This window comes from Neomonachus schauinslandi, chromosome 10 (assembly GCF_002201575.2).
Source record: "Neomonachus schauinslandi chromosome 10, ASM220157v2, whole genome shotgun sequence".
NCBI classification, from domain to species: Eukaryota; Metazoa; Chordata; class Mammalia; order Carnivora; family Phocidae; genus Neomonachus; species Neomonachus schauinslandi.
The window spans coordinates 15,339,162-15,409,258 of NC_058412.1; the positions used below are offsets into that span (position 1 = coordinate 15,339,162).

Sequence of the window (70,097 nt, forward strand, 5' to 3'; positions counted from 1 at the left end):
AAATCTCTTAGAGTCTTTATAGAAGCCACATAGACTTCTCCTGGATGAACATAAAACCCTTAGGAGATCCTAATGGAATCCATGTAGAAGCTTTATAGAACCCTTTCAGAAGCCATATAAAATCCTCATAGAATTCACCAGACTGCTCCTGGAAGCCTAAATCCCCCCTGCCACACACGCACGCACGCACACACATGCACACACACACAAGCATGCGCACGCACTCCCGTCCCCACCAATAGAAAGAGCAAGTCACCTTGGACGGGCCTCCTTTCCTCAGACAAAAGCCACAGGGCAGATCTCTCTCTTGCGTCATCATAGGGGCTGCAGACAGCCTCTGCCCAGGGTAAGGGGTTAACACAACCTATTGTGGCCCGACCAGGGCAGGCATCTGTCTTCAAGCCCTTTGTTCTGTAAACCTGGTCCCTTGGGAAGAGGGGAATCGTGTTCATGAGAATCCCAGGGCTTCCGAGAAGAGAAGAAGTCCCAACACCTGTATGAAAACTCGTCTTGGGGCGCCTGGGTGGCTCAGTTGGTTAAGCGACTGCCTTCGGCTCAGGTCATGATCCTGGAGTCCCTGGATCGAGTCCCGCATCGGGCTCCCTGCTCAGCAGGGAGTCTGCTTCTCCCTCTCCCATTCCCCGTTTGTGTTCCCTCTCTCGCTGTGTCTTTCTCTGTCAAATAAATAAATAAAATCTTAAAAAAAAAAAAAAGAAAACTCGTCTTGGTGGCCTGGGTACAGTGCTCTCCTGAATGTGAGCCCACGGGCCAGGGAGGTTGGTCTATATTGCTTACCCATGTCCCAGCACCTGCTCCTGGGCCCGGCACAGAGTGGGTCCTCAATAAATCTTTGTTTAGGGAATAAATGAACAAAGGTGTGTTTGCAGGAAAGGACTCCAAGGGCTCAGAAGGGCGCCCACCAGGAGGACAAGGCAAACGTGACCTGGGCCACGGGTCAACACAAGGCCTGGGCCAGGCACTGGCTGGGGAACGGGACAGAGAGGTAGACAGAGAGAGACTTTCTAGTCAGGGTGAAGCCAAGAAACGGGATTCTGAAAGCACCAGGGCCAGGTCTATCTTGAAGGCATCTTGGTGATGGGTGGCCAGGACCCACAGGGCTGGTCTCCGGCTTGTCCTGGGCATGTGGGGTGAGCCAGAGCTGAGGATCAAGTCCTTGAAGGATGTGGAAGACTTTTCTGGTTATGTTTTCATTTCCTCTCAAGCAGTAAGGCTTGCTGTCATTCTTCGGAGTTGCATTCTGCCAGAAGCCCCCAAACTCAACCTTCAGGAGATTTGTAGAGGCACGTGGAGATGGGGTCACACTCCACCAGTCTGGCTCAGGAGCTCGCTTTGCCAGAGAGGAAAGAGATTCTGCCAGAGAGGACAAGACTCCGTCACTGGGAGCCCCTCCCAGAAAGCAGCAGGGCTGACTCTGGTCAAACAAAGTGAACTCTGCATGTCTGTCTGTCCATCTGCATTGCAGGGACGGCACCACCTGTCTCAGCAGCTCTCTCTGCACGCCCGGCAGGGCCACAGCCCCTTCACTGGGCCTGGCTGGGCACGGACAGGAGCCCTGGCATACAGGAGGGAGTCCTTTTAGCCCCACGAGAGCAAAGCAGCCCCTGCATATGTATGTTTTTAAAAAGAAAGGAAAAAAAGAGACAAAAAAAGCAATTCAGGCACCTCTAGCCCAGCACTTTTTTACAGAAAACATCAAACGTCCTACTTCTGCCCACATTCAAATTCAAATGCCTGGAAGGGACAGCTAGAACTTAGGTGCGCAAAGAAACCACACCCCAGTCAGTCCTGGTGGCTGCCCGCACGCACAGCCCCCTGTCCCGTGTGCCAGCAAGGCCTTTGGGCAGCGGGGAGCAGGGCTTGGCCTTCGCAGGAGGTTCGGTCAGCAGCTAGAACCTCGGCAGCCGCCGCAGACAAGCTATGGGAGGATAAGGCAGAGCACGTTGGGACCATATCACGGGGGTCTTGGACTTTGTGCTTCAGCGCCGGGGAGACTTTGGAGGTTTTTGAATAAGAGAGTGACTTTTTTTTTTTTAAGATTTTATTTATTTATTTGACACACACATAGGGAGAAAGAGAGCACAAGCAGGGGGAGGGGAGAGGGAGAAGCAGGCTTCCCGCAGAGCAGGGAGCCCGATGTGGGGCTCGATCCCAGGACCCTGGGATCATGACCTGAGCTGAAGGCAGACGATTAATGACTGAGCCACCCAAGCACCCCAGAGAGTGACTTTTTAGACATGTGCATTGGAAGTGTTCTATTTAGGGAAACCGAATGTTCCAGTGTGCCTGGCTCCGTCCTGGTTTTCCGGGACAGTCCCGATTTATGCCTGTTATCCCCATTAACTCCCTGTTAAACTCTCAAAAGTACCCTGGTTTTGTTTACTGGATATTTTATGATATTATGGAATTATTTTTAATTTTTTAAGATAGGAGCTTTGCAGTTATGTTAAAAAAAAGAGAGAGAGCTCTTATCTTTTAAAGATATGCATTTCAATATTTATAGATGATTGTCTGAGATTTGCTTCCACATAATCTGAGGGGTGGGATGGCAGCAGGGAGTAGGCAGGAGTAGAGATGACACGAGATTGGCTGAGTTAATAATTGTCCACATCAAAGGTCTGGTGTGGATACACGGGGGTTCATCAAGCCACTCTCTCTATTTCAGTATTTGTTTGAGATTGTCTGTTATAAAAAGTTTAAAAAGAGGGACGCCTGGGTGGCTCAGTCGGTTAAGCATCTGCCTTCAGCTCAGGTCCTGATCCCAGGGTCCTGGTTTTGAGCCCCGACTCAACTCCTTGAGTCTCTGGGCTTCCTGCTCAGCGGGGAGTCTGCTTCTCCCTCTCCCTCTGCCCCTACCCCCATACACCCCCCCATGCTCTTTCTCTCTCTCTCTCTCTCTCTCTCAAACAAATAAAATTCTTTAAAAAAAAAAAAGTTTAAAAAGAAAGCATCCCACTGGACAATAAATATGGTCACTCTAGTTCAATTGCCAGGAGGGATTTTGCCCTCAAGGAACAGTTGGCAACATCTAGAGGCATCTTGAGTTGTCACGACGTGGGGTGGGGGTGCATGCTGCTGCATCTCGTGGGTACCGGCCAAGGAAGCTGCTGAGTGTTACCATGCACAGCACGGCCCCCACAACAAAGCATTATTCAGCCCGAAGTGTCAGTGGTTCTGACAACAACAGCTAGTGCTGTTGTCTGTAATTTACTTTAAAGCACCAATCCATGAACAGGAGGGATGGTATGTTTGTGGAGGAGTTCACTGTAATTTATGCTCTAGGGATGATCAGTTCACACTTAAAGGAATTCACACTATGGGAGTGGCTAGCAAGAGCTTCAAACACAATTACCTAAATCCGCTCCCCAAAAGTCATTAGTTAGCATGAAAGATATTCTAGATAATTTCTCATTGGTGAAGTAAGTGATATTCAAAAACTGTGTTTGGCTAGACAATGGTACAGACACCCATGCCTTCATTGAGCAAGCCCCATGGACCAGTGCTCTGGGTCTGCTCCCGTTTGGTTCTGGGTCTCTCTCTGAGCCCCAACCGCCCCCCAACTCCAATAGAAGTTTCTGTCTCCTGATCCAACTGGAAGGTGGGCTGGTCCCGCTGCCAGCACATAGGCTTATCTTTGGGGCACTGAACTTTTCGTGCACGTGCTTGCCGGCCTACCTAAGGACAAAGAAGGGGGGAGGCCCCCAGTCTTAGTGGAGAGGGTCAATGATGGTTTTTGTACCTCCTAGCTATTAAAAATAGGTCACTGTGGCAGAATCTGGTCTGAAATTTGCTTTCATTATAACATCCCATCACCTGAAGACTCAGAACCCCCACCTAGTCCTCGGGGACACCAACGTTTACTTAAGAGCCTGAGAATCAGGGAATGGCCACGTTGACTGAGATCAGTAGGATAATGCTGGTGGTGTGTGAAGGGGTTAGATGGCAGAGGAGACTGGACCTTTTCCTTCCTTCTGCATCTTTCTAATATCTTTCTAATATCCCTTACCTCCCTGGCACTAGTACTATGTCTCACACTTCTTCCCGTCCACCGGGGTCTCACCCATGTCTCCCAACACCCACATCTGTGGCCTCAACCACGGCCAGGAATGGTCTTTTTGTGCCCAGGGCCTCCAAGGCAAGACAGTAAACACCCAGGACACCTCTGGGGCCTGAGTCTAGCCTCTGCGGCTAGAATTCGTCATGGTGGCCAAGATTGGCTTTCGGCTTCCTTTCATCAATTTCCAGTCCTTTCTTCTAGGACACGGAGGCAGGAACAGGCTGCCTCCGTGCCCTAGAAAGCCAGGGGGCCTAGCTACTCAGCACCACACTTTCTGCCCCCGGCTGAGCTGCCTGGTCATAAGTGGTGGCCATGCATCTAGGGGGCAGGGGGACCGTCAGTGAGAGCGGCTGGGAGGGCCACTCAGGAAACCTTTTTTTCAGCCCTCAACAGCTCAGGGAAAGTGCGCTTATCAGAGCATATTCTGAAAGCCTATTTGTCTGGAGAGAGGTGGAGAAGGCGCAGAGCACTGAGTGTTCGAGTGGGAAAAGGGGTGGGCATCGCGGGGGAAGAATGCCAGCATCAAGGGAGGTGGGAGGATGTAGAGAGAACCTTCTAGAGCTGTCACGAGATGAACTCTGCTAACGTCACCATTCTGAGGAGAAGCACTGCTGCCCTAGCCAGTCCCCAACACACGTGTGCACACACACACACATACACATGCACGCACACACACACACACACACACGCACCCCAAGAGGTCCCCGAGCTGCATTAGTTGGCCTCATGGCCCTTTCTTTCCCAAGGTCTCAGATTACATGTCTGACACGGAGTTTTCCTAGGTGCTAATCCCACGGGTTGCCGGCTCCCATGGGGCCTCCCAAATGCTCCCACTGGCCCAAAGACAAGCACCCTCGAGGGGCACCTCTGAAACAGACAGAAGAGTCTCTGCAGGAGGCCGAGACACCCCTGGAGGCGTGTGTTCTTCTATTTATCAGGGATCTCTGGCACAAGGCCATTATGGCCAAGAGTTGCGCCATGGGGAAGCTTCCGGTGGGAGGAGAAGGGGTTCTAGGCCTCCCATCATCCCCATAGTCCCCTTCCCCAAACCATGACAAATAAACATATACTGTAACAAAACAAAACAAAACAAACCCCAAACCAGTGTGCTGCTTCCAGGCCCTCTTCCCACCAGCCGAGTGGAAAAGGTCCGAGTTCCGCCAGATCCCAGCCCACAGTAGCACTGGGATTCTACAGGGCAGGTGCATGGTGCTTGCTCTGGCCTCATGCATCTGGGGTTCTCTGAGCACGGGGACAGGGCCGGGGCTGGTTGTTGTTGATCTCTGTCTTTCCCACAGCAGAGCTCAGTCCCGAATCCCCTCGCCCCGTCCCCACCCCCGCCCCCACGCGCAGAGGATGTCAATGAGTGTGGGCAGAAGTTAATTGCCTGGCAAGTTTGGATTCGCATCTTTGATCTGCAAACCTGGCAGTGCGGGTAGAGGAGAGAACTCAGGATCTGGGGGCAGACAGACCGGGGCTTGCATCCCGGCTCTGTCACTTATACCGAGTGACCTTGGGCAGTCGCTTCACTCCCCTAAGCGTGGCTGTCCTCGTCTGGGAAGTGGGGACAGTTGTACGTAACTCACAAGGGCCCGCGTGAGGGACGATTACACAACGTGCACAAATAGCCCAGCCCAGCGCCTGGTGGCCTCTTGGCCTCCTCTTGGGCATTAGCCGTGCCCAGTGATGAGTGTTTTAGTCTCGGTTTGGGCACTGGGCTTTCTGCGTTACTGGCGTAGTAAGCGCTTTATGTAGATCCTAATCCTCACTACTGTCCTTTGAGGAAAGCATCATCATCAACAACAACACCATCTTTTCAGAGCCCAGGAAACGGGCCCAAAGAGCTGATGATGCTTGGCCTAGTCACAGAGCTGGTGAGTGGCATCGCTGTGGTTCGAACCAAGGCATTCGGTGTTGGTACCTGCCCTCTTAGCTCAGCGACCACACTGCTCCAAGGCCACTCGGACTCAAAAAGGAGATCGACAAAGGGACGTCCTTTGCTGCGATCGGACATGATTGCTGAGTTCCTAGTGGAGAATTAGGGGAGGTGGTCTCAGGCCCACCTTTGGATGCTCACTGTGGGGTCCTGGGGAATGGCTCCAGCCCAGGCCTGCGGGAGGAGCTTTGCTGAGACCTGGCGGGGGTGGCCCTGCCCATCACGTCTTCCTCTGCAGCCTGTTTGCCTGCCAGGGCCTTTGAACAATGAGTAACTGCAATGGGCAGGCCAGCGCAAGCCGGGACGGGCTCCGTGGGTGAGCTCACCCCTTGCACAACGGCCGCCGCACCCGCCTGCCGGGCTCAGGGGCGACCCAGGGGGCAGGGCCAGGCAGGATCCAAGAAGCTGGGGAGACGGCCCCAGGAAGGACAAGGGACAGCCTGGCTGCCGGTGGTCACCACCATATTCTGCGCCCCTGGTCCCCAGCTTGTGGGGCCGCTTCTGGGGGCTCCCGTGTGTTCCAGGAGCAGACTCCGGCCCCAGGGCTTGGTGGGATCAGCCTTGCTGGAGATGTTTTTCAAACCGTATCACCTGGGCCTGTCCCCTGTCTTCCAGCCACAGATCAGCATACCCAGATGGGACTGGAGGAGGTAGGAGCTCACCCTGAGGGTTCCCCCACGCCCACTCAGAGCCTCTGGCTAACGGAGCCACACATAGCCCCTCAGCACCTCCTGCCCTGTCCTGGCTACACCAGGAAGCATAGGCACACGCAGGTTCCAGGTCTGGTGCACCCGCCCACGCGTCACTCCCAGGGCCCCTTCCCCAGGAGCACCCCGGTTCCTGGAGCGGTGGTGGTAGTGAAGTCCGTTTAGACTGGGCCAAAGCCGTCTCCAGACGTGCTGCTGGGCCCACACCCCCGTGCCCAGCCTCACCGGAGGCTCTGCGCCTCTTCCTTAGCTGAATGGACTAGGCATGTCCTCGGTCCTGCATAAAGGCTGCGTCCATTGCAGGTCTGGCTCCACCGTTTCAGAAGTCCAGGGAGGGCTGAGCTGTGTGGGTGGGAGATGGGGTGAGGGAGGGAAAGATAATTTCTCTGAAGCTCAGAGGGGGTGCCACAGACAGGGCTGATCCTCTCCCCTTCCTCAATATTCCAGGAAGGCCAGGTCTGCTGGGCCAATGAGGTGTCTTAGCTGACCTGTGGGTACCCCCCACCTCCCTACAGTCCCCAGTGGTGGGGGCACTAAGGAAGGCTTGGGCCTGGCTGGGCTGCCTGGCCTCTCCTCACAATCTGGGGACACCGTGACCTGAGGCTTTCCAAAAACTTTTCACCAATAAACAAAGGGTGGGCTCCTCCTGACTACTTTTGTCCCAGAGTCACCTGCCCAGCCTCAGGGAGCTCAAGTTTTGAGCCATCCTGTTTATTCTCTCATAGTGCCATCCCACGCCCGAACCTGGATCTCATCCTCTCAGGGCCACGTGAGACCCCTGCCCGCACCCCTCCTGCCGACCTTCTTACAGTAAATCCTTTCCTTTACTCGACACCCACTCCTGACGTGAAGAGAACAGAACGTGCTCACTGCGCCTCGGGAGCACGTGACCTTGTGGGGGAGACAGGTCAGAATTTCCATGAAGGAGGCCTGTCCCAGCTGCTCTACCTTCTACACAGCACCTTCTGGATACCGGGCCCTGTTCTAGGCGGGTCCCCTGTAGTTCCTGGTTTTTATCCCACGAGCTTCACAGCAGGGTATGCCCCCCACTGTAGCTCATGAGGGAAAAGCAAAGAAATTGAGCAACTTGCCCAAGCAGGTAAGTCGCAGGGCCAGGATTCGAACCTGGGCAGCTGTGCTCTTAGCCGCCACGGTAGGCCTCCTCGGAAGCAGCAGAGGAGAGAAAGGGGTGGCCGGGTGGTGCCTGAACCGGACGGCGGCAGAGCTGGGCCTGAGGTGTGAATGGGAGTCTGTCAGAGAAGCGGCATGGGGCGATCGGGATGGAAGAAATAGTACCAGCAACCCCAGGGAGGAGACGGGGACAGGGGCCCATGGACCCCCATCCCCCTGTCTGCTCGGAGTCTCCCAGAATGAGCACATATTTTCGTGTTACAGGTAAAACTGAAACACACACAGACACGATAAAGACTGAGTAGCATGTCAAAAAGCAACACCCCGAAGCAAGAGTTGGCAACCGTCTCTTGTAAAGGCCAGATGGTAAATATTTGAGGCTTTGTAGGCCATACTTTTTCTGTCACAACGACTCCGTTCTGCCATGGGAGCTCCAAAGCAGCCACAGACGGGATGTGAACAAATGGGCATGGCTGTGTGCCAATAAAACTTTATTTATGGACATGGAAATGTCACACGATTTTCACATGTCGCAAAATAGGATTCTTTTAAATGTTTCGCTCCTTTAAAAGGTAAAAAGTGTTTTTAGCTCACAGGCTGTACAAAAACAGGCAGGTGGGGAGCCATGGGCCACAGTTTGCCAACCTCTGCCCTAAAGGCTCACAGAGCTGAGAGCAAATGGAAGCTTCAGAGAACTAGTTACGCAGATTGGCTAGAGCCCTGGAGCCTCAGGAATGAGGAATGGGCCAAGACTGGGGGGATCCGGAACCACCCCTGGGGTGCCTCGAGCCCTGAGAGGAGGTGTTGTCACAGCAGGGTCAGCCCCAGCCTCCGGTTCCGATGTCACCAGGCCCTGACTGTGAGAACCCGGTGTTTGCTTCTCTGAGATTCAGTCGCTTCAGCTGTAAGATGGAACATGCCATTGACCTTGAAAGTCCTATGAATGGGACCAGCTGGGGTGGGGTGTGGGTGAGTGGCCCTTATTAATTCATACCATTGTTTTGGTTATTCTCAAGATTTTAGGCGGGAACTTAATTCAGATACAGCTTTCGGAAACATCTCCCTGGTGGCCATGTGAAGAATGGGTCAGCCTAGGTGTGAATACCTTCCATTTCGCCCTCCAGATCCCCCTCCACCTGCTGCCCTGGGCTGGGGAAGCCCAACCTTTGTGGACAGCGTCAGCTGACTCCTCCATCCCCCCTCACCCCCCACCAGACTCAGCCAACAGGGAGCCCCAGCAGGGAGTGGGGGGGTGAGAAAGAGACTAAGGTTCTCAGCATTAACTCCCCGCAAGGTGTCTGCAAGCTGGCTGAGCCCATGAGGGAAAGCCAAAGTACTAGGCCTGGCAGACCTCACTAGTTCTCAATGTTTTTCTACCCCTTGCTCACGTGTTTGCAAATTCTTCTGTTTATCTGAATGTGAGTGCAACCTGGCTGATTGACTCAAAGAGAGTGAGACAGGAGAGAGATAGCAGTTAGGAGACCATCGTCATTTTGATGAAGGAAGGTGAAACAATGGGACTGTGAGGGCAAGGAAGAGCTGGAACTGGGAAGATGGAGATGCTCAGGACCCCCAGGAGGTACCCAGGGGCAGAGGCAGGCATTCGGAATGGAAACGATGAGTTTGCAGTAGTACCCACAGGACACCCAGGTGGCTGGATGCACAGGTGTACCCCAGCCCTCCTGCAGTTCTGATTTTCTGCCCAACCGTTAACCACCACCCACTCCATTGTCCCAGGCGAGCCACCCTGTTGGGAAGAGCCTGGGAGCCTTGGAGAGGGGTCAATGCATAAATGGTTGCCAGCCCTTTAGATGCAGGGAGAAGGCTCTCAGATCCATGAACTTAGCAGGGAGGAGTGACAGGGCATGCTGGGGCCCTCAGGAGAGGCCCAGGGGGCCTGCATCCCCCAGGGGCCATGGGTGAATTAAAGCCGGAGCCACCAGCCAGTGATATTGACAGGGGATCCTTCTGCCCATCAGCCAAGGATGTTGAACACGATGAGGCACCTCAATTTGAGATATATTTGGTTTTAAATCTTCCTTTTAACCACCCATCCTTGTGGCTTGTAGGAGGCAGGAAGTTAGATCCAGGCTTTCCTCCAGAGGGGGTCCTGGTATTGGCACATGTGGGGGGCAAGGGGAGGGGTACCGCCTTCAGACCTCTCCAGGGCTCCATCTCCTTTGTAACTGCACTGCCTTCTGATTACATTGTCCTTCCCCAAACAAACACTTGATTGAATATTTCTCAGCTGAGTCACTGCTCAGTTTTCCTTCTCTCAGGAAATCAAACATACTCTGGCTTTGCCTCTTCATCATTCTGACCACAGTCATGCCTGACCTTCTGCTGGGATGGGCATTTAGGCTTCTCTGCTCTCTCTCACCCACAGAGCACTGGGCAGTTAAGAGTCTTACCTCAGATTCACTGCCTTTGAGAGCTCAGCAGTTTGCCCAACACCTCTCTCCATGTGCCCACGACGAATTACCACATCTCCTTCTCCTGAGAGACTGGCCTGCCTTCAAGCCCCCCACCCCCACCACCTAAGCCCCAGATCTGGTATTCATTAGTATCTAGTTGAGGCCTGATTCAGACACATTGCTCCACAGGCAGCCCAGCGGGCAGACAGCTAATGCCTTAGGCAACCCAGGTCTGACCAACTGGTTGGTCAAGTCGATGGTCATGGAGCTAACAGGAACAGCTATGTGGACCTCAGCCTTAGGAGGCTGAGACAGGGCCCATGGAACAGCCCCTTGCTCTGACTCACCAGGTGATACTGAAACCTTGAAACACGCAGGAAGGCCTTTTTCCCAGAGAGCCTTCCTGGCTCTGCCATCAGGCCTGGGACCTCTCCTTAGGGCAGACACCCAGCAATCACTCCTGCCTGGTCCGTGTAGACCATAGGGTGTTCGTTGGCTGAGCACTGCTTTCTGGATCATTCTTCTGTGACATGCTAGAGACTGCGGAGGACTTGAGCTTTCCAGAAGATCCATCAGGTGCTCAGCTACCGAACCTACAACTTAGTGGGCATGAAGTAATTACCCTGCAGTTCAGTTGCGGGGGTCAGGGTGGAGGATGGAATGAAAAGACGTTATACAAGTTCGTTCATCTTTGTTTCGGCCAAAGCATTTTTGGCTCAGACTTCATGCAAGAAGCAGGTTTCCCACCACAAAATTCCCCAGGAACACCGAGGTGTGCCCCACAGACTGCAGCCCCTGGGCTCAGATTACAACTAGGGGCTCCACATCCCATCGCAGAATAGGCCGAGTATCGCAGAATTGGCGGGATGCAAGTCTCCATAGAAATCAGTTGCTAGAGACTTTTTCTTAACAAAAGCATGGACATCCCAGCTCACACAAGATGGTGTTGAACAAGGACGTTTCTGATGAGAATCAGCCACCCTGATTAAGGCTTCTCAAAGACTCCTTGGTGTGAAGAGGGTAAACATCCCTCACGGTCCAGTTCACGTAAGGAAGGGTGACATAGGGGTCCCTACAGAGTGTGGGCTTGATCAGGCATTCTCGGGAAACCCACTGGAAATCAGGAAATCTGACGAGCCCTGTGGAGCAGCCCAGGGCACCTTCACGCTTGGGAGCCTTGAGGGCCTGGGGGTTTGGTACCGGCTCCCAAGGCTCTGTTTGGGATCCATTTTCCTAAGTGCCCCGAGGAAGAGGGGAGGGGTGTGGGAAACACCTTCCTGATGGGAAGATCTGCTTCCTGTTGGGATTCCCCTGTTGATCTCCTGAGCCTCAAGGTCACCAAGCAGCCTCTGTGGCAAAAAGTCAGATGAGCCTGGATTCTGGTGCCCAGGGTCGGCGCGGCCTGCAGACAGCTCTTAGGAAACTGTGACCCCCGGGGGCTCATTCCAACTGCACGCACGGGACACTTCCAGAGGTCAGGAGCCCCGGGGGTCATTTGAACAGGAAGTTCTCAGGTTACATCAAATGTTCCATGTCACAAATCCCCCACTGAACCCCTTTTCAGGAAGTCATCAGTCTCGGTGGCCTGGTGGGGGAGGGGCAGGGTATCGTAACGGTCATGAGTAGGTAGCGTCTAGCTGTCCCCCCGGTCTGCCCTGGCTACCTGGCTACAGCACCAGCTCTCCGCACACCGCCCACGACAGCACAGCGCAGGGACATGGCCCGAACTGACATCACCAGGAGCTCCAGCAAGAAGCTGAAAAGAGGGCATCTGGCAAAGGCACCCCGAGACACTGGTGTGAGCGCCAGGGATGCTCCTGCGTTCGGGATGGTGGAGGCGGCGAGGAGAGATGGCCTCACCCTCTTCTCTCTCTGTGCCCATTCCTGTCTCTCCCTCCCTCTGGCTTCTAAGTCCTCCTGCCGTGTCCCCAGGCAGCTGCCCCGGACCTGCAGATCCCACCAGGCAGACACAATTCTTTGTCCCACAGACTGCGAACTCCTCAAACCCGCACCCCGTTCCCACTGTGCTTGAGGAGAATCTGTGGGTCAGTGTAAAGGTGGGTGATGAAGAGCAGAGCTGCTTCCACTCCGCCTCAGCCCTGCCCTGGAAGGCTCCCAGAAACTGCTGGAAGTTTCTAGCATTACACAAGGGTCCTCCTAGCACTCCAGGATCCGGCCGAGTGACACCTCCTCCTGGAAGCCCGCCCGTGAGTGCGGGCAGTTTTAGAATCAGTGAGCAGCTGCTGAGAAAGTAATGAGGGGAAGCAGAGGACAGGAGAGTATGTGGGAGGAGGAGAAGCCACAGGGTCCATCCTGGGCTCTTGTTCCCTAGGAGGCTGGCTCCACTGGCGTGTGGCCCCAGCTCCCGCGGGTCCTTCTTCCAGGTGGCCGCCCGTGGTACAGGTGGCACTGTGGGGACAGGCAGCAGGTAAGAGGGACGGCTTTCCTGGACAGGACAAAGGGAGCATCCAGAAGGCCACAGGGAAGCTGCCCCCGCACAGGAGGTGGTGCTGGGGGGGGGGGAGGACACCCTCACTAACTGTGGAGTCTGAGCTCCCCGCCTGGGGGCACCCACAGAGCTGACCGCTTCTTCCTGAACCTTCTTCCTGAACCCTCACAGGACGTCCTCCCCAAACAAGGAGGGAGTCCTGGGAACCAGGGGCCACTCCTGGCCCCTGACGCACTAGAGCTCAGTCCCCTGCACCAGCATGCCCATGGGGTGGCCTGCTTTGGTCACTGCGGCACCTGCTACAGGGAAACTGCTCTTGGCGAACCAGCACCCACTTCGGCGATGCCCAGAAAGCCTGGAGCCCCCCACCAACTCACTTCCCCTGCCAGACTAGGTTTCTTAGTTCCTTGTCTTTTCTTATCTTTAGACCTCTCCCAATCAGAAATCCTACCCATCCTTCTAGACCAGCCTTGAGAGCCTCCCCTGCCCCCTACCCCCCGACACCCACAGCCCTCAGCAGGCGTCTCCCTCCTTCCCTTGCTCCTACAGGGCCTGGAGTCAACTCATGGTGCCAAGTGCTTGAGTCTGATGGGTGTCTCCCCAGCAGGACCGTGGGGTCCCTAATGGTCTATTCCACTGGGGAGCCGAGGGCCGGGCATCCTGTAGGTGCTCAGGGGGAACTCGGTGATGGACCGAATCCTCAGCTGCAGCCCCTCTGCCCCCTCCCCCTCCGCAGTCCCCACGCCTGCTGGCCTCAGGAATTGCTGCCTGTGGGTGCAGCCCTGCCCCAGGCTTTGCAGGCCGGAGCCCGGCTGCACGAACTTGGGGCCTGGTCTTAGCAGATGATCTGCCCAGGGAACTCTCAACCACTTCCCACCGGTCCCTGGCCACGGCTCCTTTCTCTTCGAGGAACTAACTGCTATTCTGTGAGTCAGTAACTGGGGACGAAGGGAAAGGGTGGCCTCATGTGACAGCTACAGTCATGGGGGAAGGCGCATCTGCTTCCGCTTCTCCAGAGAGACCGTCCCCTCCGTCCCCTCCGGCGGGAAGGAGGCCCCAGTCACGACACAGGTGCCACGTGCATGCAGCCTAACCAGACGGGGTCCTAGACAACCACCCGAACAGCGGAAAGAAACTGTGCTGGGAGCAAGGGGACCCAGGAACTCTTGGCTCCCCCTCTGAGTAGTCAATCCCCTTCTCTGAACCTCCGTTGCAAGGGTATGGCCTTGAGAGCCCTAAGAATCCTCCGTGTTGTGATTTCCAGAAATTCATATATGTGGAGAAGCGCTGAGGGGCAGCCACATCCTAAAGGATCCACGAGGGCCGTGTCCCAGGCAGCACCGCCTGCCCCTCTGGCTTCAAGGAAGCCTGCAGCCGTGGCCGTGGGTTCCACCCTAGCGCCGCCTGTCACTTGTCCGCGACCCAGCTCTCTGAGCCTGTTTCACAGATGAGGAGACCTGAATCCCGGGAGGGCAGGAATGTCCCCAAGATCTAGAGCGTGTCCCTGAGCCTGCTGGTCTGCAGCTCTGGGCTCCTCGCCCCTCTTCCCCAGAGGATGCACCCTGAAGGGTCAGTGTCCTAAAGAGGGCCAGGATGTGGAGGGGCTTCTGGCTTTCAAGGGCTGGGATGAAGGCACCGCCTCTCACAGCCCAGCTGGTAAGGCCAATTCCTCTGCCCAGGAGCGTTTATGGCTATGCTGGTGACTCCATGTGTCTGGGGTGGGGTGGGGGCTGGATGGGACCACATGGCACAAGAGGGAAACCCTGGAGGGGCGGCTGGGGCCGCAGCCGGCCCTATGCCTTTCATCTCCAGATGCCGGGGCCTCCCTCCCCACATGGTGCCCAGAAGGAGCGCAGGCCTTCCCCTCCTGGAAGGCGGCCTGAGGCAGAACCGTCAGTGGGGGGTGGATGGTTAGAGTGGGGTTTCCAGTGGGCTACACCTCCCACAGCCCTTGAAGTGTGTGAGGATTTCTGCATTCAAGGCCCTCCCCTCCGCCCTGCAGCCCCCTCCCAGCCTTTCCAGGGTCATTTCTTAGGGAGGCCAGGGGTGGCCGGAGGATGGCGGAAGGGCAGAGAGGGCGGAGTTGCGTGTGTGCAAGGGAAGCCCTCTCCTCCGGGTTGGAGGGTCGCCCCGAGGCTGACAGTGCATCTGTGCCCACTGGTCACACCTTGAAGGAAGTGTCTTCCTTTCTAACGACAAAACCAAGGCATGTCCCCTCACCATGCCCTCTGCCCGCAGAGCTGGATCTGTCCAGAGGGGGCGCTGTTTCTAATGCGTGTGGAGATGTTCTGTATGCCCCTGATGCCCTGAGGCTGGGCTGGGGCTCACCCATCCCTGGGTGGGAATTTGGGTAAGGAGGAAGGTTTGGAAGGCACACAACAGGTGGGAACTCAGTTCACAAAGTGGCATCCTTTCGGAGCCAGAACATCTTTTTCCCAATTTCTGACACACCTGGTTGTTGACCCCCAGCACTCCCAGCCAGGAGACCAAGGGTTCAGCCAGTCAGCACAGGGCCCGCGAGCCCCATGGCTGCCGCCCGGCCAGTGCTCACCTATCTTGGGAAGCCAAAGAGAAATGCGTGGTTCGATGTGCCCTCCCACCCAAGGCAAGTCCTGCCCTGTGAGCACCTCCCTCAAGGGAAGGATGGGTGGACGGCCTGGAGCCCAGCCCCCTTCCCACAACCACATCTCCAGGCACTGAAGCCCTCGGGTCAGTTCTGATCTGAAGGCCAGGCCAGGCAAGACCAAGCCCCAGTGGTCTCTGGGATCAGCCAAGTCTCCCGTTTTGGGTCTCAGGTATTCCCTCCCCCAGGCATCCCAGGGCTGGGGTTGGGGGGCACAGATAGGGAGGGCCTCAGCCTTCTCCTCCCTGCACTCTCTCCAGTCAAGTCCACCCCCACCCACCCCCAAGCCTCTGTGGGGAAGCCAGGGGAGAGCCAGGACCTAGGCTGCTTGTCGCTCTGACACATGGGACCTTCCCTAGAAGCCTAGAATAAGCACCCACACAACCAGCGCTTTGGCTCAGGTGATCCCTAGGGGCCCATGCCCCGTGACCCCTCCCGCGCCTCCTTCCCCACCTCACTATGCTCACCAGCCCAGGCCCAGGGAGTCCAGCTGAACACTTGCAAGAGCTGGAGCACGAGCAAAAGAAGGGATGGGGAGCCAGGTCCTCCATGCTCACCCTCCATCCCTCACCCTCCCGTCCCCGGCTCTCAGCCCGGCCAGCAAAGCCCAGGTGTTTCCCATTAAGGCTTTTATTGTGGAGTCTCGGGCTCTGGCTGAAGAAAGCCCAAGGAGCTACCCTATCCTCCACGCCCCCCACCCCAGGCTGCACCGACACGGCGGGGCCTGTCCTCTCCCACCACCTAGCCCTTTGTGGGCAGCCTCTCGCCCTCGCTGGGAGGTCACCCAGGGCCTGGCTCCAGGCTCCAAGCCCATTCCTTCCACCCGTCCTTCACACTGCAATAGCCAGAGCATCCTTCTGTGGAACAAAGCTAATTATCCCATGCCCTTACTATTAAATCCACCAAAGGCTGCCCTTTGTGTTTGTGTGTGTTTGCGTGGGTGTTTTTGTTTTTTAACAACTGGCTCTGTTTTGTAGCACTGACCAGGTGCCATGATGTAAATGTTCCCACCCCAGCTGATTTCAGAGTAACAGCATGAGGTCACTGAACTCGTGCCCCATCAGCACTCACAGGCCAGGAGTTGTTAACCTCAGCACACAGCCATCTCTACCCCTTTCCCCTTGACCTAGGATGCAAAGTCCTCCTCTACTGGCCCCCGTTGTCCCTCCAGCCCCATCTCTCACTGCCTTCCCACCCCCGACGCAGATACCGCACGCGGGGGGGGCACCTGCAGGTCCCTGAGTGCACCCAGCACTTGCCAGAAACACCACCTCCTGTGTGGCCTGGCCAGCTCCTTTGGTAATACCCAATTCACATGTTTCCTCCTCTAGGCTGTCTTCACTAACTCCTCAATCCCGATTAGTGCCCGTCCCCTGTGATCCTAGAACACTGCCCTTGGACATCTATATTATTTAGTAATGCATGTCTGTCCTTGCCGCAAAACTGACAGCTCTGCAGAGGCCAGTGCTATGTTCTGGGGTCTCTGGGTCTCAGCCCCTGATCCAGAAGAGGCCTCAAGATTGAGCTGAGGGAGTGAGATGCATGGAGTAGCAAGCTTGGGGCCCAGGGTTTCATGCGAGGAGCTACCCGGGGACTCAAGGCACTCCCTTGGATCTTTCCCAGCAGAGCCCAGTGCCACCTTCTTGGCCAGCTTTCTAGGAGAGCTGCAGGACAGGGACAGGGGACCTGGCCCATACTGCGGGAAGGGGCATCCTCCCCGCTCCTGGGTCTGAGATTCACCAGGTGCCAGCCCCAGCCTGCCCCCTGGCACAGAGGGGCACAGAGCTGGCGGGTGCTGGGGCCGAAGTGACCTGCCGCCCCTCCCAGTTGTTTGTATCCTGGTGACCATGGTTTCCTGTAGGGCGGGCTATCATTATTGACTTTGGCACCAGCACCCAGGCATTTCGGGGAGGCCACCCTTTCCCATGCCTCGGAAAAGCCTCAGGGGTGGCTGGGGCAGCCCCGGCCTGGAAGAGCCCCCCACCCCCAGGTCCTGCCCAGGTGGTCCTTTGTGACCAGAATGGGAGAGACAGGAAGCAGCGGTGGTGCAGGGAGGGCCCTGGGCTTCCGAGGGAAAAAGACTGGGTTTGCACGTCAGCTTGGCCACTCAGCAGCTGTACAAAGTAACGGCGTGGGGCCTTGATTTCCTCATCTGTGAAATGGAGGTAGTTATGCCTGCCTTTCAGGGCTTTTGTGAACGTAAGAGTAACATCCACTGTTTATGGAGCGCTTTGTCCACAGCAAAACGTACTTTACTCACATTATCTATGTAATCCCCCCCGGAGCCCTATGAGATCAGACCTATTAGCCCCATTTCACAGATGAGAAAACAGCAAGTGAGGTATAACTCCAAAGCTCCTTCTCCTACCACTATGCTACCCAGTGTCCCTAAAATTAGAGGGCAGGTGTGTGGGGGGCCTGGCACATTCTAGGCACAGCATAGATGATAGCTCTTAATAACTATCCAAAATCCTGCTGCCCGGCATATATCAGGAGATGGAATTTTTTAAAAATCTCTTTCAAAGTTTTATCTGAACCAGAAGGTAGGCAGTTGTGCTCCTGATTTTCAGATGAGGAAAATGGAGGCCCGAGGTGGTGAGGGCTTCTCCACAGCCCCGCAGCTAGTTCCCACAGACCCTGGCTGAGCACCAGGCCCGGGCTCTGGGCCTGCCCTCTGCAGTGGGAGGGCCGGCGTCTGGCTCCTGGGAAAAACCTGGTGTGTCTGCGGGTGCAGGCCAGGAAGAAGGCTGGAAAGACAGGTCCGAGAAGGGCTGACCATGGGGCCTGGACCGAGAGGGGGCAGAGAGGCCAGCTCCCCACCTCCTCCCCCACCACCCTCTCTTCTGCCCCTACCTTGGGCCACATAACTGAGTTGGGATGGGGGGCAGGGGAGCACGGGGCACCTGAAGTTCCAGCCCCGGGGCCTTGCGCATGTCTCTCTTCTCTCCAGACCTGCGTCCTCACCTGGAGAATGGGAATGCTAATAACACCAGCACCAGCCCCAGTCCCAGGACATCATGAGAATGTGAGGGGCTCATGGCTGTGACTCCCCTGGCTCCGCGGGTGGGAGCGCAGCTGGGGAGGGCCCCGCCAGGCTGCACTGAGCCACAGCTGGAGCGCACATCTCGGGGACAGCCCAGCCCACCTTGCACACAGTGAAGCCCTGCTCTGCGTCTGCACTCCGAGGCCCGACAGCTTCTTGTCTGTCACACCAGGAGATGGGACTTCTCTAATAGGTTCCAGTGGTAGCACATCTCATACGCGTGGCAAAACATCCTAATTTAAAAAGAGAAAAATATATAAACATTTCATATAGCTTTGATAACCTGTCGTACAGGGAAAAGCGTTTGATAAAATTCTTCCTCCTTCTGTGGACTATGGACAGCCAGCCACTAGCGGATCTGGAACAAACCCACATCCTCAGGTTCTGTTGTGGCTTAGGAGTAGCCAGGCTGGACCCACCCTGGAGGCTCAGCTGCTTCTGCACTGGGGGCCCCTGGGGCCTGGTGTAGACCTTCTTCCCCTGACCCTCAGGCTGCAGGGACCCCGTCCCAGGAGGGTGAGCGCCAGGGTCTGCATCATCAAAGCCCCTGGGCCTGGTTAGCAGCAGGTCTGGTCACCCTGCCCTGGCAGGATTCTGGAAGGTGTGAGGGGTGATCTCACCTCTGGCTACATCCTAGGAGATGGGGAGACTAGGTTTGGAGGGAGAGAACACTAGCTGGTGATGTGCACGCTGGGGCCCCCGACGCCTTGCTAGCCCGTGGTGCTGTCCCTGGTTTAACCACAGTGTCTGTTACCACAAGGCAGCAACAGACCAAATGCTGTCCACCTACTACCTTACTGAGTCCTCAGGACGCCCTGTGAGGGAGATCACGCGACTGGTAGATGGAACCACCAGGATTCTGAGCCCGAGCATCTGGTTCCAGTCTTTGTCGCAACCACCATGCTATTCTGCCTTCTCCATGAGCTGTGAAGGGGTGACCACATCTGCTCCTCCCCACACCACCTTCACTTTGGGGGTTAACAGGAGCACTAACAGCTCCCATCCTGAGAAGCCCTTACACCTGGGGCTGCGGGGGCAGGTGTGCCAGCCAGTGTGGGTCCTGGCCGCTCAGGGCATCTGGCCTAGGAAGGGCTCTATAGATCCAGGATTGAAGATGCTCCCCTGCCAAGGTCTCTGGGGTCCAGATCGCCCGGTGGACAGCAGGGCGGGGGGGCAGTTCTGAGGCAGCCCAGGGATGCCACGCAGGCTTCCTCTGAGGCTCACACAGGGCCTCATGCTTGCTTGCCTCCCAGGTCTGCAGAGTTAGCATTTTGCAGCTTGTGAGCGTGAGAGGCCCCAATCTGGCCTGTCCCTGTGGTTGCGCAAGCGTTGCCTGGGTCAAGGAGCCAGCAGGGGCCAATATCCTGTTTTCCAGGTTCGAGGTTCACGGCCTAGAGGAAAAGGTCCTTGTTCTTACTGGACAAAGGTATAATCTGCTAACTAAGCCAGGCCCCAAATGGGGAGTCTTTTTTAATTCACCAGAGGTGCTGCATGGGCTGCCTCAAAGGAGGAGGGACAGTCAGCCCAAGAGCCCCTGGAGCAGGGGTCCCGTCCTAGCCTCTGGCCCGGGTCTCTCTCCTCCCTAGGGGCCTGCGAATCTCGGCAGGTTCTCACGGGTAACCTCTCCCTCAGGCTACAGGGATCATGCCTTCTGGATCTGAAATCAGGATCTGAAGTTGGACAAAGGCAGTATTGATGTGTGAATCTAGAAATAAGGAAATCCTCACAGTTGAAGAGCACTTGGGTTGTTCTAGTTTGGGGGATTATGAGTAAAGTCACCACATCGCTACCGTGGAATACGATTCAGCAATAAAAAGCAACAAAGCTCCTGATACACCAACAGCTTGGACAGACCTCAAAGGCAGTCTCCTCCTAAATGAAAGGAGCCAGACTCAAAAGGCTTCATGCTATATGATTCCATTTATAGGACATCTGGAAAAGGCAAAATTCCCAGGACAGAAAACAGATCAGTGGTCGCTAAGGGGCTGGGCGGGGAGGGTCTTGATGACAGAGGGGCACCGGGGAGTTTTCAGGGTGCTGAAACTGTTCTATGCTGTACTTGTGAGGGCGGTTACATGGCTGTTTGCATTTGCAGAAGAATTAATTGTAGGACAATAAGATTGGGTTCCCCTGTATGTAAAACAGATTTCAATTTTTAAAAAAAACAGAAAATTACATTTCCTTTTCTGTCCCTTTTTCCACTCATCTTGACCTCAACATAAACTTGAATATCAACAAATCTGACTTAATGGATATTTCCAGCATGTCTCCCGTATGCCAGGCCCTCTGTTCTGCCCAGAGAGGGGAGTGGCACCCAGAGGCCTGCGCTCACTCGGGGACACCCCCCACCCCTGCCCCTCCTCAGCTTGTGTCATCAGCTCCTACCTCCTCCCACACCTCCCAACATGCGTGCCGAGGCCCAGTGCACCCCTATTTCCCTCTAAGGGGCCTCTGGATTGCTTCGGCCTCATGCTGACTGATGAAGGTCAGTCGGTAACTCTGTGCTGAAATACTGGAATTTCTGAGACGTTTCCATGGTTTATGGGACCATAATATTTGAAGTGGGAACCTGCGAACCATCTTTGACACCTCCCTCCTCCTTGTCACCCCACCCCTCCCACGCCCCACACAGTCAGGGAAGGGGGGAGGCACAAACTAGCAGGCAAGTGTCCTGGGGGGGCTCAGGCCTACGTGGTGGTTTATCGATATGAATCCTATGTCACAACTTTTGAGGAAGGCAATTGGCAATGTTGTGTTTTTTTTTTTTTTCACTGACCCCAAAGTGCCCCGGACCGTTGCCCAAAAAAAAAAAAAAAAAAAAAAAATCAATCCACTGGCGCGTCCTGTTGGTCTTCCTTTCTGAATGTCTTCACACCTTTTCCCAAGACCACCGCTCGTTCCAGGCCATGTACCTCTCACAGGGACCCCTGCACCGGCCTCCCAGCTGACCAGCCCCCCATTCCCCTCACCCTGCAGCCAGAGGGATATTTTGCTCCTTCAAAATCACGGGCACACCAGGAGCCCGCGCCAATCCATTAGGAAAACACAAAAGGCCCATTCGACAAACAGACCAAAACATATGAAGAAGCAGTTGCCCTATGAAAAAAGAAATACAAATAGCAAAAACCCATACAAAGATTCCTAAGTTCATTTACAGTTAAATAAATGAAAACCAAAACAACTGTGTGATACCGTCTGCATCCCCCACCCCCGTGGAAAAGGAAAATGGAACTCGTGGCCGGTATGCATGGTGACCTGTGAGGGGGTGTCTGTGCGTCTGTCACACGCAGCCTGGACGGGCGACAGCTGTGGCAAAGTGGTGAAACTCTTGGAGGGTCATCGTGAGGGACACCCCCTTCCACCCAGAACCCAGGGCTAGGAAGGGGCCCGTGGTGTGTACTCGGAACAGCGCCCTACATCTGCATCCCGAGCTGCCTGCAGAGGCGGCTTCCAGCAGTGGTTGCAAGAGCGAAAGCCTGCAAACAAGATGCCCCCCAAGAGGGGAGAGTCGAGCCAGTAATGCTCTGTCCGGACCAAATGCTCCGCAGACATTAAGAAGAACGGAGTAGGGCCGAGATGACCCTGCTCAGGGAAAGGAGCTGCAGATCTCCCCCTGTGAGAGCCATTCCTTCGCTTGCAACTCTTGAAAGCACAGGCTTATCCTCACAAGTGTATGCATGGAAAAACTTCTGGAAGCACGCACCAAAAACCTGTTAAATGAAATTGCCTTTGGCGAGGGAGACACTTGGGGAGGAGGCTTTCTCTTTTCATGGTGTACTTTGCTGTTCTGCTTGGATTTCTAATCATGGACACAGAGGATTTTAATTTTTAAAATGTCATCGGGAAATATCTGGGTGGTGGGATGTGAGGCCAATTTGGTTTTCTTCTTTGTACTTTTCTATATCAAAAAGAATCAAAATCAATGTGTTTAAATGTTGCAAAACAAACAAAAACTTTCGCTGCCCTGGGGATAAAGTCCACGCTCCTGAGCTCGCCCTGGGAGGTCCTTTGGCGCCAGCGGCAGCTTCCCCTCCAGTCTCCTGACTCCTGGGTCCCCGCCACAGCCAACCCCATCCGCTTTCCCCACGCCAGAGCCCCTTGCTCACTCTCTTACCTCCGGGCCTTTGGCAGTGCTGTTCCATCTACCTGGAATACTCGGCCCCTCCTCCGCCTGCCTCTTCCTTCCGCCTTCCTGCTCCTCCAGCCTGGCGCCGGGAGCCTGCCCACCCTCCCCCCCGCCGGCAGTCCCGCCCTGCCTGGCTGGCTCCCCAGCACCCTGGCCTCACCTCTGCCAAGCTAGTGCTCCTATTATGCGCGGAGGGCCTCTCTGCCGGCCAGCACCCCCCACCCCCACCCCCCGCACTACCTCACAAGGGCCTGGAAGGTAGGGCCAGGGCGCGCGTGCCCGGCATCCAGGGCCCAGCACTGTGCCTGGCACACAGGACGCTCCAGGAACGGCTGCCGGCCGAACTGGCGGATGACCCCCCGAGGGGAACGAACACACAACACAGCTGGCGCGCGGGCTCATCCCCGCGGCAGGCCTGGTTGCGGGCTGGGGTCCCGGGGCCTCGGGCCCGCTGACGCAGGCTGGGGGGGGCGGACAGAGCAACCCGCAGCCGCGCCGCCCGCTCGCTCCACGCTGGCTTCTATTTCCTCTGCGGCGGGCGCCAAGGCCCTGAACAAATATTTTCCTGGAGTGGAGGAGCGGCTTAGCTCCCAGCCCTAAGTGCTGGAAACACCGCCGGGTCGGGCAGGTTCCAGGAACCAGAGGAGGAGCGGGGTCTGGCTGCAGCCAGGGGAGGGGGGCCCTCGGGGCACGGTGCCCACCCTCCGGGCCCGCTGCGGTCCGGCCACTCCACCAGCCCGTCACCCTCCGCAGGAAGCAGCCCACTTGCTCTGTGCAGCTCACGGCTGGGAAAGGCTTTTGCCCTGGGCCTCTCTGCCCATAAATTAGAATCCTCTGGGATCCTGAAGAAAACGTAGGCCATGTGGGCCTCCCTCGTTTTTTGCTGAAAAAGCTACAGTGGGGTTTAAAGGAACTAATTAGAATCTCAGAAGCCCTTTTCAAAGCTCCCCCCCAACCCCCACCACCCGCTTTAACTTTCTTCTTGCAGAATAACATACACAGAGTACACTCATCTGAAGCGTATAGCTTGATGATTTCTTTACATACACAGACACCCTTGTAATCACCACCTACATCAAGCCAGAGAAACTTCCAGAGAAGGTTCCTTTCATGTCCCTGCCTTGCAGACCCCATACCCCCAGCAGAGGCACCACTGGCTTCTATTAACATCGATTAGCTTTGCCTGTTCCGGAGCTTTGTGTAAGTGGAATCATGCAGTAGGGGCTCTTTGGCGTCTGGTTTCTTGAGCTTTATACGTTGCCTGTGATGTTGTGTGTGAAGCCGGTTTGTCCTTTTTGACTGCTGAGTAGCATTCCACGGTATGAATGCTATCAGTTTATTCATCCGTTGTCCTGTTTGGGGGTTGTTTCCACGCTTGGGCTATGGTGAATGAAGCTTCCAGCACACACACACGTGCTCATTCTACTTGGATTATATGCAAGGCATATGTTTCTCTTCAATAGACACTGCTCCAAAGGGCTCAGACCCATCGGCTCGCTCTCCAACCACATGGCTCCCCACGCCCCCCCCCACTATCGTCCATCTCTAATGTCAGCCTTTGTGGTGGGTGTGGTGGTGTCTTGCACTGTGAATAAGCTTCTAAAGACAACTTGACTTTCAGAGCAAGACAGCAGCACCAGGTGGCTACAATGAGCGCCCCAAAGGCAAAGACTCCCTCTTTGCAGTGAGCGCATGCATCATGCTGGATCATAAGAAAGCGCCTGCCCTCAGGAGGCACCCACGGGAGCGGGACGCCACCGTGGAAGCAAATCCCTCGGTGACATGGTGAGCGGTGCCCGAAGCTAAGGGGCACGGAGGACACAGGGCTCTCCCTAGAGCTGTAGCCCAGGCTGGAAGTGAAGCAGGTGTGTGATAGCACGGCCGAGGACCCACTTGGGGGTGCATTTGCCCTCACACCCACATTCGGAGTGGGTGTAGAGCTGGCAAGGCTCAAGGATGGCCCTGGGTGACAGGGTGCAATGGTGTTGGGGAGTGGGAGGAGGCCAGGAGGCCAAGTAAGGGTGGTGCCCACGGCCAGGCAGGGCTGGCAGGATCCCAGGCCCCTCGAGGGTCCCTTGGCTCAGGACCCTCTCCTCCAGCTCCTGCCCCCGTAACTCCAGGAACCAGCGCCCCGCTCTTCCAAGGCGGCCCGCCCTCCTTGCTCCTCTGCCTTGCTCTCCAGGCTGGAGAGGGACAGGACGGGGTAGGGTTGATGGGGAGAGAGGAGGACACAGTGCCTTGGAGGCGGGAGCACGGCCCCGCACTCCTCTCTGCACGGGGGCCCCCTGCGGACCCATTTCCCCAGATGCTGCTTGGGGTCCACCTACCAACAATGCCTAGCCTGTCCCTTCTGCCGCCCGTTACCCTGCCCCCACCCTGTGACGGGCTGGCCGGGAGGACCACCTCAGACTCCACTGGAGAAGTGCGCCTGGAGGAGGGCAAGGTGACGCCCAGCGAAGTGGGGACAGGCTTCCACAGGTTCTGCCAGTTCTCCCTCCGAACCAGCTCTCAAAGCCAGCCCGTCCTCCCCATCTCTCTACTGTCCCCAGCCTCGGCCCCAAATCCCTCTACAATTCCCGGAGCTGCTCCTCAGAGACCCTCAGAGAAGTTGCATGTGACTTCTCGCCACATCCCATCGTCACCTCTCCCCACACCTGATTTCATCCAACGGCAGCACCAAGTCTCCCGAGGTCTCCCGAGTCCCTACTTTTAGCCAAAGCCGTGCCTTCCACTGGAATGCCTCCCCCTGACCCTCCCCGGCCCCGTTTGAGAGGCCTCTGTCCTTCAAGACCCAGTTCCAGTGCCACCTCCGGGCACCTCCCCTGACCCTGGCGCCACGCTGGGTTGGGTGCCCACCTCCCCCCAGCAGCCCACACCGAGCCCCTGGACCGCGACACCCCTGAGAGCAACACTGTGCATCTTTGTTCTGGAAGTGCAAGCACAGGGTGAGACTGTGAGCCAGAGAAAAACCTGAGAGCAAACAAGGCAGAAAGTGCCATTTTTTTTTTAAAGATTTTATTTATTTATTTGACAGAGAGAGACACAGCGAGAGAGGGAACACAAGCAGGGGGAGTGGGAGAGGGAGAAGGAGGCTTCCCGCCGAGCAGGGAGCCCGATGTGGGGCTCGATCCCAGGACCCCGGGATCATGACCTGAGCCGAAGGCAGACGCTTAACGACTGAGCCACCCAGGCGCCCCTAGAAAGTGTCATTTAAAGCAGAAACCGGCTTAAAGGAAGAAGGCAACACCATCAATGTAAGAGAAGATGGCTCATTAGTTTAGAAAATAGCTCGAAAGCACTCTTGGTAGAAAATTCCCGAGTGCCCCATCCCCACACAACGCAAGGACACATGGCCAAGCGACACATGGCCAGGCGCACAGGAGCGCGATGGGAAGGTGAGGAGAAAAGGAAATAGCGCTCAGTTGCTCCATCCCCAGGAGTGGGGAGGGAGAGTCTTGGGAAAGCAGAAAAGAGGGGAGAAGCAGGTCAAGGTCGTGGGGAGCAGGGCAGCAAGCTGAGGCTTGAGAAGGAAGAGGTAGAGAAATTCCTGGAGGCTGGGGTGCCCGAGGAACTTGGAGACGCTGTGTAACCCCTTCACATCGCAGCTTTCTCCCTCTTAGGCTCCCTGTGAAGCCGGCTTTATGGCACCACCCTGTACCATCCTGTACTGGTGGTGCCCTCGGGTCGGGGTAGCCCCGGCAGTGGCTCAGAGCGGGGAGAGCAAGAGCAGCTCTGGGCAGTGGCACAGCTTTGCCCTTTGGAGAGGACAGGAGCGGGTGGCCCGGGACACTGGGTCCCGGAACCTTGCAGGTCCCACGTGGAAGGGCCATCAGCCCTCCTGGGTTCTAGTGTTGCCTCGGTGGGTGCTCAGCCAGCTGTGGGCTCAGGGGCCAGGCTGCCTGCTTCCGAAGCCCAGCTCCCCTGCTCACGGGCATGCAATTGTGAGAAGCTGCTTCCTCCCTGGGCCAGTTTTTGTCTGCGAAGTGGGCATGACAACAGTAGCGTGGTCTCAGAGACGGGTTAGGAGACGTGGGTAGCGGAGGAGATAATCCAGGGGTGGTGTCCAGCAGCATCTGGCCCATAGTGAGCTCAGTCAAGAGTAGGAAGTTGCCTATTCTACAGCCGAACCTTCACTGTCCAGACCGGGGCTGGCAGAAAACAGGCATTAGGGCTTTTTGATGTTGAACAAATGAGTGAGCTAAGGACTTTGTCTCAGCCTCCAAACCCAGGGCCGGAGGGGCGGCTGCCAAGGGCCCCAGGCAGGGAGACCTGCCACGGAGGGGCGGCTGAGGGGCCGGGTGGGCGTCAGCAGCCTGGACGGGACTCTGAGTAAGGGGAGGGCAGCCAGACGCCCTTAGAACACTAGGCCTCCTACAGTGCATTACACGTTTTCAACCTCCAAAATTTTCAATGTCGTTTTTCCTTAATATGTAGACATTTTTAGGCTTTTGGCACTTGAGACCGGCTGCTGGTGGACTTTCAGGAGTTGCAGAATGATGAGCGCACAGAGTAGCTAGCAAACTTTGAGTTGGTAGGGAGCCCTCACAAGGTAGGGAATGATCTAGAAGGAGAGCAAGAAGGACGGGGAGACAGACCGAGAGCCCTGGGAGGAGGTGAGATGACAAAGGCCAGACCCAGGGCAGAGGGGGACACAGCCCACCCTTACAGCACAGGGCCCGGCCCTAATCCTGCTGCTCTTCACCAACCAATAGCACAGCCCGGAGCCAGGCTCCCTCCAAGAAGAGGACAGGGGAGGGCACGGCCAGGCCAAGAAGAGACTCAAGCACCACCACAGCCCAAAATGACAAGTGCCGTTTATTACAATTACACAAATGGGCCCAGCCACAGGCTCGGCGCCATCCCAGGGATGAGCAGAGATGAGCAGTCACGGACCCCTTCCCCACCCTTCTCCCCACACCCTCCCCCCGCAGTCACATCCAGTCACACACTCCGGGCAGAAAGTCCCAGTATTGAACACAGAGCACAGCTTCCCTTCGCTTGGCGGTGCATCGCTCTGCGTCACGACGGCCCCCCTCCTGGAACAGCCAACACAGCGGCTGGAAAGGTCAAATTAAATAGGCAAGCACAGGGGCTCCCAGGAGGGCTGGGCCGGGGGCCTCGGGTCCTAGCAAAGGTGTGAGGGGAGGTCCGTCCAAGGTGTCTGAGAGGCAGGCCTTGGCTCCGGGCCGCTGGGGGGCCAGGGGGGTCCACCGAGGCTGGGCTGCAGCCGCCACAGCCTCTCCAGCCAATGAGGAGACAGTGCTTCAAGCTTGGCAACACAGCAATTTCTATCAGGCCTTCTATAACCTTGGCTGAACCTGCTGACCTTCGGAAGAATTTTAGCAAAGACAAAAAAAAACGAAAAGCAAACCAACCAGAGGGACTCTGACCCCAGAATCCCTCCTCTTGGGAAAGATAAAGGCACAGAGTTTTTGGCCAAGTTTCCCAACTTCATCTGTGTTTAGAGAAAGGGCTGGTCACGTCCATACGACCAGCACAGACAGAAGAAGCAAAGGGCAGAAGAGTTTGCGTGACTACTTTATATTAAAGTTTATTACATTTGGAAAATCTACTGTACAGGGAAAAACCCATTGGATTAAGTAGAGTTTTGCCAAAAGCAAAAGACTATCACTCTTTGGAACATTCCTGATTCCAGCCCAGGCCAGGGCCACCGGAGCGAATCGAAGGTGAACCTGGTCCTGCGTGGTGTGTGCCAAAGCCCCTCACGTCACCTTCTGGAAGAAAATGTCCCCCAGAGGCATTTTCTGGGGCACCCAAGGCAGGGCTCGGTCTACGGGAGACTCTCTCTGGGCCCACTGCCCGTCTCCCGCCCCACAGTCCTCTCTCCTTGGTCCCTGGCCAGAGGTGCCAGGATTCCATTCTCCCATAGCTCCTCTGCTTTACAGCAGCCTGGCCACGGCCACGGCCACGGGCACCGCTGCTCCAGCGGCGACTGCCCATGGGCAGCCCAGCCCCCGGGCCACCCGGCAGACATTCCATACCCTGTTGCACACGTGAGTGACAAACGCAGAGACAACACACATACTAGGCCTGTATGTTGGCTTCCAGATTTGGTTCTCCTAGTTTAAAAACGAAAAAAAACAAGTCTGAACCCTGATGCTGTCTCCTCGCTGTAGATTAGGGGAAGCAAGACGGGGGTAACCAAATCAACTTACTTACCTCAGGAGTAACAAAGTCTACTGGGCTACGAACAGAGAAAGTAGAGGAAACATGTGCAAAAACAAGTTGTATCTAAAGGAGACCCACCCCCACCCCCCCCCCCCCCCCGCACAACAATGTGAATCCGATGGAGCTCTGAACTCCTCTCCCCGCCCCTCGGGGATGGAAACGCCCCCAGATCGGGGGTCTCCGCCAGCAAGTGCGACAGATGTGCCAGCCCCCAGCCAGCGGGCCCATCCAGGGCCAAAGCGGCAGGGTCCCCTTCCCCTCCAGAGTTGGGCCTGGGGCGGGGCTGCTCCAGGTTGGGGAAACGGAGTCAGGAGATGCCAGGTGCTGGCTGTGGTGGAAGGGTCACGCGCGAGAAAGCCCCTGCGCCCAAGTGTCCAGGCAGAAGTCAGAGAAGCAGCGTCGAGAGCCCCCAGCGCGCCCCGGGGGTCCGCGGGCAGGGCGCTGGGGGGCTGCCATGGCGGCAGGGCCTGCAGTTCTTCATGGAAGAGACAAGCGGGGGCCTAGCGAGTGGCAGGGGGAGGAGGGGCGCGGTCCCCGTCAAGCGTAGAACTCCTCCTGCTTGCTGGGCTTCTGGTAGGCTCCGCCGTTGGCTTGTTTTGGCTCCTCCAAGGAGTAGCTGCCCTCGTCCTTCTTCTTCATCCGGTACAGCATGAAACCCACCAGGCACACAGCGAAGATGAGCCCCACGAGGCCTCCAGCGATGACCCCTGTGGGGGGCAGGGAGGCCGGGGTTAAGCAGCAGTCTCCCCCCACACCAGGCGGGGCCCCCAAGGCGGCCGTGGTCAGCCCCGCTCCAGGGACAAATACAGCCCCCCTCCCGCCCACTCGAGAGAAACTCACCTCCCAGCACTTCCTTCCTGTCCAGGAGGCCCTGTGAGGCCTCGTGGTCCACTGGGGGCTGATTTCGCTGGTCAGGCTCCACCGCCGGCCCGGCCATGTTCTCCCCAGACAGGTCGAAGGTGAAGTCCTACGGGGGGGCAGGGACGGTCTCAGGCTGGGGTGGGCAGCAGCATCCAGTTTTATTTCCAAACCCAGAAGCAGCTCAGGCCTCCCTGGTCACCACCGCCACCAGCTCAGACACACCTAACGCAGACCTCCTGGACCCCCAAAGCCAGGCACCTCTCATCCTGTCACACCAGACCCTGGACTGTGGCAGAGATATCACATCAAGTGATACAAGACACATGTATTTATATGAAAACAGATAGGGGGACACCTGGGTGGCTCAGTCGTTAAGCGTCTGCCTTCGGCTCAGGTCATGATCTCAGGGTCCTGGGATGGAGCCCCGCATGGGGCTCCCTGCTCCGCGGGGAGTCTGCTTCTCCCTCTCTCTGCCCCTGCTCCCCCACTTGTATGTGCATACGCAAACTCTCTCTCTCTCTGACAAATAAATAAAAACCTTTAAAAGAAAAGAAATACATTCATTTTAGTGTAAAGTGTAAAATTACCACCACTATAAGATAGAAAGTTAGACCGGGCAGAACTTTTATACTTGCTTGCTTAAGTTTGGGAAGCCCTCTTGCAGGCGATCTTGAAAGACTTTTTTTTTTTTTCCCCAAGATTTTATTTATTCGACAGAGGGAGAGCACAAGCAGGGGGAGCGGCAGGCAGAGGGAGAAGCAGACTCCCCGCTGAGCAAGGAGCCCGATGAGGGACTCGATCCCAGGACCCTGGGATCATGACCTGAGCAGAAGATGAGCAGAACACAGACACTCAACCGACTGAGCCACCCAGGCACCCTTGAAGGACTCTTTTGCTCTGGTCTCCTATTTAGTCTGCCCTGCTCTGGGCTCGGCCCTGGAGGCAGGGGGAAGGTGGGACCTCGTGACCCTGTGTTCACGGTGGGGGACGCGGCGTGCTTACAGGACACGGGGTTGGGTGTGCCCGATGACCGAGCCATGCCCCTCAGCGCCACGCACTGTGCTTTCCCAGGCAGCGGCGGCGACCCCGAGTGGAAAGAAACACAGACGATGGCAGCGGGGGGCCCTCACCTGCTCCCCAGAGCCCTCCCCTACTGGGAGCTGAGTGGAGACTCCATCCTCCGTGGCCCTCTCGGTGGCAGAAGGACCTCTGTCCTCCACACTGGGAGTGTGAGGGTCCAGCTGGCTGGGTCCCGCCGAAGCCGAGGGCTCCTGGTGCTCAGGCTGCATGTCCCTGTGGGGATGGGAGGTGGCCCGGCCCTGGGCCGTGGTGGCTCTCGCTGTCGATGGCCGGTGAGTGGCTGGGTGCGGCGTGGTCTCACTGGGTGGGCGGGTGGCCTCCTTCTCCCGGTCGGTGAAGCCAGGCTCCACCTCGGCCACGAGCACCGCCTCTCCCTCCCTGGGCGCCTCTCCCGTGGGCAGGTCGGAGGTGGAGGTGGTGGTGTGGCCTCTGCCAGTGGGCTCTGGAGCTGTGGGCACGGCCGTCAGAAGCGCCACGTCCTTCCAGGTGGATGGGGTCTGCTGTGACAAGGTGATATCTTGCAGAGCACCTGGAGGCCCAGAAGCAGAGCTTGTTGGAGTGGGGAAGGCCTAGGACATCTAGACCGGCCAAGCTCATGCGGCGAGGAAGGCCTGGACGAGGACCTACACTCTGCTCCCAGGCCAGCATCGCAAACCCTTTTGTGCAAAGCTGTTTCCCCAGGGGACAGCTAGAGGAGGCGAAACTCCGCTTTGGAAGACCGACGAGGAAAGCTGCCCTTTGCTGCTGCATGTGCCTGGGGAGAGTGCGGTCTCGGGAGCCATGACACAGCAAGGCCGTCTGGGAAGGAACATCCCCAGTAGCTGCTGAAGCCCGCTCCCTGGGTGGGGGCATTCTCAGGAGCCCGAATGCCTCGTCCCTTGTACACACACCTCTCCGGTCCCCTCCCTGTTCACCTGCCCTCCCCCCAGAAAGGCCCAGCGCCCCCAAGGACAGGGGCCTGTGTCCTACCTTCCAGCTCCCAGGCCCCTATCTCGGCCACTTTCCCCACAGATGGTCTCGACCCTCTTCCAAAATCCTGCTCAAGAGCACCTCCTCTGGGAGGCTTCCCTGATCACCTCCCACTCAAGGACTTCACTCCCCCAGGGAAAGGGGAAACAGGAGAAGATAAGGGAATACTTATGGAAGAGCTACACCCCACCAGGCTCTGTGTTATCTTACAGCTCCCAACAATCTTATGACGTCAAGATATATTCCCATTTTACAGATGAAGAAATAGAGGCCCGGAGAAGTCCACCTTTCCAAAGTTTGCCCAGGGAGTTAGGAGAATACGAGCCCAAGTCTTTCTGCAGCGGACAGCCCCTGGGTCCTCCTGGAACCCCAACATTCACTCCCCCAACCCATACAGGTCTTCTTGCAGCATGGACCCATTCTCTTTCCTAGCATCACCCTCCAGACCCAGCCATGGGGGCTGCCTGACCGCCATCTTGGGGGAGGCCTTCATGTCAGCTCACCTGCACCGGAGCCAGAGAAGTTGTCAGAGTCATCCCCAGAGCCATCCTGATCTTCAGGGGGCACATTGGTGGCCACAATTTGCTGGAAAAGGATCAGAAAAGGGTATGAGTGGAGGCTTGGTCAAGGCCCTGCTACTCTGGGGTCCCTGTCCTAGACAGCTGAGTGAGCTCCCCCACCACACATACACAGCACAGGGAATAAAACTTTGTGTGTGGCTCTGGGACCCTCAGCTCGGGGCAGCCCTCTGGTCCCCCACACGCCCCCGAATGCTATGACAACACAGCCCTACACCAGGTGGTGGGGGTGCAAAAACACACCAGAGAGGGCAGGGCTCTTGCCCCAAGAAACTCAGTCTGGTAAGAGAGCCCCAGACCTCTTAGAAGAGCAGCAGAAGATGCCATTACTGGGAACAGAGAGACTGTGGCTCCAATGGGACCCTGTCAGCTCACCCTACACTGAAAATCAGGTCCTGGGGCCATTGGCCAGGGAGCTTCAGGATCCAAGACTGGGGTTTTCTAGAGCCCCAGGAACAATCCCCCAGTGACCTGACTCCAGAGAGGTGCTCTCCAGGCATGCTGGGCACCAGGGTACGGACATCGAGGGCCTCACAGAGGGAGAGGTCAGGGATAGGCGCGCGACATGCCCACACAGGACAGCCCAGGCCTGACCACCATGTTCCTTCCCATACCTGGCCTGTTTTCTCATCCACAGGAAGGACTGGGTCCAGGCCCCCTTGGGGAAGGAAGGACAGAGTGCCCATTAGGCCGGGGACAAATGAGACTGATCTCGAAGAGGCCCTGCACTCGGGAGGCACCGACAAACGGGCTAGGGGCCTGGTGGGGACCTGTGTGCAAACGGCTGTCCCAGAACCCTGCCTGCGTGGCGCAGCTCGGAGAGGCTGCTGGGGCCAGAGGCAGGAGCTGCACCTGCCGAACTAGTGAGCGGGCCCGGGAGGAGGCAAGTGACAGCACACACAGCCGAGCAGCCTGCACAGAAGCCTGCAGTAGGGCGATGCGGGGGTGTGGAGGGCTCCCCAACGCTAGTTCCAGAACGTCAGTTGGAGAAGGGAAGACCCAAGAGCCAAGTGGCAGAAAGGGTAGCGATGAGTGTCCTGTTCAGCAGCAAGTGAGTTCGTGACACGCCCATCTCTAGAGGGCCCCGATGTCAGGGGCCCGAACAAAACGTGAACAAAGAAAGAGGTTCAGAGCACACGGGGTTAGAAACCCCCTGACCTTGGCCACTTACTAGCTGAGTGGCCCTGGGGACATCACTTAACCTCTTAGGGCCTCAGTCTCTCCATCTGTAAAATGGGGACAGTAGTAATATCTACGTGCCAGGCCCGTTGCGAAAACTCCCTGGGCACTCCCGCAGCAGCCACTGCGGTAACTCGGGGAGTGAGAGCTGCTCAGCATGGGTAAGAGGCTTCTGGTGCCTGCTGGGAAGAGGTGGGATGGAGGTGCTGGGGTTTCAAGGAGAGGCAGGACGGAGCCAGGTCACAGGAGGCCCAAGGCTGGGCTCCAGAGCGTGAGGCCTCCTCAGCCCAAGAGGCCTCGCTGGGTCCTGGCCACAGGCCACGGAGTTTCACTCTTGAGTGGAGCAGAGCAGGGAGGGGACAGACAAGACCTCTGGGCTCCTGAGGCTGCCTGGGGCAGAGCTGGACCAGGTGGAGGCTCCGCATCCAGGGGTTCAGGTCAGAGGGAAGCTTCTGACACATACAGAAACCACCAGGCTAGAAATACCACTGAGCTTCCTCTGAAAGTACAAAACCCAAACTCTACCTCTCTCCCTACCCCCAAGAAAAAGGTTCTGGCCCCAGAAGGGCTCGTCTGGGCTCTCGTGGCCCATGTACGTGAACTGGCTTAGTCCCTGCCCTCCACCTGCACCTCAGGCCACATCCTGCCTACACTGTCCCCAGGTGGTGCTTCCAACACCTGTCCTGTCTCCACAGAGCTTCGAAGCTGCCCCTCACCTCCCCTAAGTCTCTGTACCCTTCAGGAGCAAAGAATACTACTCACCAGGCAGGCACAGAGTGGGGACCCCCACCCCAACACGCTGCCATCCCAGGCCCACAGGGCAGCTTGGCAGGGGGCGGGGCGGGGAGACACAAGCATTCAGGGGACACCCACCCACACTCCCTGAGACTCCACTTCCCCTCACCCAATGCTTCTGCCCGCCCTCACCGTTCCCAAGGAGGCCCTAGGAGATGAGCAGAGCACCTCCCCCAATGCACTGCCTCCGTTCCTTGGTCCCTTGGAGAGGACGCTCAACACGGAGCAGGTCAGGGCTCCAGCCAGAGCAGCCTCCGAGGCACCGTCCTGAGAGCCCAATCTTCCAGAAGCAGCCAGAGTCTGGGGCCCAGGCCCTGTTTCACAGGTGAGTGGAGGCAGACACCGAGGAGGCCCAGCCTCTCACCTACCCCGAGAAGCCCCAACAGGTTAGCAGTTTCCCAAGAAGGGGGCCTCTTTCATCACCAGATAAGACTGTGAATCTGCCCAGTCCCTAAAAACAATTTGTTCCCTCACCTCTGCTCAGCTTATCCCTCTGCGATCTTGTTTACACAACAAGCTCTTAAGCAAACGCTTTCTCTGCTGAAACCAGCTCCCCGGCCTCGGGGCAGCCCCTCCCCTCTCAGGGCTGGGTCTCCAGCTGGGGAAGGGCTGCAGTGACCTCCAGATCCCCTCTGGCCTGAACCTTAGTGAGGGCCTCAACTCCCTGGGGAGGAAATCAGCAGAAACTGCTGAGTCTGAACTTGGATCACCAGTACCAGATGACTCTGGCATTGTGGGGTGAGACTTCCGGTTTCACTTAGGCAGCTGTGCTAAGAGCCTGTGGTCAGCTGCCCCCATGGCCTCCTGCGGGGCTCTCCACAGCTGTGCCTCTGCCCTGGGTCCCTCAGAGACCACCACGTGGCCACAGCTCAGGGCTGCTCGGGGACAGGTTGGCCCAGCGTGGAACCCACTTCAAGCAGCCTGGGAAGGTAAAGGCAGGCCATTTCACACCTTGAATGGGGCTCTTTAACCTCTGCAGAGTCCCAGGAAGCTCAGCTTTTCATCTAACACCCCAAAACCCTTGTAGTAAGATCTAAACATTTGCACATTCGGTTTGCTCAAAGTAAGGGCCAGTCTGCTGCAGAGCCTTTAGAAGCCCACCGGCCTAAAGGGCCAAAGCCAGGTTTGGCTCCAGTGGAGGGCGGGGGTCATGGGGCAGACACATGGAGGCTGGGGGACAGGGCGTACGAGAGGAGCTTAGCCCATCTCCATCTCGGCCGCCCTGGGCTGCTGGCCACACCCGAGCTGCATGGGAAGGACTGAGCGAGGGGACCTGGGGCCAGGGCTCCAGCAGAGCAAGGAAGAGGCTATGAGGAACTGAGGCATTCTCGAGCGCTGGAAACACTTTCTATCCCTTTCCACCTTTACCCTTCTATTTGAGGCAGGCAGGCCTGAGATTAGCATCTGGCAGATAAGGAACTGAAACAGACAAGTTGAAGGACTTGCCCAAGGCCACGGGGTGTGGGTGCACATGCTCCCCTCACCTACCCAGCTCCCCACCCCCAGCCCCGAAAGACCCCCCGGCTGACCCATCTGGTTTAAGGTGCCTGTCTGTGCTTCTGCAGCACATGCGCGAAGATGCCAATCTCGTTGACGCAGCCGCCGGCCCCGGAGCCCTGGGATGAGAGTGTCACAGAGTAAGAATTCCTGACCCCTACCCCAGCAGCCGAGGGGACCAAGGTGCCAGCCCCCACCTCACAGCTGCCGAGGGCTGGGAGTCTGCATCTGGCTGCTGCCGGCCAATCCCAAGAACAGATCGGGAGCCTGTGGGCAGAGGGCCGGCGGAGGAGCCTCAAGGAGGCAGAGCCTCGAGCCAAGCCTGGCAAGCTCCCACCCTGCACTGGCCATAGACAGGGCCACTCTCCTCGGCAACATCCATCCGAGCAGCCGCCTCGAGCTGGCTGGCCGAGAGGCCTGAGGCCGTGTGGCAGCATCCCTCCAAGGCACCTCGGGGACAAGAGCTCCATGGTAGGGTCACAAGTCAGGATAGCGAGGGGACATTTCAGAGAGGTTTGATTGAGGATGGCGGACCCAGGGGCTTCCAACTCCGGACTAATGGAAGAGGCTGCCTGTCCACCTGCTTCCTGGACTCCTGCCACCCCATCAGCTGCAGCCAACAGGTCCAAAGACCTGTGGTTTCTAACCTACACCCTGAGTCACTAACCACGCGTCACCTGCTGCCTGACTTAAGTGATGGATAAAGCACGGATCCTTTAGAAAGCATTACTGAGTTCACAGGACTGTGTTATTCTCTCAACCAACACACTGCTAAAAGTACAATATCGTGTAAGGAGGTCACAGACTGATAACAGGGTCCTTGACGTCAAAACTCAGGGGATCACCATCTAGGGGCTTTGGAGAGAAAAGACGTGGTCTGGTCTGGTCCTGGCAAGCTCCCAGGGCACACAGCCAGGAATCCCACTTCAGACTTCCAAAAGGGTGGCTGGGGCACAGAGGGTGACTCTCCAGGGGACACTGGGGCTGGGCCTTGAAACCCCCCAGGCAGACCTGGAGAGAATAAGACAATGCTCAGCCCCAAGTCACTAATCTCGGCAACAGTGGCAACCTCAGGAGTGTGGCAGGCTTACGCATCCAGCAGGGAAGAAAGTTTAGGTATCTCGTGATCGTTATTTGTCCCAGTGGGACGACAAAGCCTGGGCTGCTGTGGTAGGAGACAAGTTACTGAATCCACAGCCCTCCTAGTCTCGAGGAAAGCCAAAGATAAAGGGGCTGGCCACAGCTTTTCCTAAGCAGCCAGCCTTGGTGCTGGCTCTAGGGCTATTGACCGGAGGGGCCCTCAACTTGCTCCAGGAGCCCAGCTGTGGGGTCAAAAGGCAGGTGGGCCCCACAGACATGCCAGGACAAACACCTATCATTCCCACCCACTGAGATCCCACGAGGCAGCAGACATTCTCAGGAGGGTTAAGAGATTCCTATTTTCTTTAGAAACTTTTACTCCCTCAGTTTCTTGGTCAGATCTATGGAACTAAGGGAACTAGGTTGATTCCCTGCCCCAACACACACACACACCCCTAGAGTTCATAACTCTTGGGGCCTGAGGGCTCAGAGCTACAGAACCCAGCCTTTACCCCCTACCTATGCATCAAGATGCCAAACTGACCAAAGGGGACATTCAAACCATTGCCTTTGTCCAGGCCAGGGGCTCTCTTTCTCAGGGTCCCTGTAAATCTCCAGGAGACAATCAGATATGAAGTCTTCTGAGCTCCATCCCTGAGGCTGATTGAGTGGGTCTGGGGCAAAGGCCCAGGGCTCTGATGTTGAACAAAGCCCCCACTCCTGTAGGTGGGATGCAGACTATACTTGGAGAACACTCATCTGGACAGGAAAACGTCTAGCCCGGAGTTGCCCAGGACCTGGGCACTGGGGCAGGCAAACCCCTACAAAGGTCCCAAGACCCTCACTCAGGTCGTGTTCAAGGAAGAGGTACCAAATAGCAACAGAGCCCCATAAACAAGCCCTAGTGGCAAAGGGATCCAAGATGGCTCTGGAACATTCTCTGCATTTCTGATGCATCCACTCTCTGCAAACAATACACCACAGCACCTGCCTGTTCTGCAAAAGAGTCTCACCGGGGTGCCGAGGAAACCCTGACCTTCCAGAGGCATGGGCCCTCCGAATGCTAGCAACAAGCAGCAGGGGACAAAGCTGAGCCTCCATCCAGCCTGCCCTGCCTGCCCGGGGCTGCAGGACCTCCGAGGTATCTCAGGCCTGAGGCACTGACCTGGCAGGAGGAGTGGGGTCTCTCAGCCCAGGAGGTAGGGGAGCAGGGGCTGCAGAGCCTCACTGCAGTCTTCCAGGGGCACCTGCCTGCCCGAGGTGGGGGGATGGAGTGGGTGACGGCTGGGGGGGGGCGGGTCAGGGAAGAGAATGTTGCAGAACACGCAGCCCCACTCCTGTGGCTCACTGAACACCCTGGCCGCCTAAGGCAGTGGGGTTTGTGACTGCTTTCCTCGTCTAGGGCATCATTTAGCCCTGGCTAACATGGCCTAAGCACGGACCCGAGGGGCCAGGCAGGTCAAACCCAAAGCATCCTGGATCCAGGGTCTCAGGGAAAGGACCAGAGCCAGGGCTGGTGGGGGAAAGAGCCTGAGCAGGGTGGCTGCCCCGGGGCACATCTAGTTCTGCTCCCTTGCTGGGGGACCTGCGCAGCTCTCTGCCTCTCTGACAACAGAAGGGGCTTGGCTAGAGTACCCGAAACTCCCTTAGTGCTCTGACAGGCTAGGCTAGCATGTGGGAGCAGCAGCCCCAACTCCTTGTCAGGGGGACCGGAGCGGCACAGGGGTGACACGGTGGCCGCAGACAGCCACGCGGGGTAGAGGGGGGGGGCAGGACTACGGGCCAGGGCCTAGGAAGTCTCGGGGCTCCCTCCTGCCCCAGGCTATCCGAGTGGTGGCAGATAAATCCCTTTCTCTCCGGAGGCTTCTTTCCTCACTTGGGAGCTGCCAGGGAGACGTGCTTACGATGGATCTCCCAGCTTTGGCCTCAAGACCCTGAAACCTCTCCCACTGAAGACACTCCCAGGAGGTGGGGGCCCCACCAGTGCCTCAGAGCTGCCTCAGCATTTCCGGCCTGACAAGCACAGTGATTTATCAGCTCGGTGTCTCTCTACCAGAACCCAGTCAAGCTGGGACTTGCAGAGGGCGTGATGGGCCTGGCCCAGGGCGGCAGGGGCCCGGGGCACGGCAGCTGGGTGACAGGGGACTTATCCTGCCTTCACCCTGAGCAGCCATGAGGGCCCCAGGGCCCCCAGCCCCCATCAGCATTTCCACCGAGAGGAGCACCTTTCAGGGTACCACCCTCCCCCACCTTCACACACACAACCCACCTGAGCTGTCCCCACCCAGCCACTAGGACACGGGCCTCACCGTGTGGGGGACTCCAGGGCAGGGCTGGGGTGCAGGGCGGCATCCACACCCGAGGAGGGTTCGAAAGCCCCTCCTCAGTAGCATCTCCCACCGCACTAAGTGTTGGCCTTTCCAGATGGGAAACCTGAGGTCAAGGTCGCAGAGCCCTTCGCCCTGGCCCATTCTGCCTATGTCAAGTACCCGGAGGGGACAAGGCTGCCTTGAGGGAGAGAGGATCCTGGCAGCCAGGGCCAGGCCCGATGCCCAAGCCAGGTCAGGGCTGCCACAGCACCCCCATACCCACCCCTCCCCAGAGCTGGCACCCGCCTCACAGCCCACGTGCTGAGACTCGTCTCAGAACGGGCCCAGCTGAGGGCTGGGTGTGGGGCCGCAGAGCTGGAAGACCAGTTCCTCGGCTTCCACCCCCCGTGCCCCCGCCTGCAAGCGCCCTGGGCTGGGCATTGAGCAAGGCTGCGCAGCCTGGCCCAGCCAGCCTTTGTGGCCGGGGCTGCCCTGGGAGCCAGACGAGGGCTGGCCAGGGGAAAGTCACCAAACCCAACACCAGGAAAACCTGGTTGTAGCCTGGGCTCTGTTCCCAACTTACTGGATGACCTTGGACAAGACACCATTTCCAGTTCCCCATCTGTCCAATGAGCGACGGCAAGGGGGCTCCTAGTTCCCAGTCTACGCTGGGAAGTCAAGGCCGGGCCTTGAGGGGCAGCCAGGTGCAGCGGCCACAGCAGACCCCCACCCCCAAGGGGTGCACCACAAACACGGTGCTCGGTGCAGGGAGGACCCACTGTGGCTAGTGGGGGGAAGGGCTCTTGATCACAGGGACTGGGGGTCATTGCTCTCAGCTTCCCAAGAAGGGTTATGGCCTAGGCAGGATGCTGGAGATGTTCCAAATCAAGGCGACTCTGGGATAGCAACTGGCAACCCAAGAGGACAGAGGGAGCAGCTGAGGCCTCCAGAGCCTTGTGCCTCCCCAGCCCTGGCTAACCCAAGACCGCTAAGACCAGAAGCTCAGTGCAGGGTTCCCCAACCAGCCCTCCCAGGGGCCCCTTGCACTGCTCTCTAGCTGGCTTATCTCCAGATTCCACCAGGCCTGGGGGCCTGACACCTCTGGCACATGGGCTTCTAGAGATACCCTCCCCCTGCTCTGTCTAAATAAAGTATCCTCAGGTTTCAGAGAGGCAGAAACTTATAGCTTTGGACACACCTGCAAACCAGTCAGGGTTCCAGCTGTGTATGCAGGGAAGGGAGCCCTTCATCACCCAAATTTACCCAATCGATGTCCCTGCAGTTGCAGAGTATCCCCATTAAAATGCCTCTGGGAAGGCTAGCCAGTGCTAGTCACTCTCTAGTACTAGAGTATAAAGCAGCTCTTTACGGGGGAGGGGCTCACTCTGGACGTGGGGCACTGTGGGTGGGTAGGAGCTATGGAGGATGGGAAAGGATTACAAAAGAGAGGCTGGGCGATGCCAAGACCAAATTTTTTAACCTGTGTCAGAATATGGTTGCCAGCCAACCCCCTACCCAAGAAAGACTAACTTCCCTCTGTTCCCACTTTGGAGCTACAGATGTACATGGCTTCTCCTCCCACATGCAGAAGAATGGGCTAGCCTGGGAACCTACCTCTGGGATAAAGTACGATTCAGACTGACTAGGCACTGAGGCTGCTAGAAGCCCAGACAAAGACACAGGAAGGGCAGAGTGTCCTTGAAGGAGTCCCCTGGGGGTACCATGGCAGAGTGGAACTGGGAGTTTGGGGCCTAAGGCAGCTGAAGGGAGACTGTGGATGCAGCCCCAGTCTTAGGAGCTCGGAGGCACCCAGGAGAGGGAGAGTAGCCCTAACTCCATGCCCAGGGCTCAGGGACAGTCAGGGGTGCGGGAAGAACCTCAGGCTTTAACGTGGGCTGGGGCTTACTCGAAAAACAGAAATACCCAAATTAGGCCTTCGGGAAAAAAAAATAGTTATCACAGCGAATATTTATTGTGCACAGTGTGCCAGGCACTAATCTAAGCACTTTAGCTGAATTAATTAATCTTCACAATAACCTTAGATTCTAGGACCATATCCATCCTCCAGATAAAGAAACTGAGGCAAAGGGGACAAGTTGTTAGTCCCAGGGCACACAGTCAATAAAGTGCCAGGGAGAGGGTTTGCGACCCGGCAATCCAGCAGGCATGCCGTCAGCCACCCTTCGGTGAGGGCCACGTGGCTCTCTTACCCTCAGGAAGAGCCCTCATTTCCGTGGGAGGTGGCAAAGGGGAAAGTGCAGAAGGAAGGACCACAGAAGTGGGGCCTTCCCTCCGCCCCAACATCCTGCAGCCCAGCCCAGCTCCTTCTCCTGGGCGACCTTCAGTCTGCAGTTCTGGGGACAAGCCACTGTCACCCCCGCCCCAGTCTGCTCAGCTGGCCTGAGCCCCTGCCCAGGGGCCCTGGTGTCCGGCCTCCTCCCACTGCCCATCGGCCCAGCCCACACCTCCTCGCGGTCAGGAGCTGGCCCCTGGCAGAGGCTCAGGCAGAGGCGAGCGGAGTCTGGCCTGCCAGTGAAGGTTCCAATTTCTGAGAAGGGGCAAAAGCCCTGTTTTCAGACCCTTTGATATCAGCACACTGGAGTAAGACCAGCCGGCCACTCACATGAAGTGACGACATGCCCAGGCCAGGTCAGACTGTACTCCTTCCCCCAGCCACAGCCACCAGGGGCTCTCCCCAGGGGACCCCCTACACAGAGTCAGCCCCCAAACTCCCCCAGACGTGCTCCTCTGAGCCCAGGCAAGGAAGAGGCTCTCACTCATGCCACATACATTACTTCCTGGGATCTTGTCCAAAGCCCTCTGAGGCAGACGAAAACGCCCAACTTACAGAAGAGGAAACTGAGGCTTAGGGGCAGGTGAAGAAACATGCCTGAGGTACGCCCTGGGTAACTCCATGTCTGGTGCTCTTCCCAGCCTCCACCTGCCCCAGTCCCCAGGGACACTCACCTATAGATCCCGCCTGGCCTGCCCGGCCCCACAGCTTCAGGCCCCCAGGACCTACCCCAAAACAGGCAGACCCAAGCAATCAGGCTCAGGCTGTTGCCGTCCCACTGGGAGGAAAGGTGGACCAGGGTGTCCCCTGGATGCCCAGCCCCTGGGTAGGGGTCTCGAAGAATGGCCCTGTTCTGCAGCGAGTTGCAGCGGGGGGGTTAGTGAGGTCACAGGCTCTCTGTTCCTCACACAACTGCCAAGACCAGGACCCAGACCTCAGCTCAGGGCCTTCCCAGGACCTTACAACAACCAGGATGACCGCAGGAAAACGTGGCAACTATGCTCCTCCTCCAGACCCCCAGAGGGCCTGTGGGGGGCGGGTAGAGGACGCAGGGGCAGAGTCTGAGGAGCTCCCTTTGCCGAGGTGTGCCCATTCTCCTAGCCTGGCCCCCTGCCAGCTGGGAGGTCCTGCTGCGCCGACGGTCCCCGCACGGCACCTGGAGGAGGTGCGGTCCCCACACACGGCAGCGCTGCGCCCCAGCAGCTCTCTCTAGGAGAAGGCGGAGTGACGTCAGCCTCTGCCACAGTCTCGGACGCTCCCAAAACACCCGCAGCCTGGGGCCCTGCGAGCCCAAACCTGATCACATATCCGTTGGGGACACTCCCCAGAGATGGGACTCCAAGGCCCCAGACAGTCTCCCGGGCAGCAGGGATGCTGACAAGCCACGGGGAGAAGAGCCAGTGATGCCGACACAGTCCAGGCCCCAAGCAGGCAAGCGAGGCCCCGGGCATCAGCGGCCACCGTGGTGCAGGCGGCCTGGAAACAGCAGTCCTCAAGTCCGCGCCGTGCTGGGTCTGGCGCGGATGAGCGCACCTTGGCCCTGCGGAAGGTCCCTCCTCGCCTCCCCACATTCCACCCACCCAGGGCCAGGGGACCCCCAACGAGGGCCGGCGTGGCCACAGAAAGTGCCAGGCAGCCCTAAGTGGGAAAGACAGTGAATTCAACATCGTTGTGGTGGGACAGGTCTCTTAACACCGCTGGCGATCCGCGGTGCCCGTGGACGCTCCCAGAGCAGGACTGGCCACTCCCACTGCCCCCATCAGGGCACCACCTCCCCAGATACTTCCCATGGCCAGAAAATGACCTGCAAGCTGAGGTCTGAGCTCCTGATTAGAAACTGCTGAGGGATTCTGGGATGAACCCTGTCTCAGTGAATGACCTTTACTGTCCCAGCCCCTCTGGCCTGTCTGCACAGACCAACCCTCCTGTCTGGTCCCAGTCACAGCCACCCCCCCTTGCATGTGTCCCCGGACCAGGCGTGGACTGCTCCCCACCTGCACCGGGCTACGTACACGGCAGGTGCCCAGGCTCTGGGCTTTAGATCTGGTCAAGCCAGGGAGGGCTCAGGCCCCTCAAGGAGTGAGGCAGCCGAAGCGGAGGGAGGCCCTGCCCAGACGCTCACCAGTCCTGTGACACAGTAGAACATCACGAACACCCCAAGGCAGGACGGTCACCTTGGTTTCTTTGCCCCCTCCCCCCATTTCACAGATGGGCTCACTGAGGCCAAGACAGGCCCTGACACAAAGCCACTCAGCAGCAAAGAGGAGGGGCCGGGGCTGGAGACCAGGCAGCAGAGCCTTAGTCAGCCCCGCCGGGCTGCTCCCCACCCCAGGCCTGGCACTAGTGGGGTCACGGTCAAGACTGGTTGTGCCAGTCACCACGACTGTGGGCCTGGCACCGTGACTCAGCTGACAAGCGGAGCAATGAACACGCCCGCCTGCCCCACTGCCCCAACCTGCCCAACGTGGCTTCCGTTCCTGCTGCTGAGCAGACCCGGGGCACGTGGCCAGGATGCCTGGGTGTGTGCAGAGAACCAAGCGTGACCTTGCCCAGGGTCCTCTGTCCACTTCTGGTTCCCACACTGAGCTCTAAGTCCACCTCTTCCAAGCAGCCCGCCCTGCCCTCTGCCCCCCACAGGTGACTCCTCAGGCAGTGAGTGTCCCTTCAAGGCCCCAGAAGAATAACAGCAGAGGCCTAAGCCCCTGCCAAGTCCCCCACTGCCACCTTCACCCTCCCCGGGACAAGGTCACTCTGCAACCACGTGGCCATCAGAGTTGAAGAAGGGGACGGAGACACCTTGAGCAGATGGGAGAACTGAGGCGCAGAGAGCCAAAGACCTGCACAGGCCAGTCAGGGGCTAAGCCGGGACTCAGGAAGGACAGGTGTCCCAGCCGCCCTGCTCTGTAGGAAGAACTCCCGAAGACTTTTAACACCAGCGACGGAGGAGCATCAGAGCTGCAGCTGAAGAGGGAAAAGTCCACCGGAAAGGGAGAGAGAGGAAGAGCGCTTGCTGGCTTCTGAAGAGGAAGCTGCAGACAGGTGGGAACCGGGTGCCCCCCGGAACAGACCAGCAGGAAGGCCCAATAGGGAAACAGAGTCAGGACCCCCAAGCAAGGCTCAGGTGTAGCTACAACCCACGCTGCGGGTCCACCACCCCCCACCTGAGCGTGTGCACACACACGCACACACGCGCGCACGTGCACACACAGCCTCTGGCGGGGCTGCACCCCCCAGGTGAGTCACAAGGCCAGAGGAGAAGTAGCCTCTACATATGAGCAGGCAGCCCTCGGAGCCACAAACAAACGCCAGGAGGACAGAGACCCCCAAGGAGCTCCAGAGGCAGAAAGGGGTGCATCTGGAAGCCTCCAAACTCATGAGTCACAGGAAACATCACTGGGCAGACAACGGAGTCGAGGAGCAGGTCCAGCCACCAGCCTTCCACTTTTCTGGCCCGTGGTCCCAAGCCCCAAGGTTGCCCACTGCACTCCCTGCCCCCATAAGCCTGCCTCCACGCACTTGCGCCCCTCCAGACCCCCTGGCTCCCCAAACCTGCACAGCAGGACAGGAAGCAGGACACTTTCCAGAGGAAGCTTAGCACACCTTCCCTCAGGCCACCCCCATCACCGGCTCACTCCTCTGGGCCCCAGAGCACTGAGCTGACTAGGTTCCCCTGTCTCAGGCCCAGAAATACAGAGGACCTTCTAGAGCCTCCTCCCCACCCAGTGTAAGCTTCATGAGGACAGGCCGAAGCAGTGCCATCACGCGGACAGAGCTGGCCCTCCCAGAGGCTGTATGGGACGCTCCCGTATCTCCTGGATTGGAAGTCACACAGTTGCTGAGGTGACCTGGGCGCAGGGTCTTGCCTTTGGGGCCTCAAACGGGCCTCCTCCTTGTGTTGCGGGATACGTGCCTGCCCTCCCTCGGCGCCATCAGGGCACTCCCAGCCGGCTCAGAGGGAGGTTCCAGAAGGCACACTCCCATCTAAAGCCCCACGTCTGCTGGAGCAGCTGAGAGGGAAATGACACCGTGCTGAGTCTGTTCCAGGAGCAGGATCCTGGCGCCAAAAGCCTTCTTTCCACAGACTCCCTTAATCCCATTCCTTCTCTCTAGACACACTTAGGCAGGCCCTCGGGGTGGGGTTGGGGTGGGGGGCCTTTCAACCCAAGCCTCCAAAATGGGTTGTTGAAAAGAAGGAAGAAATCAGGAAATCGTTTGTTCTGTAAAACTAGCAGGGTTCCAGGACTAGAAATCATTGAATGCCCAGTTCTCACAGGTTTGCTCCTACGCCAAGAGTGAGAGCGGGAGGGGGCCAGCAGGGGAACCCAGCACGGGAGCCAGGAGTCCTGGGTATCTGGTCACCTGGCTGGTACCACGGTGCCTGCCTCCCAAGCTTTAAAACGGTTCTACCAATTCCGAACATGTCTCCCCCATGCCTAAGATGAAAGTCAAGGGAGACTGCTGCCCTGGGGACAGTCACCCCATCAGGCCACTTTGCACCAAGCCAAGGACATCAGACCTGGGAGCATGTCCTACCCTGCTCTCATGGGTCCCACTGTTTCCTGACCTAGGCTCTGTCCCTGAGCCAGCAGGTGAACCCAACCCAAGCCGAGGATGTTGGCCAACGCTCAGGCCAGCTCAGCCCAGCCCACTGCCCCCTCCATCCAAAACATGCACACCCACGGTTCTCTGGGATGGAACAGCAAAGACCCACAGGGCCTCTCAAGTTTCAGGCAGCCTCCTACACCAGGCTTCACTGCGGAGACTTGAGAGTCCATCAATTCATTCATGTCATACACATATGCCCCGCATAGGTACAAATCCTGGTTCTTCCACATCGGCCCCTTAGCGGGGCTCACTGCTATAGGTCTCATCCACAAAAGGAGGGCAATGACATATCTCGTAAAGGTTTGGGGTAAAGATGAAATAAGAATGTAAGGAAAGCCCCGAGCGCTCGACAGCAGGCACTCAATCAAAGGGACCTGTAATTCTATCGTTAGCTCCCTTTTCCTCTGGCACTTTCACTTCCGAACACTTTCAAGCGCTCATTATGAAAGGAATATGCAAATGACAGAAAGAGGACAGGGAGAACAGGTATGGTATCCGCTTTTCAGAGGACATTAAGACTTGGCAGTGAAGTGACTCACCCAAGATTACACGGTAAATCAGTGGCAGGGTTGAGACTTGGTCCTGGGGCTCTACTTAATCCAAAGCTGTTTCTGGCCTGCCCAACAGCATGCGTGCACCAAGAAAGATGCCCTTCGATCCAAATAAAACATGGTGAAGAGATGGAGACAGGACCCACGCTGAGAACAAGGGCCCTTCCAGTTAAGATTTACAGCGACTTAGCCTCACCAGGTCCAGGCTACCTGTGACTAGCGAATCACTTACAACTCAAGCCAGATGGAGGAACTCAGAACATGGGGGTCATCAGGTGCCTCCTCCCAGAGGTCCTTTACACCTGTTCCCCGAGGGAGCCTGTACGCACTTCCCTTGACAGCCTGTTATTCTAGGTACTATCGGGGATACTGCAGAGGTCCCAGCTGGGTCCACGAACGCACAAACCACACTTGTCACAGATCATGAACATTCCTCACAAGCGAAACTCTCACTCAGCACTGAAAACTCATGTCTTAGCAATCGTTCGCACAAATCTGATTAGTGTCTTAGTACTGCTGGAGGAAAGTGCAAGTTAGAACTGAGCAGAAAAGCTGCTTGCTACACTTCGGCCCACAGCTATCAGAGCTGGAGGGAAAAAAAGAGCAAGCCAGAATTCAAACGTACCAACCCGGGGGCACCATGCACAAGGGGCAAAGTGGTCTTCGGAGTTCCACAAACCCAGGAGATTAAATGCCTAACGTAACACAGCGACAACAGTGAGGATCCCGGCATCCCCAGATTAGATTATGCTTCATATTCTTCTGTTAATAAAGGAGGGAAAAGAAATACTGCAGAGTCCTGCCCAAAGTGAGAATAATTTGAGGTTAATACGGATTCTTAGCTCACTAAGAAAACCGGGATACCAAGGATACCTCATTCCCAAGGGATTTCAGAATCCAAAATTCTGCAGTAGGGAACAGTCCTCTATAAAACACTACAGAATTCAAGCTTTTCACTAATTCTTTCCAGGCCCCTCTTCTTTCTCATCCCTCTCCCCACCAGCCTCGGTTAATAAGGTTTTATTGGAACCCACCATGAGCCACAGGTAGAGACTTAAACCAGCTCCACCCTCCTGGTGGAGCTGAAGCCAGGAGTGACATCACCTCGAGAAGGCTCCGAGCCCAGGAGGAGGCAGTTAGCGCCTCCCCCAGCCCCCACCCACTCCGCCAGGCCTTTGGGAAATGTCTCTACTAGCCCCCATAATTAGGGCAAAAAGGGATTTTATGCCTTTCAAGAAAGAGAAAAGGGAAAGAGAGGAAAACAGCAAATAAGTATTCCAGAACAAGCAATTTTTCTGGCATGGAAGAAACAAAAGACCACGGGAAACACACACAGAAACCTTTTTAGACAAACCTGTTCTTGTCTCCTGGGAGTGGTTTCAAGCAACCTTCTGCCCTAGCAGCCTTCCCTTGCCCATTCAAAGTCAGGTGCCCAGGATCACGCCCTACCTCACTGGTCCCCAGGGGGGTTCTGACCTGCTTCCCACTGGGACGAAAGTGAACCCTGAGAGAGGACCAGATTTCTGCAACCTGTAGACACCTCCTATTTCAGGCAAACCCCACTGCCTTATTTCTTTTAGGAAGGGGGTAGGGGAGGGTACTTTATGCCACTTTATGTCCCCACTTTTAACCCAACATGGACACCCACTGTAAGAGGGAAAAGGCAGGGCCAGGAAAGAGAAACTTACCTTTATACTTTATAAAAGAAACTACACTTTATAAAAGAAAAAGGAAAACCTGAGCTCCAAGCCAAGGTCTGACTCCAAAGCTTAGTGCTTTCAGGCTCCACTCAGCCACCCCCTCCAGGAAGCCCTCCCACCACCATATTCTAATGAGACTCCCTCCTTCCTCCCTTCCCCCTTGAGACTCAACTGCCTCCCAGTCCTGTCTCCCTCTGTAATGTGTCGAAGTTCCTAGACAAGATATAATGCCTCCTAGTGCAGCATCTGCCCTTACCCAGTACACAGGAAACCCTGGGAAACACGGGCCACAGAGAACCTCGCATCCCATCTGCCTCGGCCATGGCAACAGGCACGCTGGGATGCCACCTCACAAGAATGCCAGCCTCCACCAAGGCTGGCAAAAGAACCACCACCCACACTCCTCCTGATTCTGCTGCAACTAGGTGGAGAACCCCACCTCAGCAGTCTCTGCTGAGGCCCAATCTTGGGCCTGGAGAGAGCGCAGCAGTCAGGTAAGGCCACATAGGCCACGGCAGTAAGGCACACACCTCCACTCTCTTCTCCGGAGTATTAACTACGATTCAAGGCACAATCTGAGTCCCACAGAAGCTGCAACCCTAAAGAGAGAAGCCAGAGGGGCACCTGGGTGGCTCAGTCATTAAGCGTCTGCCTTCCCTTAATGTCATGGTCCCAGGGTCCTGGGATCAAGCCCCCATAAGGCTCCCTGCTCCGCGGGAAGCCTGCTTCTCCCTCTCCCACTCCCCCTGCTTGTGTTCTCTTTCTCACTGTGTCTCTCTCTGTCAAATAAAATCTTTAAAAAAAAAAGAGAGAGAGAGAGAGAAGCCAGATGCCAACTTCTTGGACCTGAAAGCCAGGAATGCACTGGAGATGGAGCTCAGAAATCCTATCAGTCCCCATGGCTCCCCCAGATTTGCACCCTCCGCCCCCCACCTCCAACTCATCAGCAATTCAAGAGGCATCAGGGACCCTGTTCTGGACTTCAAAATACTTCCAGACACAACAGTCGCCTGGAAAGCAGGGAGGGCACTTCACAGATGAGCCTGGAAAATACCTCACCTGAGCCAGACCCTATAAAATACCCCACAGCTCTCAATAGCCGGTAGCTTCTATTACTGTACACAGACCTGATTCCAGACGGTCGGCATTGCTGAGACTTGTGCAGATGCCACATTATCAGGGATAGACCCGGCACCTCCCCCCGTCCCCCGGCCCCGATCCTTCTCTGCCCACGTGCCTCCCTAACCAGGAGCTAGGGAAGTCGAGCGGTCCAGATGTGGTGGCGAGAAACCGCCACTTCCGGAAGGGGAAGAGCCCCCCCCCCGCTCCGTCCGCACCTCCCCTCTCCATCCCCGGGGATAGCCGACCCAGCCCGCGGGGAGGGCCCCGGGGCTCCGGCAGCGGGCGTGGGGGCTGGGGGTGGACGTGGACACGCTGCGGCCAGCGCTGACACCTGGCGGCCGCCCAGGTCCCGGCCCACGGCAGGGCCGGCGCTGCGGGGCGGTTCCCAGGAAAGGGTTACAGGGGCCGAGAACAAAGCGCCCCCATTGGGGAAGGCGGGCTAGCGGACGGCGGCGGGGGCGGGAGATCACTTTCTGGGGGCCCTCGGGATGCTCTTTGTCGGCCAGGTCCCTCTTTAAAGGGGGACCCACCCCTCGCCAAAGGTGGACGCTGGAGTCCTACCCAAAGGCCTCCTCCCCCAGCCACGGGCTCCACATTTGTCCCTCTTTCCCCCCGGCTTCACTGGGCGGGCCAAGGGACCCGCCTTCCCTCCGCGCGGCTCCAGCACAAAGCCAGGCCGGGGGAGGGGAAGAGCCATTCCGGGGTCCACTCGCGTGGAAGCCACAGCCCGCGCCGGCCGTGCCCCGCACCGCACGCGCCCCTCCGCGGGCAGCACAACTTCAGCAGCCCCAAACTTGGGTTCCTACGGGGCTCCGGTGTTCGGGGGCCAACTTCCCGGAACCTCCCGCTGCCAGCTCGGCCCGGCTCCCTTAGGGCAGCCGACGCGAAGCCGAGGGCCCCACCTCCGCCGCCACCGCGACCCCCGCGCAGCCCTGGCCCGAGCTCCTCTGCCAACGCGCCGGCCCCGCTGCGCCCAAACTTGCCTCCGCCGAAGGGGCCGGGCGCCCGGGCTCGACGAGTCTGCTTTAAATTAGGGTCAGCGGGCGGGGCGTTGTGGCCGCGATCACTGCATCTTCCCGGGTCTCCGGCGGGGACCCCGGCCGCTGCGGTGCCTGGGCTGGCGGGAGGGCAGCCGGCGACCCCGGGCGCCGCCGCAGGCTGGCGGGCTCCGACGCACGTGGAGCCGGTTCACATAACTGAGCGCGGGGCCCCGGCGCGGGCTCCTCTCCGCTGGGCGCCCGAACCCCCGGCCCTTAGCGGCGGAACCCGCGCGGCGCCCACCGACGGCGGAAGCAATTGAGGCGGGAGCCCTGGTTTCGCGGTCACAGTCCCCGGCCCGCCGGGCTAGCGCGGGAAGGCAAGTCCCCGCTTCCCCTCCCCCTCCACGTGCCGCCGGCGGCATCGGCGGGTCTGCAAGCACCGGCTTCCCGCCGCTCCCTGCCCGGCCCCGGGCCGCACTCACCGGGAGAGCCGGCTGCAGGCGCAGCGCCAGCGCGCAGAGCCAGAGCCAGAGCGCCGCGCGCCTCATGCTGCCCGGACCGGCGGCGGGAGCGCGGCAGGCTGCTGGGATCGGGGCGGCGCCGCGCGGCACGGACTGCGCGGGGCTCCTGGCCGGCTCCGCCGGGTCGTTGCGCTCCGCACCCTCGGGCGATGCCCCGCGCGCAGCTGTCTACGGCGAGGGCTGCGAGACCCGCCGGCTACAGTCCGCTCTCCACCGCTGGATTCCTCTCCGCTCGGCTCCGCTCGGCTCCCGGCCGCACCTCTCCCGCCGAGCTCCGCCTTATAATAAACCCACAGGCCCTTAGCCGTTGCAAAAACTAGCCCCCCACCCCCAGCTCGCCAGGTCTCCCGGCCAGCCCCAGTCCCCACCCCCTAGGACCCCGCCTCCTGAGCCACCCAGCCCGGCCCCCTTGGAACGCCTCACCCCCGGTATCCTGGCCCCGCCCCCAGCCCCGCCCCCTCTCGCCCCGCTGGGCAGAACCGCGCCTTCCTCCGGAGCAGTGGTCCCCACAGGCCGTTGTGCCCGGCGTTTCAGCTTTGCTGCTCCTGGGTGGCGGGGTCCCGGGCGCACCCCCTTCCGCCCCGGCCCAGTAGAGTGGGGCGCTGTCCGGGAGAGGGGCGGGAGGGGCGGGCATCGCTCTTGACTGTGGGCGCCAGTCTGCAGCGCCCTCTGGGCGTGGGCACCGAGCGTCCTCCAGGTGCGTTAGACTCCCCAGATCCTGGCGGCGGGAACACTTTCCAGGCTGTGCGGGGCCTCGAGGTGATGGGGCCTTAAACCGATGGAGCCCTCCCCCCACTCCTCTCCTCCGGCTTCGGAAGGGGTCCCTGCGTCCCCACTTCCCCAAGGACAGGTTCCCACATGCCCTCGCCTTCTGCCAGCACTCCAGAAAGTGCTGAAAACTTGGCGCCTTACTTTGAACGGCAGGACATGCTCAGGACTGGCTGTAAAAGAAAAAACAACAACAACAAAAAACCCAAAACGTTTTCTGTGTCTTTCTATAGATGATTGCCCACTCTCTTCATCCTCTGAGCTAAATGGAAAAACAAAGGTCTTTCTTCCCAGGTCGGACCTCCTCTGGCCTGCAGATCTGAGGAGCACCACTGCTCCTTCGTGATTCCCTAAGAGGCCCTGAACCCTAGCGTGCCCAACACCCATCAGGCACCTCTGTGCAAAAAGGCTATGGAAGGCCTGTGGGTGTAGCACAGATGGCCGTGAGAGAAAAGGGGAAGAACTGCCAGCCCTGCCTGCAATCTGGTAGGCGGTAGAGATGGTGCCAAATGACCTTTGTACCTGGACCTGGAGACCCAAGATGGCGTCTTCCTCACCCATCTTCTCTGGGCCGGTGGGCAAGGACAGCCTCAGTTGGCCTGAACTGGGAACCAGGAAGGTCTCCTGAAGTGTCTTGGCCTCTCAGCAGTCTCCCGAGTTTCTCTTTATATGATTTAAACATTCCTGGGTCTTGGTTATATACAGGCAGGCCTGAACAATCTGCTGTGGGCCCCTGGGTTCTCCACCCACCCAGCAGGTTTGTCCAGAGCTATGCAGCCTCCTGCCTCCCCATCTCAGCCACACTCCCCCGATCAGAGCACTAAAACATGATGCCCCCCAACAGCACTCAGCCCTATTTTTGTCCCTGCTCTGAATACCTGTGTGACCTTGGGCAGCTCCCCATTTTGGGGTCTGTTTCCCAAGATCTGTCTTTGGAGGATGATAGATCCTCATCAGGGTCTTGGGGGCCTAATGTGGGGTCCCTGAGTGCCTTGGTATCATGGATCATCCAATAGCATGGCACCAGGCCGGGTCTCTCTGGGAACTCGGGGAGTCCTGGTGAGTTAAAAAGCCCTTTTAGTAGAAAGGCCGTGTCTCCAGGGGGGGTCTGGCTCCATGGGTCTGAAGTTCATTCTTTAGTCCTTTCAACCCAGTGTGGACGAAAAATAGGTCAGTTTGGAATCTTGCTTTTCCCTACTGCACAAAATAAAGTTGGGGTGGGGCAGGGTGGGGGGCGGGGTTGATGGAGTCTTTTCAAAAATCACCAGTTTAGTGTTTCTTTCCAACAGGACATTTGCCCCAGGTCAATGTGGATTTCTTTGGACAGACCAGCAAGAGGAGGGACCCAACAGAGGGGCCCCAAGGAGGCATGGACAGAAAGAAGGGAAGTAGAGGGTCAGGGCTCACCTTTGGCCCAGCTGCCCCCTGGCCTGCTTGCTTCTCCTCCAGCCCAAAGTCAGCAAACTAGCCTTTTCCTCGAAAGCTGTCTCAGAGCTACAGGCCTTTGGAACGCCACAGTGACATCAGCCCATATGCACAGGTATGGCCGTCCATCCCTGCTGTGAGTACAGCAGCCCCCTGCCTTGGAACCCACCCCCACCTCCTCCAAGACCTTCATAAATCACCCAACTGAAGCGTTAATATCTGTCTGAGCAGGGGGCCTCTAGCCTCCCATCTGGAGGTACCAAGGCAGGGTCCTTATCCTGATTTGTGTTCCCAACACGGGTTATTAAATATGTTCAGGATCATCCCTGGTGAATCCCTAACTGCCTTAAATGTTTCTTCCTTTTCCCACTAAGAGAAAGAAAGTTCCAGAAAGGCAGGGCCAGTGTCTCCCCCACCCTATTTCTCTCATTCTTCCACTGGGCACCCAGGGCTTCATTATGGGAGAAATGCACACTGCTGTGGCTGCGGTGTGTGGGGCCCTGGGCGCAGGGCTGCCCTTCGCTGCGGTAGGCGTCAGACCCGGCACAGTTATCCTCAGGCAAGTGCACCTCTATCAACCCTGAAAATGCATTTAGCCTTCTGCTCGGTGAGCTTACTCTTCCCAGGTGTTTTCACTAGTGTCCAAACAGACATGCCTGAATGTTCACCGGTCAAGGAAAAGTGAAATAAATGTGAGTATTCCCACCCTGTGGAAAACTGTACAACACTTTTTATTTTTTTAAAAAAAGATTTTATTTATTTATTTGAGAGAGTGAGAGAGCGCACGAGCAGGGGGAGGGGCAGAGGGAGAAGCAGACTCCCTGCTGAGCAGGGATGGGGTGGAGGGGATCTGGGATGGGGACCTGAGCCCAAGGCACAGGCTTAACGCTTAACTGACTGAGCCACCGAGGCGCCTATACAACAGTTTTTAAAATAAAGCAGGTGTTTAAGTCCTGACAAGCAACATTTTTCAAAGCCTATTTTTAGGTGAAAAAAAGCAAGTTGAAGAGTGATCTTTAGGGGCACCTGGGTGGCTCAGTCGTTAAGCGTCTGCCTTCAGCTGAGGTCATGGTCCCAGGGTCCTGGGATCGAGCCCCGCATCAGGCTCCCTGCTCTGTGGGAAGCCTGCTTCTGCCTCTCCCTCTGCCCCTGCTTGTGTTCCCTTTCTCGCTGTGTTTCTTTCTCTGTCAAATAAATGGATAAAATCTTAAAAAAAAAAAAAAAGGGGTGCTCTTTATATGGTATGGCCACAATTTTTTTAAAACAAAAACGTGTGTAATGTACATTGACTATGTATGTAAAAAAAATTTCCTCTAGGGGAGGAAAATGGGATGGGGACAGTGTAGGAGAATTTTTAAGTTTACTCTGTATTAATCAGTTTTTTAATTTTAGATATATAGATCTATATATAGATCTATAGAGAGAGAGAGCCTGGGTGGCTCAGTCCGTTAAGTGTCTGCCTTGGGCTCGGGTCATGATCCCACGGCCCTGGGATCAAGTCCTGCATTAGGCTCCCTGCTCAGCAAGAAGTTTGCTTCTCCCTCTGCCTGCCGCTCCCCCTGCTTGTGCTCGCTGTTTCTCTGTCAAATAAATAAAATCTTTTTTTAATGGTAAATTTTACATTATGTATATTTTACAATAAAAAGGAATGCAAAAAAAACTCCACCTCACTTGCAATACCTACCCCCCAAGATAATGATAAACACCTACGCAACTACTACTGTTTATCAAGTCTTAACATGATCTTTTTTCTTTTATTATTTTTGTATGAAATGAAACATTATAGATTCCATTGAGTCTTCTCAATTTGTTTTGAGATTTAGCCATGTTGATACATGTGGCTCTGCGCCACTTACCTTAATGGCTGTGTTATCATTTATTGTATGTATATATCACAGTTTATTTATCCATGGACATTTGGTTGTTTCCAGTTTTTCAATATTATATACAATGTTGCAGTCGATTCTTGTACCTTTCTCCTCCAGTGCATGGGAGACTTTCTCTAAAAGTAGATACAGCTGGGTTTTAGGTACAACTATATTCAGCTTCTTAGGAATTGCTCTAAATTCTCTAATTGCTCTAATTGCTCTCCAAAAGGGTCCATAGCAATTTATACTCTCAGCAGGAGTTATGAGAGTTCCCATTTTTCTACATCTTCTATATAACTTGGCATTTATTGGACATTTTATATTTTGCCAATCTGAAGCAAGTAAAAAATCTCATTGTCATTTGATTTTGAATGGCTTTACTGTTACGACACGTCTTACTGAAGCCTTTTATTGCTGGCTGCTTGGGCAGATACTCCTGGTTACTCCCCATATTTGTTTTCTTCGCCTTTTTTCAGGAAAACCACCCCTACATTTCAAATGGCCTCTTGGCCATTCGAAATAAAGACTATCCTTTGCACCATCACTTACAGCTATATGTCGCTGCCTGATGAGGATTTTGCCCGTGGGACAGGAGCAGAGATGGTGTACATACATTGAGGGAAGTGTCAAAGGGAGGAACAGGTTCTTTTCCTTTCCTGTTTTCATTCCTCCTGGCTGGGATGAAGATATGATGGATGCAGCTGGAGCAGTCATCTTGGACATGAAGTGAACTTGAGAACAGAGACCGTGCATGGCAGAGGACCAGGTTAGAAGGAGCGTGGGTCCCCAGCCAGTGATGCAGCACACCAGCCTGGGACTGCCCATGCAGCTGTGTGCGTGATGGAGAGCTAGACTTCTGCGTTTCTTCAGACACGGTTGTCCCGGATTTTCTACCCCTCGCCGGGGAATCTAACTCTGACAATACACTGGTCAATCCGGCCTTCTGCATGTGACCCAAGAGAGTGTGGGGAGGACAGTTGTGTGTGGGGAGGTGGGAGAGGGACGGTTCTGAAGGTGCTGCCAGTAAGTGCCCAGAGTGGGGGGGGGCGGTGTGACCCCACTAGCTCCCCAGTCCTGGACTGTATTACATTCTGGATATGACTCATGTCACTTAACAACCTCTGTCCCCAAAAGAAGTCTTTTTTTTTTTTTTAATATTTTATTTATTTGACAGAGAGAGACAGTGAGAGAGGGAACACAAGCAGGGGGAGTGGGAGAGAGAGAAGCAGGCTTCCTACGGAGCAGGGAGCCCGATGTGGGGCTCGATCCCAGGGCCCTGGGATCATGACCTAAGGCAGACGCTTAACCACTGAGCCACCCAGTTGCCCCCCCAAAAGAAGTCTTGAGGAGAGGTTGTTGGAGTGATGGGGTGTTTTCAGAGGCTGAAGCCCATGCGGTCCCTCTGCTCTGCTCATGCGGCTGGGACCACTCTCACGGGGTGGCAGGCATGCCAAGGGGGCTCCACAGGAAGCCCTCACCCCAGTCTGCAGCGCAGCTCTGCTTGAGGCCATGGGGACCCTTGAAGAGTGAAAGGCCAGGGGAAGGTTTCGTTACTTCCAAGCACTTGCATGTTTGTTTTCTTGGCTAGCGAGAACTCTGTAACTTACTTGGGATCTGTTTGCACTTCTGGGCTCAGGTAGCCTGAAGCAGGGGTTGCAGGGGGTATGGTGAGTGTACTCAACTTCTCTGTGCTGCTTCTCTGTTGCCATCCCCACCCCCTGCCGTAGCCCCACACCACCTGTCCATTTCTGATGTATAGTTTCCCTGCCCATCTAAATTGCCTCTGATATTTGCTAGAATGTGAGCAGGAGAAAAAGAGAATAAATACGTCCTTTGTAAATATCATCGGCATTTACACATCCACATCAGAGTTACTTCCCTAAAGCCTTCCCCTTGGGGGATGATTGTGTTTATCACCTGATGCTGCCCATCCCACCACCCTAAGGAGACCCAAGGACTCTTTGTTTATGAGCTTTTTTTTTTTTTGGAGGAAGGTGGACTGATGCTCCTTCATTTGATAAAACATGTCCAGAGCTGCCCTGCTGCCCGGCCACCTCCGGAGCAGCCTCTGCTGGGGGCTCGGACCGGAAGCTCTCAGACAGGTGAGCCAACGCCAGCCTCGCCCTCCCAGGTGCCGTCAGACTGATTCACACGGAGCCACTTCCTGGGGTGGGGCTGCTTGCCTCTGGCCCACAGCCGCCTGTCCCTACTTCCCAGCGACCTGGCCTTTCCCTGACTCAGCGCACTGTAGGCAAGAGGCTCAGGTGCTGATGTTCCTAGCGCAGGGAAGCTGCACACCATGTCTGTCCCACCCACCCCCACCGTCTCAGCTAGGGAAGAGACGCATTCTTAGCATTGCCTTAGCTGTGTGACCTCGAGCCAGTAAGTGAGCCTCTCTGTGCTTTGATTTGCTCCCCTACTACTAGTACCTACTCAAAGAGTTGTGGTGAGGATTAAAAGAGAGAAGCACCGTGAAGGGTTTAGCACAGTGCCTGGCACACGGGGCCTGCATGTGAGTGATGCTGAGGATGCGACAGTGGGCCTGGGAGAGGTAGGTAGAACCTCAGCTTCGCAGCCCTCTCCCCTGTGACCTGGGCCGAGGTACTTAAGCCTCCTGAACTCAGATCGTAGTGACGGCTACAGGAGAGAATGTGCACACAACACCTGGCACTTCACTTGGCCCCAGGCCTGGTAGACAGAGCTAGCAGAGAAGTGAGGCATGCTAAGGCTTCAGGGGAGCCCTTGGGGTGGGCTCTGAAGGGGAAGGAGCTCACGGCAGCCAGGCTGTGAAAGGCACGTTGGGATGTGGATGCAGGTAGCGTGTGGTGCACGTACGCATGGCAAATTCACCCCACAGATGTGAAGGCGCCTTTGCATTCCATTACGGGGACTGTATTAGGCAGAGGTGGCAAACAGCCCCCCAGGGCTGCATTGGCTTGTAGAAATGTTTTGCTCTCACCGTGTTTTTTAAAAAGGAGAGATTTCCATAAGGAAACTGCATATGAGAATCCCGACTTCTGATTTTCTAGCAGAATCAGAAGAGCTAGTAACCCTGGACCCCCATTCCATCAGGGCTGCGACCAGCTAAAGCCACGACTCGTGAAGTGCATGCATTTCCAGCACATCTGCCACCTCGTGGGCTCTGCAGGAGGCTGACGTCCAAGAGCCTCTGCATAGCATCGAAGCGTGTTGGCTCTGGCCTGAGACCGCAGGTGCGCTCTGGCCCTGCCTCCCTGGACAAGTCAGACAAGCCCTCGAAGCCTCAGCTTTGTCATCTGTAAAAGGCATGTAAGACTAGTCCCTTCCTGGGGCGCCTGGGTGGCTCAGTCGTTAAGCGTCTGCCTTCGGCTCAGGTCATGATCTCAGGGTCCTGGGATCGAGCCCCACATCGAGCCCCACATCGAGCCCCACATCGAGCCCCACATCGAGCCCCCTGCTCCGCGGGAAGCCTGCTTCTCCCTCTCCCCTCCCCCTGCTTGTGTCTCTGTCAAATAAAAAAAATCTTTAAAAAAAAAAAAGACTGCCTTTTAATCTCATAATACATGAATACAATCACATTGGATTCAACTGATATACATATTAGTTAGGAGTCTTGCATTTATATGCATATATGAAAATAGCCCATGTTTATGGTTTGTGTGCACTATAGTTTGGGTTTTTTCAAGGTCGTTACAGTTTTGTAGAATAACTCGGGAAATTTTCATCATTTCCCATGCTCCGTAAAATTTATATAAACTAGGTATTATATGTTCCTTAAAGATTTACAGAACTTGAGGTGCCTGGGTGGGCTCAGATGGTTAAGCGTCTGACTTCAGCTCAGGTCATGGTCTTTGGGTCCTGGGACCGAGCCTCATGTTGGGCTCCCAGCTCAGCGGGGAGCCTGCTTCTCCCTCTCCCTCTGCGCCCCCCCGCCCCCATTCATGCTCTCCCTGTCTCAAATGAATACATAAAATCCTAAAAAAAAAGATTTACATAACTGGTCCCTTATACAGTCTGGGCTCATGACCTTATATATCTTTGACTGCCTTTTTTCTTTTCTTCCTTTCCCTTTTTTCTTTCCCTTCCTCCCTCCCTCCCTTCCTTTTTTTTGCTATCTTAACCATTTTTAGGTGTACAGTTCAGTAGTAATTCACATTGTTACGCAGCAGATATCCAGAACTTTTTCATCTTGCAAAGTAAAACTCTATACCCATTAAACAGCAACTCTTCATTTACCCCTCCCCCAGTCCCTGGAAACCACTGTTCTGTTTCTATAATTTTAACTACTTTAAATAACCTCATATAAGGGGAATCAGACAGTATGTCTTCTTGTGGTTTCACATGTCAAATTTATTCATGTTGTAGCATGTGTCAAAACTTCCTTTCTCTTTAAGGCTGAACAATGTTCCATTATATGTATGGACAACGTTTTATTTATTCATTCATCTCTTGATGGACACTTGGATTGTTTCTACCTTTTAGCTATTGTGAACAATGCTGCTATGAACATGGGTATGCAAATATCACTTTGAAATCCTACTTTCAATTCTTTTGAATATATACACCCGGAAGTGGGATTGTTGGGTCATATGGTAATTCAATTTTTAATTTTTTTGAGTAACCTCCAAACGGTTTTCAGTAACAGCTGCACCTTTGGGTAGATACGTGACATTTGATGTTCCCAGCAGTGCACAAGAGTTCCAGTTTCTGTACATTCTAACCCTTGCTGTTGTCTGTTTCATCGAAGCCATGATGAGTGATATCCCACTGTGGTTTGATTTGCATTTACCTAAAGATTAGTGATATTAAGCATCTTTTCAAAAGCTTGTAGATCTTTGCATATAACATCTTCGGAGAAATTCACTTTGCCCTTTTTAAAATCAGATTCTTTTTCTTCTTCTTGAATCGTGGTTCTTTATATGTTCTGGATATTAACCCCTTATCAGATACATGATTTGCAAAGATTTCCTCCCATTCTGTGGGTTGCCTTTTCACTCTGATTATTCCCTTTGATGCACAGATTTTTTTAAGTCAGATGTAATCTTATTTTGCTTCGTTGCATGTGATGTGCTTTTGGTGTCATATGCAAAAAATCATTGCCAAATCCAAAGCCATGAAGTTTTCTCATGTTTTCTTCTAGGCGTTTTATAGTTTTAGGTCTTTCATTTTAGGTCTTCAATCCATTTAGAGCTATTTTTTGTATTTGGTGTAAGGTAAGGGTCCAGTTTCATTCCTTTGCAAGAGGATATCCTATTTTCCTGACATCTACTTTCCCTATTGAATGGTCTAGGCACTCATGTTGAAGATATTTGACCCTATATGCAAGGGTTTATTTCTGGGCTCTCTATTCTATCCTATTGGTCTGTATGTCTGTCTTTATACTAGTACCACATATTTTTTTTTTAATAAAAAATTGAGGTATAATTGAAATATAACATTAGTTTCAGGCATATAACATGCATGATTATTTGTATATATTGCAAAATGATCACAATGTGTAATTAACACCCAAACACTGTTTTGATTACTGTAGGTTTGTAAAAAGATTTGACATCAGGCAATGTGCGAGACCTTCCTTCAACTTTATTCTTTTGACTAGCTTCTTACTTTGTTTTATAGTGATTAGTCTATGTTTTCTATTATTCCTTAATTCTGGAACTTTGTATTTCCATAGAAAATTTGATTTTTAATTTATAGGTAGGCTTGGTAGACTTGTTTTTTAAAAGATTTATTTATTTGAGAGAGTGAGCAGGGGGAGGGGCAGAGGGAGAGAGAATCTTAAGCAGACTCCCCACTGATCGCAGAGCCCAACACAGGGCTCGATATCCCCACCCTGAGATTATGACCTGAGCCAAAATCGAGTAGGACACCTGACTGAGCCACCCAGGCGCCCCTATAGGTAGACTTTTTATATCATGTTCTATAATTTTAAAAAACCTTGCAATTTCATAAATCCGTTTGTGTTTTTCACCTATTTTTAAAATTCTGATTTGCCAAAAGTATGTCTCATTTTTGTTTTTAACCAATCAAGCCTATTCCTTTTTTGTGAAGTTTATTATTAATCCTTCCTATATTTTTTGTAATTTTGTTATTTTACTTTTTTTTAGGGAGGGGGGAGGGGCAGAGGCAAAGGGAGAAAATCTGAAGCCTACTCTGTGCTGAGGATGGGTCCAGGAGCCCGGCATGTGGCTTACTCTTACAACCTTGAGATCATGACCCAAGCAGAAAGGCAACTGTGCCATCCAGGCGCCCCTTACTAGCTTCTTAAATTATCTTCAGACTTTCTTTGCTAAATATTTTTCTCTGAATAGCCTTTGGCCCAAGTCCCCCGAGTTTTGATATATAGCACTGTTACTCATTTTGAAGTTGGCCCAAATGGTTTATTCCAGATTATTTTTTAACCTAGGAGTTAAGAACTGTATTTTAAACATTTCTAAGATGTATTTCTAAGATATATTTTTGGCCTTCTTTTCTAATTCTCTTCAGTGAAAACTACCGCATTCTATTCAATTGAATGTGTCCTGGATGATGTCAGAACTGACTTTCAAAGTGGGGGTGGAGAAGGCTCCCAAACATCCCTCCCTCTCCTCCAGGGTGATCTCCATGCTCCCACCCCTCCACCCCTGGTGTAAGATGGGCCCACCAGGTGTTGAGACACAACATTTCAGGGCTTCTTCCCATGAAAGGCCTGGGGTACCCGAGACTGAGGTGAGATGGGCTTGGCCTTTGTGATGGGAACTCTTTTCTAATCCACAGTGCCGACTTCACCCTCCCTCCAGGTTCCCGCTACTTCCACGCTTTGACCATCATGCAGACAGGTCACTCTACTGCTCCGGGATATAGGGCAACTCCCTATTGTTAACATCCTGGCAGTCATCAGGACTGTATTAGTACCAAGGAAAAAGATTAAATGTACCAACAACTAAAATGCTGTTAAGTTCCTTAATCCTTTCTTCAACAGTTTTCCTTAGTGGTTTATCTGCAACTTGAATCAAGAGCTCATATGCAGAAACATAAATGAGCTCCAATCCCAATGTTTTGAGGCTGCTACTGTAGGCAAATTAAAAACAACCCCTCCCCCCAACCTTTCGTTAACTCACTGTAACAGGAGTCACTCACTGCCCCAGAACGACACAGGTCTCATTTAATTCTCACAGTTTTAAGAGGTAGGTCTCATTTCCCTTACCTACACATGAAGAAACGAAGGCTTGAAAGATGAAAACCATTTGCCTAATGACGTAAAGCTAAAGGTTTGCAATCTGGGCTAATCCCAGAGTCCTGACTCTGAACCATTATACTCTGATGTCCAAGAAAACTCGAATTAAACTCAACCTAGCAAATTTCTTTCTTCAAACTACAGGGCTATTTCATTTGGTTTAAGTTCCTGGTGAATATTTAGAAAAAAGTCCTGTGACTGAAACAGAGGAAATGAGAAATTGTCTACAGGATATGGAGGTAATGACAAAAATTCCAGCGAATTTTGAGCTTCCTGTAGGATCTGCCCTGCAGTTCTCTTAGGTTCTTAGCATCAAGCACTCCTCAGATGCAAGGTTCTGGGTGCAGCCAAGATAGTATTCCCACTTTTTTTTTTTTTTTAAAGATTTTGAGGGACAGAAAGCACACCCGCTTGGGGGGGGGGGGGCGGCGCAGAGGGAGAGGGCGCAGCAGACTCCCCGCCGAGCAGGGAGCCCAATTCGGGACTCAGTCCCAGGACCCTGAGATCATGACCCAAGCCAAAAGCAGACGCTGAATGTACCGAGCCACCCAAGTGCCCCTGTATGTGACTACAGATGGGAACACTGAGGCCTAGCGGGCCAGGACCACGCAGCCTCCTAGAGGTGCGCACGGTGCCACCGCGCTCCGTGCTTCTCACCTGTGTTCGCAGATTCACTGCCTGGGAGCATCCAAACCCTGTCAGAGAGGTTCATTCGGTCCTTGAAAGCTAGCTAGGTCAGGTAGACAGTGAACACTGCTCCTCTGGGGTTCCTCTGCCCTTCCCCATGGTCCACCGCCAAACCCAGGCTTCCTGAGAATCCGTCGTGAGAGCAGAGAATGACTACCATCCAGGCCACCTAGAAAACTTGCTTTTCTTAGGTTAGTAAGCTAGGGTAGGAGGATGTAATATTTCTTTCTTTTAGGGTCCTTTAATCTCATCTCTATGATGTGGGATAGGTCAACAATTCCAGAAGGGTTGCTTTCAGCTCAGAACAGAACCAAAACAAGATGAAATTAAAACTGGCATAAAATTAAAAACATGTATGATGAACATGTCTTTTCCCACGTAGTTTTATGTAGATCTCTGCTTTGGATTCTATCAAATTATCTGTATGGCTTAAAACAAAACGAATAGCTATAGAAGGGAGAGGAAAATGGAAATAGTATTAGCATTAGTTGAGGACTGGGCTCTAAGTACCTTAAGATACTCTCAGTTCTTAAAAACAATGACTGAAATAGTACTCATCCATGGTACAGGTGGCAACACTGAGGCTGAGATGAGTTAACACACCCAAGTTCACAAGGCTCTGAATCGTGAGGTAAACTTCAAATCCATGCCTGAACCCAAAGTGTATTCTCCTTCAGACAACACTGTCTCTGGAAGTTCATGTGGAAAGGAAACGAACACCTACAGGTAAAGTGATTTAATTTAATCCTCAAAACAACCTTGAAGAAATATCATCAAGGAAACAGGCTGAAAGTTTAATCCTATGAAGTGTGTAATCACTCTATGTAATTAGACAGAGATCCTAAATACTAATCAAAAGATAGGAATACCATCAGAGTAATCAGGAGCCCCAGATTAGCATCCATGTGATAAAAATATTTGCTTTTCCTTAAATCAGAGTAAACTTGAATGGGCAATCTGAATTATAATTGAGGTACAAAAGGGTATTTTAGCTAGAGAAAAACACAAGACCAGGTTTATTTCATACAAGGTTATTCACACATTTTTCATTTTCTAATTTATACATAATATACAAAGTGAAGATAACATTATTTCATATGAACCAAGAAGAGCCAGGACTTAGACAAACTGGTCCAGAAACAATCCATATCAAAAGGAGACACTCAAGAGTAAAGTCTAAGTGGTTCTGCCCAATTAAAGTTTCTTTATTCTGAAATGTGATGTTCAGATTTTAGCAAAATTCCATGCCAACTTATTAAATGGTGGAATCAGAGAGGTGGGCACCAAAATGGCAGACCATAAAATTTCTACAATAATAGATACTCTTCTAGAACAGGCCCCAAAGTATTGGGAAGATGGGGTTGTCGACACTGGGATACATAGGAACATCAAAACCCTAGAAAGGTTCCATTTCCCAGCCATCCCCTAGGGCTTTCTAAATTTGCAACTGCCTGTGCCAACAGAGGGTAGGAAAAAGGAAAACCAGGAATTCAACTGTGCAAATCCAGGAAAGTCACTTATCAATCTCCAACAGGAACAACTTGGATCATGATCAGCTCACAACCATGAGCTGATACTGGAACAAATTTCGACACGGGGCCAAGACACTCTGAGGCTGGCAAAACAAAGTAGGACTGGGTGAAAGAGAGCAGCATTCTATGTAAGGGGAAAAGCACTGCCACTGGGACTGGGACATGCTGATGAACCAGTAGGACAGTGATGAGAGGGGACAGTGACAGGTGGTTGGATTTAATGGACTCAACATGGAATGTCGGGTTAGAAAACTAGAGTAACTCAACATCAAACAAGAAAAAGTATGCCTGGCACCCCAAACTTTATGCCATTATTTTTAGGCTCATGATATGAACAGCTAAGTGATAAAAACTTTATATTCAATATTGTGCTCAGAAGAATGATTTTCTTCTGCAGACTTCCAATAAAAAATCCCTTACATGTTCAATCGAAGGAGATAGCATGGTTCATTAGTTTTCAGCACTAAACAGAAGTGGGTCAACATAAATGGTTTTATACAAAATACTGACTTCAACAAAATACAAAGCACTTTCTTTATCTTTCAGAAACTGAATATACAAAGCAAGTTTTTTTTTCCAAAATATTTTCATAGGCAAAGGATTAAAAACGATTTTAATTATACACATATGGTCACAATTTTGCCTTAAAAAGATTGTTGGGAAATGTACATAAGGCCGCTTGTAAATGTACATCATGTTACTGTTATGTCTTCCAGAGAAAAAAATGTTATCATACAGATTTGCTCTTACTTGGGAATAGGCTATTCAAAAATACAGTACTCTTCTGTACAAAGAAAAAAGTCACATCACATTTAATAAGATGGAAAAAGCATTGGCCTCCATGGTAACCAAATATCTCAGTCCAATACTTTCTTATTATGCACAATACCCTGACTTCTTGAAAGTGATCCAAATCCTAGTATGTCCATATTAACAGAGTCAACAACTATGTTATAAAAGAAAACGTTTCCCACAATAATAAAAAGAAAGCTGGTTCATACTTCTGAAACCATATAAAGATAAAAAATTTTTTAAAAAATCACTCTCGATTTGGAGAAATAAATTTACATTATACAACACTATATGCCAGGTCAAAGAGGGCAGGGACATAAATGTACACTAAAATGCAAATGTTTCCCAAAGAGATAAAACAAATTCCATTTACAGCATGAAGGTTTACAAATGTACACCTGTACAACCAAGGAAAGCATCACTACTAAATTAGCAAGGCTTTTATAATAAACATTGAAACAAGATTTGCTTTCAAAGTGTAAACTTACATCTATTACTACACACACAATGCATATATTTATAGGAAGCAAAAAAAGCTATCTGAATATGTAGTCATGCTTAAATGTTGAGCTATCAAATTCACTTTTCAGTGGCCCCTTTCACCTCTATCTGGTTCCTACTTTCTCAAAATCTACTATGAAAAAGCAAAATAAAGCTCAACACTTCCTCAACATGTCCTTGTAATTCTATAAGCAAAACAGTATACAAATTTCCACTCTTTCTCAGATTGCAAACCAAACTGAAAAGTTAAAAAGGGACTTAACTTTTCAATTAGTGCATTTAACTGAATGGAAGTGTCACCATGATTTTTTTTTTTTTCCTACCTCTTACAACAATTACATATGTAAGTATATACAATACTTCTGTACATTGTCAGAGACGTTTTAGGGCAGTATTTGTATTAAAATCACATCCACTGTAAATAATATAAGTTCTTTTCATCTCAAATCATTTAATTCTTGTCTTACTTGCCGAGTTTTTAGTTGCATGATACTTTGTGAATTACCAAAATACAACTTAACTTTCTTTTTAAAATATTAATATTTATGCAGTTGATTGTTAATCGGTTATAAAAGGCTTCACACAAAGGACAAAAAAAAAAAAATAAGGACTATATTTCTATATACATCTCTATAAACCTGTTGTGCTATGGGGTCCGTAGACCTACCAGACTGCAAGCCAGTTTATTAAAAGAATACTGTACTTTTTCCTTTAAAAACTATTTTTGTGACTTTACAAGGTAAAAATTTACAAAATATGTGACAGCTTTTTTTTTTTTTTTTTTTTGATAGTTACATCATATACAGGCATTCTGTGCTTTGCCAGCAATCCAATCTGATAGGTCTCCACTCAGGGCTGAATATAATTTATAATTCACCACCCCCACCCCCCAAATATACACAAGAACCTTAAAAAATTTACAAATGGATGAATAAAGTCAATAAATAGTTTTGCTTTAAAAAAAAATTTTGAAGATTCATAGTTGAGTTGTGTTTTGATAATTCACAAAAGAAACGTTCTTTTCACATGGTTATATCATCTTCTTTCTCTTTTCCCTTTACAGCATTCCATTTGGTGGTCCTCCAATAGGCCCTAGATCTGGGCTATTTTTCAAATAATATTTTTCCAACTTGGCCAGTATATGCTTCCCATATGTGTATTTGCGCAAAGTAGTAATGTGAGGTCGAATCTGAAAAACAAATAATCTGCTTAGTAAATCTTAATTATTTTAGTTTCTGGTTTCTTAAAAAATCACTCCTCAATATCGGTGATTTAGAAGAATAATTGGATTTTAATATTCAAATCCTTTAAAGAAAGTTGTTTGCAAAAGCAGTTCATTCTACTGAATCTCTCCAAACTTCTACTCTCAAAATTGTTCAATGAATAAACAAACCACTACTTCTAAACTATTACAAATGTAAATAGCAGAGGGGTTCCAAACATAGCAGGAAAGCATCACTAGTGAACTATTAAGTTCTTAAAAAGCTGATGAAGGCAGAAATTTCTAGCTCAAGTCTGCTGGATAAAAATTCAATAAAAATGGAGCAAAAGACATGAATAGCAATCAGATATGTGATGGCTAATACATTTAAATTGTTCAGTATCTCACTAATACTTTTTTAAAAATGCAAATAAAAAGAATCATATCATTATCTTTCCACCCAGACTGGCAAAAGAAAATTTTTTAAGATTTTACTCATTTATGAGAGAGAGACGGAGAGAGCGAGCACGTCAGGGGAGGGGAAGAGGGAGAGGGAGAAGCAGGCTCCCCCCCCTAAGCAGGGAGCCCGACGTGGGGCTTGATCCAAGGACCCTGGGATCATGACCTGAGCCGAAGACAGATACTTAACCGACTGAGCCACCCAGGTGCTCCAGACTGGCAAAAATTTTATAAGGAATAACAACTGGTACTGATGAGACGATGACAAAACAGGCATTCTTCTTATATACTGGTAGATGTGCAAACGTGCACAGATTTTTTGAGAGCAACCTGGCAATATCTATCAACACGTAAAATGTTTACATACTTTGAACCAGCAATTCCGGAAACACCTAAGAATTTATTCTACAAAAACAGGTAATTATGCAAAGACATTCATATACAGCACTCCTTATGACAGTTAAAAAAACTAGAAACAATCCGAATGTCATAAATAATATTGGTTAAATAATGTAGTTATTAAAAATAAGACTGACAATTTTTGTAAGTCTTATATTTTTTAAGCAGAAATATTACATTTTTAAAAAGTTAAAAAAATTTATGATCTTACATTTCTCTTTATATGACAAGAGGTCCAAAGAAGTTATATGTCCAGTTCTTTTTTAAGATGTTATTTATTTATTTGAGAGAGAGAGTGAGACAGAGAGAGCATGACAAGGGTGAGGCGCAGAGGGAGAAGCAGACTCCATGCCAAGCAGGGAGCCTGATGTAGGACTCGATCCCAGGACCCCGGGATCATACCCTGAGCCGAAGGCAGACGTTTAACCAACTGAGCAACCAAGGCACCCCTTGTCCCGTTTCTTAAATGAACTGATTTAGAAAAAGACTGGGTATTTAATATTTCTTCCAGTATTCTTTTTAACAGTTTTCCCATGGAAATTAATGCAGTTTAAAAGAATCATTAGATTCTAGAGAGCAAACAGCTTGTTTAAAAAAAAAAAAAAAACCCAATCAAATCAAAATAAATTCTCTTTAGGAAAATGTTTTGGGTTAGCGAGAAAACCTAATTAGATTTTAAAATTAATGTTCAACCCATGTATTATGGCAAACCAAATATATTTAAATAAGATAGGGATGGGCAATGCTAAAGATAGGTAAACAGATGAGAAATGAACGTGATTTTATTGAGACTTTAGGAATTTAATGAAACAGTACACCATACCTACATTTGTCAAAGGTTATCCACTGATTTCTAGAAAGCTAAAATTGTAGCCTGGAAGTCACACAAATTGAATCATCTATTTTAAGTGCTATAAACTATATTACCTTGTGCATGATTATCTTTCTCTGAGCAGGTTCAGCCATATCAATCATCTTCTGAACCACATAATTGGCATACTGGTCCTTCATCATGGTGTATAAGGCACTGTGAGGACCATCATTCTGGCAGCAAACTTCGTCAATCAGTAAAGCTCTCTCAGCACGGGAGGCATGAGTAACACACTTTTCTACTACGTTGCTAAAAATTAAGTATATACACAGAAAGTTATTTAAAAGATTATTTATTTCAGAGAGAGGTGGGGGGGCAGAGGGAGAGAGAGCAGCAGACTCCCCACTGAGCAGAGAGCCCAATGCAGGGCTGGATCCCAGGACCCCGGGATCATGACCTGAGCCAAAGGCAGATGCCTAACCAACTGAGCCACCCAGGCGCCCCCAAAAAGTTATTTTGTTACTTTTTTCTTTAAAGATTTATTTGAGAGCGAGAGGGCCCACACCCATGCAGGGGGAGGAGGGGTAGAAAGAGAGGGAGAGAGAAACCCAACTGGACTCCGGGCTGAACACAGAGACCAACTTGGGGCTTGATCTTGACGCTGAGATCACAACCTCGGCCAAAACCAAGAGTCGGATGCTTAACCAACTGTGCCACCTAGGCGCCCTGTATTCTGTTACTTTTTTCTTTATAGCAAAATATCCTTGGTTTTGAAAGAATCTGCTAAACACATCCGAAGATGTAAAAGTCAAGATGGTATTCTCTTGTAATTCTCTTACCCTTTCTTTACTTTTTTTTTTTTTTAAAGATTTTATTTATTTATTTGAGACAGAGAGAATGAGATACAGAGAGCATGAGAGGGAGGAGGGTCAGAGGGAGAAGCAGACTCCCTGCCGAGCAGGGAGCCCGACGCGGGACTCGATCCCGGGACTCCAGGATCATGACCTGAGCCGAAGGCAGTCGCTCAACCAACTGAGCCACCCAGGCGCCCCCTTTCTTTACTTTTAAAACAGAAATTAGTATCACAGAGGAACCCATACTGGATACCCTCGTTTAAATATATGCCTCTTAAAATAATGATTGTAATTCAAAAAGGACGAAATCAGGTCATTAGTAAGTCTGAGATTTTCATTAACATGCACTAAAAGAATTTGCATTGATAGGTTTGGGGAGACAAATCACTTTCTGAATACAGACTTTAAAAATGGAATATATGTGGGCAAACCAATTTGTCATGTAAGAATACAAGCACCGTTCAGAAAGATTATGGTTTATTATTATTTTTTAAATTATTTTCAAAATTTTATTTATTTAAAAATTTTATTTGTCAGAGAGAGAGAGAGAAAGAGCACAAGCAGAGGGAGTGGCAGGCAGAGAGAGAAGCAGGCTCCCTGTTAGCCACAACACGATGCAGGACTCAAATCCCAGGACGCTGGGATCATGACCTGAGGCAAAGGCAGACACTTAACCCACTGAGCCACCCAGGTGCCCCAAGAAAGATTATGTTCTAATGCTATAGTCTACATGCATTTCTTTGTCTACTGATAAAACCCAAAGAGCTAAAAGAACTGACCCTTGGAATTTGA

The 70,097-nt window shown here is 53.8% G+C and overlaps 2 protein-coding genes and 1 long non-coding RNA gene across 4 annotated transcripts in view; all 3 read right to left on the bottom strand.

Moving 5' to 3' along the window:
* Window positions 1-8,724: 8,724 nt before the first annotated feature.
* Window positions 8,725-22,672, bottom strand: LOC110587408. Of its 2 annotated transcripts, none has more exons than XR_002480758.1 (3): window positions 22,493-22,672; window positions 18,481-18,611; window positions 8,725-8,751 (listed from the first exon to the last, which is right to left on the bottom strand). It is a non-coding gene; the product is annotated as an uncharacterized LOC110587408 (long non-coding RNA). The 2 variants fall into 2 exon arrangements; XR_002480757.1 differs by lacking the exons at window positions 8,725-8,751; window positions 22,493-22,672 and adding exons at window positions 17,835-18,082; window positions 18,189-18,299 and having other exon boundaries at window positions 18,481-18,496.
* Window positions 22,673-27,300: 4,628 nt separating this feature from the next.
* Window positions 27,301-51,147, bottom strand: SDC1 (syndecan 1). The gene is made up of 5 exons (XM_021697783.2): window positions 50,775-51,147; window positions 32,107-32,188; window positions 30,685-31,163; window positions 29,534-29,660; window positions 27,301-29,400 (listed from the first exon to the last, which is right to left on the bottom strand). Exons 1-5 carry the CDS (start codon window positions 50,838-50,840, stop codon window positions 29,231-29,233), a joined length of 924 nt encoding a protein of 307 aa, XP_021553458.1. The 5' UTR covers window positions 50,841-51,147; the 3' UTR covers window positions 27,301-29,230.
* A 12,593-nt stretch (window positions 51,148-63,740) lies between these two features.
* PUM2 (pumilio RNA binding family member 2) overlaps window positions 63,741-70,097 on the bottom strand; it is a 101,696-nt gene continuing 95,339 nt past the window's right edge. Inside the window, 2 exon segments of the mRNA XM_021697569.2 lie at window positions 63,741-66,770; window positions 68,568-68,760. Of these exon segments, the coding sequence (XP_021553244.1) occupies window positions 66,639-66,770; window positions 68,568-68,760 (325 nt within the window). The 3' untranslated portion in view covers window positions 63,741-66,638.

Coding starts and splice junctions, on each gene's coding strand:
- SDC1 (XM_021697783.2), bottom strand. CDS start 50,840: ATGAGGCGCGCGGCGCTCTGGCTCTGGCTCTGCGCGCTGGCGCTGCGC. Junction 32,189..50,774: donor GCCTGCAGCCGGCTCTCCCG/GTGAGTGCGGCC, acceptor ATCCTTTTCCAG/CAAATTGTGGCCACCAATGT. Junction 29,661..30,684: donor GGGAGGGCTCTGGGGAGCAG/GTGAGGGCCCCC, acceptor GCCCCCCCGTAG/GACTTCACCTTCGACCTGTC.